The sequence below is a fragment of the Telmatherina bonti genome (assembly GCF_933228915.1).
Source record: "Telmatherina bonti genome assembly, chromosome: 7".
NCBI lineage: Eukaryota > Metazoa > Chordata > Actinopteri > Atheriniformes > Telmatherinidae > Telmatherina > Telmatherina bonti.
Window position 1 is genome coordinate 29,650,622 of NC_136625.1, and position 63,830 is coordinate 29,714,451.

Here is a 63,830-nt window from a genome sequence, read left to right on the forward strand (position 1 = left end):
TATACTTGTGATCCAGTGTCACATCTTTAAAATCCACACTTCTAACCTGAAAGAAAATTTGTATTGATACTTTAAAAGGGTTTTTATTGTCTTGTTTGAAAGACTGAAATGCAAAGTTATATGTCTGAAATGGTGGTCAAATGAACTTAGTACTTTTACTTATCTTGATTACTCATACTGCTTAACACTACACGCAACATGCACTCACACAGCACTTCTACGTTTGTATATACTACATGCTGTGTTTGAACATATCTATCACACACATCATACCCTGATAGACACATCGGGAGGCAATGTGGGGTTCAGTGTCCTGTTGTCAGGGGAAGCCTGGAATTGAACCACCAACTTTCAGGTTAGACTGCTGTTCCTCCTAGCAGCACGGAGTACCAAAAGGGACTGTTGGGGTTTCTTTGTTGAGACAGGTGTTGTAGGACGATGGATTGAGGGGACAAACAGACAAGTGAACAAACGTAAAAGAGGGGACTACAGACGACCAGCTCCATGAATTTGGGAAAAAAAGAAGGTTTCATTAGAAAAAGCCTGGAATCTTGCAACAGGTCTGTAGAATATGTATAGACTCTGAGGCCAGTCGTAGAAATTCTACAAATTCTCAGTCCTATCTTGATAGAAGAGAGGGGACAAAGACCTTTCTCAGTTCACATCTGGATCTAATTAGAAGACACACATAGGAAGACACAAGACACTGCCTACGTGCAGAATGTGCAGGGGTAACAGAATGCATATGACAGGACATACGTGCAGAATTAACAGGATGCATGTGAGCTGCATGGGATAAATGCAAAGTGCAGACCTGACAGACAACCGCACTTCACTGTATTCTCACTATTTCTCTTCACACTGTACACCTCAGACTTCCAATGCAAGCATGTCCTGCCATCTGCAGAAATACTTTGGACTATTCTGCAATTGTGGGGTGTATCAGTAATGGACAATATGCTGAGTGCAGAGAAGTGGTCAATAAGAAGAATGGTGCACTAACAAGCACCTCTGATCACCAGCTGATTGTAAATTTCAGAAGTAGAGGTAAAGCACTGGTGATGTCCTGGGAGAAGAGCTGGACATGGTGGAGGAAAACACACATCTGGGAGTTCAGCAGGAAACAGGAGTAGAATGAGCAGACTGCTTATTGATGAAGCTGAGATTATTCAATGTGTACATAATATGTTGCCTGATCTGTTATGAACAGCAGAATGTAAACTATTTGACTTGTTGTCAAAAGCTGACATTTTCATTTTATTCTTACATAATGGTCTAGTCCAGATATTTAGTTGCTGCACCCATAATACGCTTACTTAATTTGATTATTGTCTCGTCATATTTTGCAGAAAAGATGGCTTTGCTGTCTGCCTTTGACTTCAGAGGAATAACAGCTTTTAATGAGCTTGATTTGTGTCTTGATTATCAACCTGTCATTACAATCACCTGAACTCAGGCTTCAGTGTTCCCTTCCTGCTCTGACCAAACCAGGTTTTAATTACAAGCACTGTGACATTCAGATAATAGTCTGGTTCGTTCTTGCTCCCTTTTGCGTTTTGTTTATTATAGCTGTGTGCACGTGTAATTGTCGGTGCAGACTCATTAGACAAAGCAGGGGAACAATGACCTTTGGGCTACAAAGAGCTACAGTGCCACTAAAGCAAATCACAACAGTTCCCTCGAGATTCCCTTGGGTCCATCTCTGCTCCCTCCACATCCCAATTTACCAATATTACCCCAGTACTTACAGTCTACAGCCAAATATCAGGAAAACATGCATTGTCTTCGTTATGCACAGTGCTTGCTTACTGAAACAGTCTGAATTTACTGCAAAGTGTGAAGCAACTTCAACAAGCTTCCACTGGCGCACAGAGGGAGCTTTTTCATCTTCTAAGCTCTCTCTTTCTTCCGTGCTCTCGAGAAGTATTCTTTTGCTGCGAGAATCACAGAAAATGCCCACAGAATGAGTCAGCGACAGAAAAACACAGGGAGGGAGGATATCTGTCACAGTTTTGAGAGACTGATAAGAGTGTCACACAAACAAATTCCATCATATTGTCCCCGATTCCCTTCTCTTTTCCCCTGTGGGCGTCCGTGTCGCTGTCAGATGGTTGCTATTATCTTACAGTTTTCTGACCTGTTTAAGTGCGATAAAACCCTCTATGTGTCATTCTGCATTCTGCCAGACGCTTTGTATGAATTCCAATCTGAAGAGTCACCCTCTGTGTCAGCTGATTGCCATCAATCTCTAATGCACCAACAGGAAGGGAAAAGTATAGTAAAAAAAAAAAAAAAATTACAAAAACGCCTCCTCCTCCTGAAAATCAACATAAATATAGGACATTTGAGATGCCAAAGGACTCGCCGTCTCCCTGACAACGGTCTCCAAGCAACCATTACTCCTCAAAGCATTCCTCCAACCCCATCTCTCTGTCTGATTCTCTCCCTCTATTCAACTCCTCTGTGTCTTTGCCAGTTTGCCTTCCTCTCAAGAGTCCTTCACTGCATCCACTCCAGATAGTTACTGTACCAGCTCCACAGCCTGAAAACAGCAGCTATCTGATGTGCTCTCGTCTGACTAGTTGCAGTGCGCTTGCTTTTTTGGCCCGAGGCACTTTTCTCTACACCTGCCAGGTAGAAGCAGAAATAAGGGAAGCTGGCGGGGATATTGTCATAGTTATTAGTGCTGTTAAGAGATAAGGAATCAAACTGCAGTGACACGTAGAAACAGCAGAGACATATTACACTCTAAATATAACTGATAATTACACTACTGAGTAAAATCTCAGCCCACAATTTGTTTTCAGAAAAACAAGAAATAGATGCAAAAATTTTAAACACAAAATATTGTTATATAAGACAAACACAGCGTTTGTATCATACTAATCAGCTTCGAAGTCAATAATTGGGTTGACTTCATTTCTCTACAAAGCTTGAACCCTCTAAGAGAAGCTTTTTGTATAATTTTTAAACAGTGTTCAGATTTACTTTCCCCAGACTCTCTAAAGCTATTCGGATGTTGGCAGTCTTTTATACCTGTTAACATGGATTTTCAGCCCAGTTCTTATCTCATTTGTTTGATTTATATGACATATCTCAGCCTTTTCTCCTTGTTTCCTCTCCTAAAGAATGACGCGTGGACAGCCATCTCTTAATGATGAGGCTTCAGTGTTCGGTGGATGGATCAACTGAACATCCAGATGCATCTCGAAGGTTCTTTGTCAGGTCTTTATTGGCTTTCCCCCCAATTCCTAATGGTTACTTTCAGACATTGTTTGTCCATTGCCTTTTTTCCCCAGTCTACAATATCTTTCTTTGTTCTCCACTTGCCCTAATTTCTAAAGACCCACAGTAGACCATGCAGGGGTATGCCAAGTTTTTAGCTAATAGCTCTCTGGAGATGATCTTGTTGCAAAAATACTATTTCATGTCTGTCAAACCCTGTTATGTTTGGCATTTTTCTAAGAAAGTGGAAGAAATGATGTGTCTTTGTAACTGGCTGCTATAAGTGCCTGAAGAAAAAGAAATTAAAAAAAACAAAGACATCTCTTGAAAAATCATCAGGGACAAAAACTGGACAGAAAATGAATTTTCCTATTACTCAGGATAACTTTAAATACTACAAGACTAATTTGCAGCGTTTTGCATTGCATCCAAAAAAGTTTCACCAATTATTGCAATGAACAATTCTGACAGTTCTGGTGTGGACAAGTGGAACTTTGTCACACAGGATTTGAACGGTGAAATGTGGGTCAATGTTGGTCTGTAATGTCTGCAAATGCATTGGAGAGAATAATGACAACTTTACACGAGCAGAAAGAGAAGCTTCTGTGTTCGCTGAAGAAGAAAAAGTCATTTAAAAGGAGCAAATTACATCCCAATGTAAGTAAAGGTTGAGTGGACAACTTCAACAATCTATGCTTATTCTGCATACCGTGAGTGGGCAGAGTCCCTATAACACCGCCCGAAGCCTTCGGTTCAATATTGGGCCATTTATTTTTATCATTATTATTTTTTAGTGTTTTTTTTTTTGTTTTTTTTTAAAGGATCCCAATTGCTAATGGCAGGGCTGCTGGAAGCACATCACCAGGAAAAAGTAATTATGAGACTTCTATTTCCATGTCAGATATCTTAACTGCACCTTCTCCAACTTAGCTCTGAGTATGAAAACATCTGTCACTGTGAGTTAACAGGCACCCATCAGCTTGTACAAGCAGCTCTGTACTCCACATATATGAATAATTACCCACAGAATTCCATAATAAACTCAGTCACAGTCTTCTCCAAGTTCACAAAGCACATGTGGATGAGAAAACTCCCAGGCTTACTCGATAATCTGAGTAAAAATTTGGTCTGAGGCCCAGACAAGCTGCACGTTGTTCCTCCTGCATCCATGACTTGGCCGTCAGTCTTATCCTGCCTGCCAGTAGCGTGGCATAGCACTTACCAGGAAGGCGGGGGATTAAGAAATTCTGATAACTGAGGACAGCCTGGTCCCTTTGCTTAAAGTGAGTAGCATCAATCCAGTTTTCCAGCCCAAGGACACTTTTGGAGCTCTGTTAAGCAAGATGGTCCCACAACTTTAGGAAACATCAATATTTCTGGCCACACTTAGGCTGCTTTAAACTGATCTGACTCTGAATTGACAAGTTTTGTTTTTTGTGTTTTTTTTTTTTTTTTTTTTTTTTTTTACATAATTAATGTCTGCAGGTACTGTTCCCTATTTACTACCTAGACGTTTAAATCTTTTTCCACAGATTTTTCAAATTCAGCTGATATCAACTTTCCGTGGCCTCTTCCAGCATCTCCTGTGCCAGAAGATTTGGCTTGACTGAATACAGCCACAGCAGCAGTTCAGTTGTTTTTAATCAGGCACAAGGTGACTCCTTCAGTTAGACAGCCTTGCCAAGTTGAGGGACCTTAAGTTGCAGGCGTGTTCGGGCCTTGTACTAACAAGCTTTAGACTACAGCTACGTTACAGTAGCTTCCACAATGAAAGGGCCCATTTTTTCTAGCTCCTCCATGACACTAAAAGGTGGGAACTGATACAACGTGGAAAAGATTTCTAAACTTGACGTAAACTTAAATCCCCTGAAACAAACAAAATCAACAAAAACAGTAGAGAAAAAAAACTAAGATCACAAATGGAAAAAGTTAAAACAACTAAGTGAGTTGACAGTGAAATTAAAATGACACAGAGAAGATATATCATGTTACAATGGTAAAACTGATCAATTAAAAACATCATGGCTGGAGTCAAAAGCTTAATCATTTGCTGAACTAGCTGAAAGCAAATATACAGTTGTGCTCATATTTATTCATACCCTTTCATTAAAGAAGGAAAAAAACAGCTGCCTGTAAAATATGCTGAAATTGACTAAAGTAATAATAAATAAAGATTTTATGAAAATCATTACATTGTTTTCTACTTCTGGTTCAATATAAATTTTTTTTTTTTTTTTAAAAAGCAAACAAATAAGATCATTTATTACATATTACATCACTCATAAACTAATATTTTGTTGAACAATCCTCTAATGTTTCTGCTACAGTCAGGTGTTTTCTGTTCCTCTCAGTCAGACTTCTTCACCTGTTGACAGGTATTTTGTCCCACTGTTCAACAGAAAAGTGCTCTAATTTGTCCACGACCAATTTGTTTGTTTGTTTTTTTTCTTTCTTCAACTCAATTAAATGAATAAACAGTGTCTTATATCACTAAATTATAATTTTGCAAATTTTTAGTTATTGTTCCTTTTTTAAGTCTCCAGTTATTTGAATGACTGTTGTAAATTCAGCCTTTTCTTTAATTAAAGGGTATGAATACATATGAGCACAACTGTATATCTAATCATAATAATAGTAAATTTACTCAAATCTGTGGACAGTTGAAGTTTTGAAGTTGTAGATGGGTGATATTTTAGCTAAAAGTAGTGACTAAACTTAAAGACTTGAAGCAATGACTAAACAACAGCACTGTTCACTGAAAATAACAAATGGCTGAAATCAATAGCTGAAGGTAGAGACCTGTAATAATATTTGTCTGTGGAAACAACAAGAACAAAGTTTCTGCGAGGGCATTTCTGACTTCTTGAGAAAAATTGTAGGGTGTACTTTGCCAGGCATGGATTTCAATGTGTCTTTACATGCCTTCCATGATGTAGCCAATTAATCTAACATGCATATCTTTGGGCCATGCCTGGAAGCCGGGGTACCTGCAGGGAACCAATGTATACACGCGGAGAACATACAAACTTTACATAGGAAAGCTGTTGTTCAAACACGTCCTCAGCCAGGTTTCAACCAGTCACCTAATTGCTGTGAAGCCACACCACCACTGTCTACAGCAGCAGAGCCCAATTTTTGACCAATCACAGAAAAGTTCACAGACACAAAGAACAATGTTCTGCCCAGATGATGAGAGGAGAACTCCCTGTTTTTTCCTGTGGCGTATGTACAGGCTTTAAGGAGACATGTAGCTATAAATACCAATGACAGCTATGCAAAATATTCAGAAAGTCAATGTTTTAACAACTAACTAAATATTTTAGCCAAAAACTGAAAATTGTAAGTGAAAACGGATTAAAAACATTCAAAACAGCTACTTTTTTTTTTTAAAAAGGTTAATTGGTACACTCTGAAGTCACTGAAAACAACAAATAATAACTGAAACAATTAGCTAAGGGTAAATCAATAAACTAACTAGCTAAAGGTTAGGATACATGTTACCAGTCAAAAGTTTAAACACCAACTGCATTTAATGGGGTCTAAACTTTTGTTTGTTGATGTATAGCTGTAACCATGGTAACATTTTTCAAATAGTTGTAAAAAAATACATTTCTTTTTAGGTAATGGGGGTATTTTTATGTTGCGTTTTAAAGTTAAAAGTGTCATCTAAAGCTGTGCGATGAGAAACAACCTGTACTAAGCTAAAGAAAGGGAAATGTGGCTAAAAATAGCTTTTAAATGTTTGCACAGATGAAAGCATGACTCTATGAGCATCAGCCAGATTAAAATCAGTTGAAATGAAGTTTTTAGATTAAAAGAAAGTACACAGATGACAATATGATGTGTGTGGGCTTATGTCAGAACAGATAGAGGATGCTAGCAGGGCAGACAGAGAATCTGCTTCAAACACAAACAAGTTGCATTTCTGCAACTTAATGAGTAATTTATTGCATCTCTCAAAATATAAGTCTCTCTCATCATGAAGTCAGGAGCACATGGCTCACATTCTCCCCTGATAGAGTCTATTTTCAACCTAAGATTTAGATCCAGCCGCACAGTGTTGACACTGCATCTTTCTGCTGCTCAGGCCTAAATGGAACAAACGTCCTGAGAGGCCCTGGGAGTCATCTGGCAGTCTATCATACCATCCCGCAACCTGGTAAGGTGTAGTAATTATACTTTCATTTCATCCAAGGATGACAAAACACTCATAAAGATGTCAAACAAAAGAAGTATTTATTCTCAGTGGTACAGATGAGAGTGTTGGGTGGACAGTGACAAACCAGTGAGGACGTATCAGTGACGACAACCGGCTTGACGAGGCATCCGAACAGCTTTTCTCAAAGACTCTTGGTTGGGTCACCTGCGTGGCCAGCCCCCACAGATTTCATTCTGAACACAAATAATAACTCCAGTGGGTGACAAGAAAAAAAAAAAAAAAAAAGGAGAAAGAAAAGAAAAGAAAACATCAAACAGCCACAGGTAGATTAGGTTTTTTTTTTTTTCTTGTTTGTCCTCCTTCGCTTCGAGAGCATCCCTGCAGTCTGTGACTCAGCTCCGTTTGAAGAGGAGTTCAGTCTTCCCGTCTCTGTCATCGTCTTTTTTATCCTTTGCTTCGAATCCTGCAGTAAAGGGTTCACTGTGCTGATTGCTCGTGGCGCATTCAGCAGGAATATGGCTTGAGTGCTGATGTTTTAACCTTGTATAAAAGTCATAGATGAACATACTGTATGCCACTGGTGGTATTACCGAACAATCCTTAAAACCAGCATGGGACGTAAAAAGGAGGATGCAGCGCAAACACATTTTAGATAAATGAAAAGCTTTGTCTGTGAGATGATATTGCCTGAAACACAAGGGAGATTGTGCATTAGCTAATAGCCACCGAGGTACTATAAATCAAGGATCATGTACTGTAACTGTAAAACCTACAGGGTCAAGTCTTCTTTCGTCTACTCTGCATGCTATAAAACAGGGTCTATAACAGATATACATTAAATTGCTATCAGTCTCTACATTATTAGTGCGTGCTACTCGGTTATGTGTTTGTTTGTGACCCCATCCTCCCTCTCATCAAGCATGAAATCAGCACCTTGATGAGACTGCTGATTTTCTATCTCCTGATCTCTCCAGGTTACATTTGCTCGCTGATGCAGCCCACCTTAAAAAAAAAAAAACTGCCTCCATCAACAGGCTCAGTGCTATCCAGGCAGTCTGCTCTTTCTCTACATTTTTACTATATTTGACTATTTTTCTGCCACAGCAAAATTTCTGTCCCTCAAACCTCAAAAAACATCATCTGCTCACCATCTTCTTGCCTCTCCATCGTTTCATCTCTATCGTAATCCTTTATTCGTCCCGCGTCTATTACACCTCTCCCCTTCCTCACTTCAAATCAGAAACTAGAGTGTGTTTGTGTTAATGTGGCGTGTGTTTCTTTCCCTGTGTGAACACATTTCTGTGTGTGTCACAGTGCACTGAGGTCATGGCAGGAGCGGGACTTCTGCCGGAGAATCTTGCTGCCCCGGTGGCGGCTCATTTCCCTGTAGCGGCCCCGATCTCTGTCACGGTCGCGGCCGTACGAACGCGGTACCAAACCAGCCAAGAAGCGCTTGGCACGGCTTGTTAGGCTTTCCCTGCGTCCTGCCCCTGGGTCGCCGTCCATCCATCCCGGACCCACGCAATCCCCCCTCGCTGTTCGCACAGCCGCCTCCAGAAGCTCGTTTGTGCCGTGGTCCAAAGAGGCTGACAGCTCCAGGTAGAGGCAGTCGAACATCATGGCGCTGGATTGGGCTTCTATTGAGAGAAAGAGGAAGATAAATCTTTTTTTAGAAAGGCTTCTCATAGAAACAGCTGCAAACGGCAATTAGAGGCAGTGAGTTGAAATTTACGGACATTAGATCATGAAAGCAGCATATAAACGACCCAGCTGCTCCATATTGTTTTGTCGCCACTAGATAATATCTCTACACCAAGTGCTCACTCACTACCATTTGGAAGAGACTCTATTAGCCTCTAAAGTGTTTTTAACACCTGTCTGACCTGAATTGTGACAAATTGAGTCAGTTAATTTCATTTTATAGCAGATTTAGGACTTTTCTCTTTGTTTAATATGAAATATGAAATATTAACCCGTATTACAGTGTAGGATTTAACAGAATTACTAAAAATGAAATTATCTAAAAGTTTTAAAGACAAGCTACAGCTTGCTTGATTCAGGGGTCTTACCTGCCATCTATGAGACTGTTGCTGTCATTTATCCACAACAATCCTAAAATTGACCAAATACTAACCTCCTCTGTCTTCACCATTCTTATGGTTTTGTTTGCACCCCAATAAAAAATATATGAAATATTTCTCTTTTGTTTAATATGAAATATTTAATATAATCTGAGGAAGAGAAAGTCTCACAGGTCGAAACCGTTTTCTTTCTGGTATGATGTGCTACTTTATACTGAAAACAAATGAAAAGATTGTTTTAATTCATGATCTTGGATATGTTGGTTTCATCAACAAAGCTTTTTCATAAAAGGATGCACGATCTCAATTCCAAGAAAGCAATGTTAAAATTAACAAAACATAAAAAATTATTTTCTTAACTGTTAAAAACAAGTAAAAAGATGAGCTTATCTTAAATTTGATGGCATGTGAAGCACCTAGGGTGTGAATCCTGATTTAGGTCATTTGATGTGCTGCTTTTGGCCAAATGGGCCTTGATGAGTCCAGTTTAGAGACTGTTGCTTTTAAAAGGCAGGTAGACAACAGCTAGACATAGGTTTGCTAAATCATTAACCAATATACTTCCCAAAAACCTTTTGGTGAACCCAAATAATTAATCAAAACGTGACCTTTTTGTAAATAATTAAGTATGGTGGGGTCTTCATCCTGCCTTTTTGCGCTTCTGGTACTAGAGTCTTTGAACATATACAACAGGAATGATGAAATAAAGATGAACAAGTCACTGCAACCATAACAGCTGTCTCTAACTTGTTCAAGTTCATTTTATTTGTTGATAAGACTTTCTTTTGCAGTGGAGACGACTTAAAACAGCTTGTGGATACAGTGCAAAATGAGTTTAAGTTAGTTGGTGGTGACATTGGTTCATTGTGTGTATATATATATATGTGTGTGTGTGTGTATATATATATATATATATATATATATATATATATATATATATATATATATTTATATATATTACTAATAATAATTAATTATCTAACAAGATCCTAAAGATCTTGTTGTGAATGATAGTTTTATAAGTTGCTCTTCTTAATAATGCTGGTCGGTAATCTTTTCTTTATTTATTGTTATTTTATGATAAAGGGTGAGCATCTTACAAGCTGCTAGCTTCTGCTTACCGACACACTTTTGGTTTTCCATCTTCTTTTTTGAAAAAAACGTTTTATTTGGTTTTACTATACCAGTTAAATAAATAAAATAAACCACATATAACGAAAAAGTCTTGCATCAGCAAGTACAAACAAGAATCTAACTCATCAGCCAATATAGTTTGTAGATTCCTCAAGTTTCCCCAAATTTCAATGAATCGATGCTTCTTTTAGTTGTTTATATATTTTTCATGATTTTGCTAAAGAACTTTTCCAGCAAGGAACAAAAACATTTCCTCTTAAAAAATGATCTATTTGTTCAGAGGGTCAGTAGCTGGTAAACCTCACACATTAAAGCCAGTGGATGTATGATATCCCATCAAACAGCGCTCCTGGGAGACGTGGCGCTAGCACTGCCAGGACAAGTGACTGAAATGATTTGCTTCATTTTTCTCCCTGGCTTTCATTTATATCAGCCAAAATGAATTTTAACCCACATTTGGTGGGTCAGAGGCTGTCAGTTTAGAGCCCCAAGAAGCCAAGTACACGTACTTGAAACATGTAGCGCAGAAAGCGTGTGAATGATGCACTGAAGGAGCAGCAGAAACTACCAGCACACCGGGGAGGGAATCTTGTAGATGGCTACAGAAAACTGTAGCTATGGCTGCCAAAAGGGCTGATGGTGAAAATTAACTGTGTCCGGATTATTGCATTTATTTACAAATTACAGATATTTTATTGTGGGGTTAAAAAAAATAAGATCTACTTTTAATGCAGTTGCATCATAATGCAGCAGGTTTCAGGGCTCTGCTACTGCATGACAGTGATTTTCTGCTCCTTTTTGAGGTTTTTTTTTTTATCAGTTTCTTCTACATTTCCCAAACATGCCACACACAGACCCTTGCTTTTAAGCCAAACTAAGCAAAACTGGCACCCGAGGGCTCTGATTATTAATAATTGGTGCACCTGCCAAATACTGTACATATATCAACAGACATGAGTGAACTTAAAAGCGTGGAGAGAGAGGGAGAGAGAGACAGTCATGACCGCATGGGGTTAATGCTGCCTCCAGCTGCGTTGCATAAGCTCAAATCTCTTTGCTGCCACTCAAATGGGGAAAATGGTTTCCACCTTGTTGTGACTCTCATGCAGGTGACGGAGCTTGTTGTTGACGAGGCTCACGATTTCAGCTAAAAGCAACTGTTTATGCCTGGTCAAACAAACCGGCACGGTAAGGGAAGCTGACAGATACGGATCATTCTGTAACAAATGGTCGTCATTGTCATCTCAAATGGACTTTTTACCTTTAATGCACAAATCCAATAGAGAAAAATACAACAGGAAGGGAAAGCAAATTAAATCCGTACTTAAGAGCTTTACTAATGAACATGAGGGTGAATACATGGCTGTATTTTAACCTGAACATGCCACAACTGCTGAGCAGTTTTTAGCTTCCCATTAACTGCCTTTTACCCTTTTTACTATGTTAGCAATAAGCTGCTGACATATTAGGGGATTACAAATGCTCTCACATAAGTATGATTACATGTGCTGCATTTGCTATCAGATTTGCTTTGTTGTACCAACTGCGCCTAATGCACTTTGATTGCTTGGTGATATCATTAAATGCAATCACATAAAGTACCTTCTAGAGGTAGGAAGGAAACATGACATTATGTTTTATCATTTGGCAGTGTAGAAATGAATGGGACAGAACACTACCATCCACCATGGAGGAGCATGTAAACTGGAAGTGGTGGTGGGTGTGACTTCCCGTACTGTCCTCTACACTCATTGTGCCAACTTCAACATCCTGACAACACTGTGTAAAAGTGAACATAACAGGCAGTAAAGAACATAACTCAACTTGATAGGGTAACAATCACAAATGTTAAATTCTTGCTGAATACCGATGTCCCACAAGCCTTTGCGACGGTTACAGTTGGCACCATGGATCTGTGTTTGTTAATAGAAAACTAAAGCTATGTCAAATTTTATTGGGGAACTTTAAGAGAAGATAACTAATCTCAGATACTCCAGAAAAGAAAACTTGTTCCCAAGATGCACATATACATATAAATTACAACTAAAGTTACAAACCACAGTTCAAATGGAAAATTGCTTAAAATATTTACAATACATTTTGCTGTATTTTAGATTTTTTTTTTAGGGTGAACATTCACATAGGCAACTGGCCCAGTAATGAGCTTAATTTAGCACATACTGCATAGTATGCTGTTTACTGGAGGACTCGCAAGAGGAGCACATGAGAGACCTCAGGCTGGCTAGAGCTGCCCATTTATTGGGGTGCAAACAAAACCATAAGAATGGTGAAGACAGAGGAGGTTAGTATTTGGTCAATTTTAGGATTGTTGTGGATAAATGACAGCAACAGTCTCATAGATGGCAGGTAAGACCCCTGAATCAAGCAAGCTGTAGCTTGTCTTTAAAACTTTTAGATAATTTCATTTTTAGTAATTCTGTTAAATCCTACACTGTAATACGGGTTAATATTTCAGTCGGGGGAGTGGTGCTGTTCAGGGGGCCTGGGTCTGGGCTGGCCTGGCGGGGGTGGGACTGCTGCTGGCCCTGGGTGGTGCTGGATCGGCTGCATGTGTGGGCCCTCCGTCGGTGTGGGCCGGGCCCTCTGCCTGCGGGGGTGGGGGGGTTGCTTCTGGGCTCTTGGGGCCGTGGGGCCCGCGCTCTGTCTGCCCTGGGTGGCCGGTGCCCGGCCGGTCCTCGCTGGTCCGGGCCTGCTGGGGCCTGTTCCCCCTGACTGCGGGGGACTCTGGCTGGGACCCCCCTCTGCCTCCTCCTGGGTCGGTGCATGGCTGGCTCCGGGGTGGGGCGGTTGGTGTCTGCGCCTGGGGATGGCTGCCGATGGCCCTGGTCTCGGGGGTACTCCTGGCGTGCCTCTTGCCTTTGTGTGGGAAGGGTCACACTGGCATGATCACCTTTTCCAGAACACGTTCCACTCTGCATGTTCTGCATGTGACACAGTCACCGAGTCGTCACGCAGTTTTATTCACTAACAGCAGCTAGTTTTCTCATTTCTGTTTGTTTCTCATTTATATTTAACTTTTTAGATTCATAGTTTAGTTACTATGATCTAAAGTTGGCTTGTATGTGTATGTATATGTGTTAATACTGGCAAGTGCGTATATGTTTGTACGTATGTATGTGTGTGTATGTGTGTGCATAGAGGTGTGTGTGTATATGTATGTATGTATGTATATATGTGTATGTATATATATGTGTATATATATATATTATGTGTGTATACGTGTGTGTATATGTATGTGTATGTATGCGTGTGTATGTGTGTGTATATGTATGTGTGTGCCTGTATGTGTGTATGTATACATCTGTAGGTTGTTTTCTTTCTTTTTGTTTTTGGGTTATTTTTTAGTTGTTGTTTTTTTCTCTCCCTTTTCTCTCCCTTTATCTCTTTCCCTTTTCTTATGAGGTGTTTCTTCTCCTTTCTCTTTCTGTCTTTTGTCTGTCCTCTCTGGTCCAGCAGTACAAACTCTACAATTCAAACAACAATACAAAATAAACATAGAATAAAAATAAAAATAAAATAAAAATTCAGAAAGTCAAGGGGATCATTATATCTATAAAGCTTCCCTTGGCAGAGAAAATTTGCTCAGCAGAACACAGCATCCAGACCATCATTCTGCTTGCCTAAATGCTGGACAAGACAAAAAAAAAAAAAAAAAAAAATATATATATATATATATATATATATATATATATATATATATATATATATATATATATATATATATATATATATATATATATATATATATATATATTTCAGTCAGTGTGCAGCCATTTCTCAGAATGTACGCAAACAGCTTTAAACAAACAGAAAATACGTGAGGCAGCCATGATAATTTAACACACGATAACTAATAGCGCAATACCAGTCAAAAGTTAACAGGATTTAAAGGCACACTACAGAACTTTTCCCCATCACATACCCTGTAGTGACGTCTAATTCAGCATCCATCTTGCATCCGACCTGACCTGCTAGCTCTCTCCAGCCAGCAAAAGACGATCTTATGATGTCTTGTTTTTATCCCTTTCTCTCTTTTAATCTTCTTGCATTCTTTGCTGAATCAGCAACATTGCATGCTCCAAACAGCCAGTTCCTTATTATATCGTGAAGCAAAACTCTGCTGGAACGTCCCGTCGCGTCCCAGATGTAAAAGTCGTATAGTGATGTTTCTACGCTGCTGGGTAGCAGTACCTTTAGAAATGCACATGATAGATGTCACTGTGTCATTAAACAAGTCTGGGATGCAGAGTTTTAAGTTCAGAAAGTTACATAATGTGTCTTTAAATTGTTATAACCTTTAAATGCTTTTAAATGGTAATGTATATTCTCAGCCTTATACTTAACTGATGGCTAACTGACACTTTCCATTGTGGGCAAATAAAAGGTCGTATTTTCTACAAAATAAATTACAGTGATGCAAAGTTTATGAAAACATGATATAATTTTGATTCAGTAAATATAATTTGATGCTTGCTGATTTCATAAATTCTGCCACAATGTGATTTTGATTAGATTTGATTCAAGAGCTTTAAATTTATATGAAACTATATCAGGTGCTGATTTAATACAATCACCTCCATTTTTATCAAATAAAAAAGGAACTAAAATATTAAAAATAATTTTAATCCTGAGTTCAGAGTTAAAATGAAAAATCATGAACTGGGTCACATTCTGTATTTGAGCTTTCAGTGTATCTACATGGTGTTGACATAGACTGACGTAATATTACATCGCTTGTAAGTAATAGGGAATAATAAACAGGTTAAAATTTTTTACATAAGCTGACAGTCTTCACAGTATTTACAATGTGAATAAATAACTAAAACTGAATTTTCTTACCTGATTTGGTTTAAGTATCTAAACTCAATGTCCTCCTGATATTTTCTAATACTTTGAAATGAATGTTATATATCAGTGAGTAGAGTTTGGTTTATTGTCACAGATGGATCTTTTAGCAGGACTACAAGCAAAGTAACCACAGAGCTTCCATGTTAAAAGGCCACTGCCAAGACAACTGACCTAATAAAGACCATGTGAAATGGCTGAGACCGCTAGCAAAGGCTTGTAAGTGGACATCAATATCATAAGGAAAACCAAAGGCTACCATGACTGAAAATCCTCTTTTATATATTTTATTCCCAGTTACATATTTGATTTATTGGAAGCCTGTTGCCTGTTTTCTTTTTTGCCCTGTGGCTGTGTTTACACAGTGCAAGTGTACAATATACCCTGCAGAGAATAATAATAAAAAAAAAAAAAAGATTTGATCTGGGTATAATAATCTAACCACACAGGGGCTGATGGTGGGTGATGTAAGCGTGGGGGAAACAAAGCAAATCTCAAACCAGATCAACAATAGGAAAAACACAACAGCAGTGACAGCTGACTAAATGATCTTTACAAATGTTTGGAAAAATTGGAGAGAAAAGCACAAAGAAAAAGAAAGAAACAAAAGGAAAGAGGATCCAGAGACCCATTAGGAGGAAACCAGAAAAGCAAGGAAGACTACATGGAGGAGAAAAGACAAGGAAGAAAAAGTTTTGACAGGGTGAGAAGAGACAAAGGGGGATGAAGTATAAAGTACAATAAGGACATGTGAAGAAGAAGAAGATGTAAAGGGGAAGAAGAGATATTAGGAAGAAGGAGACGAGACAAGATGAAAGAAGAAGAAAAGGAGATGAGGTAAAAACAGAGGAGATGGGGGTGAGGAAAGGTGAGAACAAATGAGAAGAGAAGAGAAGAGAAGAGACAAGAGATGGAGACTTCCTTTCTGCTGACACGGGAAAACGAAGGGATGGAGAAGAAGACAGGCGATGAGAGAGGCGAGAGAGACAATGAGAGGAAGAGGAAGAAACGTGAGTCAAAAGGAGAAGAGAGGGGAGACACTTAAAGGACATGGCAGGCAAGGTGACAGATGAAATGAACATGCAGGAGGAAAGGAAAGGAGACAGAAAGAGAAAGACAGGCAGAAGGAAGAGACAGACAAAAATAATGTTGATTATGCAAACCAAGCCAAAGTGCATATTAATCAAAGTCTAGAGGATCTGGTCCATCCACAGCACGGTACCGAGCACCTGATAAATATGTTCCAGCATGACACTATGTGTCTGTGTGTGAGGTGTGGATGGGGAGAGACAGGATGAAGGTGAGAGATAGCAGAAATGAAGTGTCACTGTACATGCCATAAATAGACTTTATGACCTCAGCACTCTTCGCCAGGCCCTCGGTTCTTTATGGAGGATGTTAGCTAACGGGGCAGGCCAGTCAGCGTCCTCTGTCAGGCTCACATATCAGAAACTATATGTGTGGTCTGTCCAAAGAGAACATTAGAACATTCTTGTCAGGCGCCTCAGGAACAGGGATGGGGCATTTCCATATCGCTGACCACAATGATGCGCCTGAGTTGTTTTGCTTTTTTTCCTCTTTTTTTTTTTTTTACAGACAGATTATGCTGAGTAAAGGCATATCTCAGTAGTCAGTCTTTGTTTCCCTTTCTGATTAATTTTTTCATCACACAAATGCACATCACAGCTAAGAGAGTGGAAATAAAAGTCAAACTTGTTGGTCTCAAACTTTGCTGCCAGGAGTATGATCAGATCAGAGGAACAAGTCACAAGTTACATAATCTCAATACTATGACATATGCAACACCAATTCCAATGAAATTGGGATGTTGTGTAAAATATAAATAAAAAATAGAAAATGATTTATGAATCCTTTTTAACTATATCCAACTGAAAACACTAAAAGGCAAGAAATTTAATGTCAAATTAATCAACTTTATTCACCTATTTTAAACCTGATGTCTACAACAGATGCCAAAAAACCTCAAAAAACACCTGTTTGAAATAACAGTTGTTGAGTGTTGTTAAAAGGAAAGGTGATCTAAAACAGGTAAATAAACCTGTCTCAGCTTTCTTCTTCTTTTTTTTATTTTTTTTTAGCACATTGTAGGCAATAAATTCAAATTCAAAATGAGTAAAGTTTATCAGTTTGACCATTACATATCTTGTCATTGTAATATATTAATTTCAATAAAGGTTAAAAAGAAAATTATTGTAATATGTTTTATTGACGTTTTACACAATGTCCAAATTTAATTGGCACTAGAGTTGTAGTATATCAAATGCAGGGGTGGGTGTTGTTATCTTTTATGTTTTGCAGTGCGGATAGGGACCATTCTGAATCAATGTACAAATGTTAAAAAAAAAACAAAAAACTGTTACTTAACTACACATTATAGACGAGTGAGAGGATGGAAGTCAAAATTGTAGAAGTGCAAGGTCTGTCTGTCCAGTTTGTTTTGGGAGGTATGAATTCAAACTCTGGTCCACCTAAATATGTAAGTCTTGGTTTGCTTCAAGTGAAACAAATAAGAGCAAAAAAACAAAGAGTATTGGGAGTTAAATTTGTGGGCATTAAACATGACCAAAACACTCTACATTTTACTCTTTTGTGGTGGAAAATGATGTTGTCCTGTATTAACTAGTGGACTAAGTAGTTTTCTTTTGTTATTTGTCACGAGTATCTTTTAATCAATATTTTGTCACACCCCTCAATAATAACCACACATGGCTGAACTTGCCTTGAACGATTGACTCAGACTTTACACCAAGTAGTAAATGAAAACTTTAGTAGCATGGTTAAGATAGCATTGGCTAGGTGTCTGTGCCCCCTGTTATAATACTTTCTCCATTATATAGACAATGAAAAAGTGAATGGAAACATTAAAAAATAAAAAATAAATATATTCTTCCTTTGATATTCAGAACATTTATTGTCATATATGTTTTTTTGCCTTTAAAAAATACAGAAAATTGAAACAACTTTGTTATTGAAGTTTTTTACCTGGTAAGATTTAGGATTCTGTTCCAGATTAGCATCTTCTAAAATGCAAGATAATATCCCAAATAATCCCAAATATGAAGTAAATAAACCGAACAGCTCTCTCCATTTTCCTCTAGTAAATGTCCACCACAGTTATTCTTTTACCTCCTCAAGGCATTTCCAGTACGAAAAATACTTTTACTGAGTTACACTGGCATGTACTGTATATAATACACATTTCCTTTATGTAGTTTTGTAATAGACCGTCTCAGAGTTACCTTGCTACTGAATGGAAACTGTCTGACCTACACAAAGGATGAATTCGGAAAGCTAAATTCATCTTTGTTCACTTGTGTGATGGGTGCTTCTACAAGTTACAGGATCTACAAGATCTCCCACATGGCAGCAGTTTTTCACAACGTCAATTCAGCAATTTTTTAGCACAAACAAAAGGCGGCAGGGTGGGGTGAAGGGGGGTGGGGATAATTAACTTGGCAAGCTAGTAATATCTTTCACATCGGTGCAAATAAAGAAATAAAAGTGTGACAAAGATTTTAGAAAAAGTTCCAAATTGCATCAGCGATATTTGGCTTCCTCACAAGCTCCAGCCTCCCTGTCCTCCACTATGCCCAGTCTGAGGGTTTAAGAACTCAATTGTGGTTCTGTCAAGGACAGCAGAAAAAGCCTGGCTTTCCCATAACACACAATACATCACACACTCCTCCAAATGAGTTTCCCATTCATACACAGCATACTCATTCAACAGCCCTTCCCTCTTCTTCTCATCCCTTTTAAACAGCCTCGCTGACATCAAGCAGTGAGACGATGCTGAGAGATGAGTGCTGAGCTTGTTAGCACATCCGATGTGTTTATGTACGAGCAGCTAGCTGTGCTCATATGGGACGTGCAAACATACATAAAGATAGCAGCAGCAGTGCTGCTGGAGGGAGATAATGCAAACTGAGATGTGCCCTCTGGAAAGCAAAAGAAAACAACAACAACCCCCCTTAAAAGCCAGGGGACACAGTGACAGCGGATGCATCTGTATCCTCCTGTTGTAGTTTTTCCACCATGCCAACATACCTAAAGAAGTATGGTTAAACTGTGCTGTCAGACTCTCCTATTCCACTCCACTCTGCACCAGTTTGAAACATTAATGAAATGCAGAAAGTGGGTTGGCCTGGCAGTTCTGCATAAAAATTCACCCTCAACATGGTTCTACCTTACAGGCCTGTGGTTTGATATCTCTTTAGAGGATTCTATAGGATTTATTTGGATTGATTTGCATGGATCATAGCAAGACTTAATGCCTGTAGTTGGATGCAAAATGCTAATGCAAGCAAGCTCACACTCACAGCATCGTCATCTGTAGTGCAGAGTAAAGCTGAAACTGAGGGGAAGGTCCCAGAGACAACAACAGGCCCACTGCAGTTAGCAATCATCTTTGAAAATGCCAGAATCATGACAGCTATCGCCAGCAAGCAGTTAAAGAATCACCTGATTGTGAACACCAATAACAATTCCCCCAACAATCATTAAAACACAAAATACTCCAACATGCTAGTGCAGTTCTTTAAGTCAGAGATTGTCACAGTCATTGTGATATTTTATGTGTGTAACTGAATGGAGCATGCTCCTTTGTAAAGATGAAATTTTAATGTTGTGTGTTTAAGACGTGCAAGTCTACACATACAGCTGGGCTCAAGATGTAACTAATAAGGCCATTGCGCTTTAAATTTCCAACCTTACTGTTCATCATTAAAAGCCTAACAGCAAACACTGTCATTCAATCTTACACAATAGTGCATAAAAACTAAAACAGCAGATTTTACACACTATTTTTCACCCTTTGAATCAACAACAGATAATGGAAATATCTCCCCTTGAGAAGCTGAGAACAGAGCATTTATCCCAAGTTATTTTAAACAGTGAAGAAATTGATTTTGTTGATGAAAAAAAAGATAGATGTCCCTGGAGTCACAAACAAAGAAGGTAAAATAAGTAATTGTACAAAGCACACTCCAACCGTTGCATCTATCAACAACCTATTTCCATTTAGGGCTTTTAGGGACTCTTAATTCATTACAAACAGTAACACAAGCATCAGTATCTACCAGATAACTATAATTACAAGATATTTGTCCTTTAAAATATTCCATTTCGAAAGCTGCTTGAAAGCCAACACAGAGAAACAAAGAGTGCTTTTAAGTTTTGCTTGTGTGTTTCTCATATTGAGAAAACTGGGGTTTGTTATGTTCGTGCTCCAACAGACTGAGACTAACGGCTTGCTGTGTCCTGCACACAGTCACTGCTGCTAAACCAATCATGCTTTTTATGCTGTCTGTCACATTAATATTAGTCAACATATATAACAGCAGATTTTCATTTGGCTTTTTTCTGAAACAAGAAGTCACTGATTTCAGACCAAAACAGCAGCTGGTACTGATTGCTCACTTAGCTATGACAGGTTGTTATATTTTTAAACATTTGCTGAGGACAGTGGTTCCTCTCTGAGAAATGTTTCCCACACTGTTTCCAAAACCTTTAAGCTACTATTGGTTACTATTCTACTTACCAAATTATAACCATTAGCATAACCCACTGCTCTAAGTTAATTTGCTAGCTAACTCACCCACCCACTGCCCTAAGCTAATTAGCTGGCTAACTCACTTGCTAGCTTACCCTTTTTTCTGCAACTTCAGAGAAACAAGTTAAGTCTGGTTATTTTTGGTCATTTTCTGTTGTAAACTCCATTTTGCAAACTGCCCAAGAACAACCTCCCATTGATCCAATCTTTGTCCACTGACCTATGTCCCAGGAAAGTTTTCAAAGGAGCTGCTGTTTTCTGTTCTTGTGACAAAGCAACCCTTGTTGCACTTTTGTGTTGTACTTGATGAATGTGGACAATAAATTCTTTATAAAAGTGGCCATGGAATGAGCAAAAAAAACAAAAACAAAACTAATTCCCTTAAGATCATCCACATGGTCGAAAATGAATGCTGTAAAAAGTTTTTTTTTCCTTTACACAGTCCGACTTTGTAGTATAGCCACCCGTACCAGCAACTTTACTTTTTACATAATAATGACAATGATCTTGTCCTAACTTGAAAATAAGATAGTTCTTGAATGAACATGCATATTTGAAAAGCACTTAGCCAAAGTAGGCTACAAAACAAAGCCCAGTATTCTTAAATAATGTTTTTTGGACTCTATTGTGGTCCAAATGCAATCTTTCAATCAAGCTTTACCCAATCTTTCTTCACATATTTCATCCTTCTTTTTCAGCCACTGTGTTGTCGATTTGCTGCTGTGCTTGGGATTATTGTCCGGGTAAACAACCCAATATCTGCCAAGCTTTAGCTGTCTCACAGATGGTCTCATATTACCTCAAGAAAACTTTAGTATACAGAGTCAAGTTCATGGTCGATTCAATGACAGCAGGGTGTCTCGGTCATGTGGCTACAAATGATTAGCTCTGCACCACTATGCTTGACAACTGCTATGAGGCATTTGTTAAGATACTGTAAGTTCAACTCCTCAGCTGTTTTTTTCCAAATAAAATATTTTAACATTTTAGATTTTTGTAGAATTGCATTGAAATGATTATTTACATCTTGAAAAAGCCTGTATTGTAAGGTAAACAAGGGCCAGAATCCTTTAAAAAGTTCCTGAATCCAAACGGTGATCTGGATTACCACCAAAATTAAGTCACTTCTTCCTTTTCACATTTCCAACAACTCCTGAAAATTTCATAAGAATATATCAATAACTTTTTGAGTTAACTTGAAAACAATAAACAGATAAACGCCGGTAAAAACCTAACCTCTTTGGCGGTAACAACAGCACATCACTACTTGCTAATGCTAATTTTGCCATCCGGAGGGCTGGAAACCATGACTCCGAAGTGGTTTTGTTTCAGATGCTCATGCATGACTGTTGTGCTGCCTTGGTATGCCAACTCTGCGTGGCAGACGACACATTTCACCTGTTTGACACATTGTTTTGAGTGAAATATCCACAAACTTTGGAAATAGGTTGCGCAGCCGTCAGTTTGTTCTTCGTTTTTTAAACAAAGACGCTGCACAAGATGACAGTACTGCCCCCAACATTTCCTGTGGTGCTTTGCGTCAATTGCTTGGTGTTTAGAGTTCTTATACGGTCTGAAATGCCATGGTTGGTAAACGGTATTATGTTGCCTGGCGCAGCATTTTATTAGCAAAGCCGCTAGGAGCGTTTATAACACAACGCGTCGACAATGAAATTTTGGATCGATGAATTTTCCTTGTCGACATTGTCGACATATTGTTGCAGCCTTATTACACAGTCAAACCTGGTGATGAACTTACTGGGATTACCATCACTGAGTAGATTGGCTGCTTTGTGTTTTGCACTTCTTATTGTAGAATAATAAGTTTTAAATGTTTTGGAAATGGCATTATAACCCACATTTGGCAGCAACTGTTGCTTCATTAAGATCCTTGCTGACGTCTTTCCGCCTTGGCATTGTATTGACCACTCACCTAAATGCTAAGCCTGCAAACTGCAAAAACTGCTGCATTTATAGAGACTTTTACACTTACCGATGATTATTCAATTAATCAAGTAGATTTTATTAAGAGCACCTGGCAGACACTCTCTTAAAATAGTAACATCTGTGGTGATGATTTCACTTCAGATAAAATCCCACAAGTGTTAGCCTTAATTTGATACTAAGATAGTTAATGTAGAGTGTATAATCACAGAGAAAAATGCAATTGTATGTGCGTATGTCATTTTCAAGCCAAAACCTTCAAAAGTGGAAGAGGTTAACTCCTGTGGGAGCAGTTAGGATGGACTTTTGTATTATAGATCTTTTCTTTTTTAGATAATAATACAGTGTGTAATACGCCATGTGCTGTAGATCATTAGGTATTTCTATAATTATTAGAAGTGGTGAAGACCAAATGACTTCATGTCCAGATGTATAAAACTGTAAGAAGTGAAAGTATCACTTTTCTATACTGTTCTCCAGCTAGTTAGCTAGAGCAGGTTGTATCTGCTTCCACCATTACCCTGGCACTTAATTCCCTGCTTTTGTACTCAGGTTTTGGTTTAGAAAAAGCTAAGGCAATGATGATGTTTCTAATTTTCACACACTTCCATCATGAAGGAGGAGGGCTTCGGCAAACAGCTGTGAGTGTGTAGGTGCGACAAAGCAAGGTTCAACCTACCCTCTGAACTGATTTCACGGGAACGGACAAGGTCACTCTTGTTGCCCACTAGTATGATTGGTGTGTGTGGCTGGGACTCCCTGAGAAGGAGGCGGAGTTGGGCGGTGCGGTGGAAACTTCGCCTGTCGGTCACTGAGAAGACCAGGATACACACATCACACTGCAGAGTGGAAAAGTCCTACGGAGTGAAAAACACACACAGATAATAGAAACATCACTTCAGTGAAACAGATAAGGATGAACACATGGGTTGGGTGACAGGTGGGTATTATACATGACACAAGATCCTTTAAATGCTATCAACACATTTCACATTTCTGCTGTGCATTAGTGAATAGTCATTGAAAGGCCTTTACAGTTCATGCCAAGCAGGCGCCAGTCAACTTTTTACCACTGTCCCATGAGAGGACGCAGCGGAGGCTTTGCTCAACTTGACTGTGCACACGTCATGCTTCGCTTTGAATCTCCTGACCCTCTTAACAATGACCACTAACATCTCGTCGGGGCTTCCTGTCACAAAGGCCCAATTAGCCCGAGTGGCTCTGGCAGAAACAGCAGCTTGTAACCGCCTGGAAGCATCTCTGTCCTCTGCAGCTCTCCCTTCCTCGTTCAGTCAACCGCATCTGCATTGGGCTGAAGGTGGTTCACTGGTGCACATTGGGTCATGAAGAGATTTTTACTTCTGTACCACTGCGTTCGTGTGTCTAATTCGATTGTGCTTTTGTTCATTTTAATGAGAGGAAAATCTGGAAGCAAGCTGGAGAAACTATATCCTGAAATGATGCAGAGCTTATCTCTTGCTGACCCACTTGTTTATTGCGATCCCTGAATCATAATATCTTTTTAATCTTGTTAGATTAAAGGTTTAGTGACTTCAATTTCCCATACTTATGAGTAAAATGACATGCTATTATCTACTAACCTCATGCGGATTTGAAAGTCATTAAAGGTGCTATATAGAAAACCACTGGAGGTAGCAGCAGAGCAGCACAAACTTAAGTCTAAAGCAAATGGAAGGTAAGGCCCTTCAGGCAGCTCTGCATTTTACTCTGATATGTTTAGCCAAAGAATTTGGGAGAAGGTTGCTCAATCTGGACAAGAGTGGAGAGTGGGGCAGGTCTGGTTGGCACTGCATATGGTGGCTTACAATGAGATTACAACGCACAGAGGGAGGCTGGCTGTTCCCTTTGTAAAGCTGCTTCAAACCGCAGGGACCTTTTTCAGGAACCATGGATTATCACTAGTCCCTTTCGTCAGCCCTTTACGTTCCCGCCACCAGAACTGGGGCCAAGACAGAGTTCTTAGGAGGAAATTTCAGCCCTACAAGTGGTGAGTTGGTGAGTTTAACACCAATCATTTCTAATTGATAGATTAATCAGAGCATTTTATTCCCATTTTGCTGTTAGGGTTAACTTTGGTTTAATATCAACTATAAATCATAATATATTTCAACTTTAAGCTCTACTGCAGTAACACTCGATATGTGTTAGAAACACATTACAGAACTTTAGCAATTTTCTCAGTGATGCACCCTTACATTTAAGTTAGCGTCCATCTTGCTTTCAACCTGGACTGTGAGCTCTCTCCATTCAATAAAAGACTTACATTAGCTTTTCTCTTTCTCTCTTTCTTTTTCTAGTGTGCTTATATATGTTTGCTAGAATGAAATGTGGTGTGTCAAGTCAGTTGCAACGTCATGCGGCATGCTGGACCAAAAACTTGTATCGGTTTCTTAGCCTCAGGGTGCTGCTAGGCAGCAACAGCTTCAAAGATGTGCATAATAGTGCAAAATGCAAAGCTTTAAAGACTGGAATGTTGCATAATGTTACCTTAAGGCACAAATAAGAATACCCCAGCCCCAAATAAATATGTATCATTGACAGATTTTCAGAGTTATTTTTTCACTGCAGGCTCAGAATGGCGGTAGCGAGACATTCTTCAGTGGACTGAAATGACCTAATTAACCGTGAAACTCACACCTGAACGACAAAATAATCGTTTACCTTCTTCAAAGAACTTTCAGGGGTGATGTTGGTCAGAATGTAGCTATTTAAATGCATCACCAGACAAGCAGATAGTCATGCTGTGCAGTTAGCTCCAACAAAAAAATTTATTTAGGATGTTCATGCTTCACAGCAGCAAATAACTGGCAGTGAACATTTTCCAGACATACATATTCAACAAACCTACAAAAACCTCTGATGCAAATTAGTCCCGCTCAGTTCTGCAAAGTGAACTCTTTATGTTCACCATTAGCAACAGCTGTCAGATTAAACATAACTCTAAATGAATATGGAAGTTTGGCTGGAGAAAAATACGTCTGTGGAATCTGTAGCTTCACAAGAACAAAAATTGAAGAGCTGTAAACTCAATATGTTCACTCACTCGCTCACTCACTCACTCACTCACTCACATTTGTTTCAGTAAATATATCATAAAACATATTTACAAACCATATTAAATAAGTCACGGGCCAAATTTGCACATCTGCTAAGTGTCAGAGTAAGTGAATTTATGCAGTGTGAGGGATGCAGGGCATAAATAAAACTGACTGGAGTTTGTTAGGTGACTTTTTTTTTATGTTTCCATGAAAAAATGGTAAACTGCCTGGTTGGAATTTTCTTCAGTGCATGAATTTTCATCATGACTTGTGAATGGACTGTCAACCTGATCAGGATGTGCCATACTACTAAACTGGTAGCAGTTACCCCCCACCCCCCCAAGTGCACACATACACACACACACACAACCCTGCTTTAGAATAAACAAATGTAAACAGTGGATGGATGGATGAAGTTTGTGTTTTGCATCATATGCACTGAGCACAGGTGTCTCATCTGAGATGGTGTAGCCGTTGAGGTGTTTCCTCTCTGACTTAAAAATGCATGGGAGCTGACCTGGTGTCACGTTGTCCTGAAACAGAAACCCATCACCAGACACCACCATGTTCTTAAAACTGCATGACAAAGAAAAACCAAAGAAGCTACAGTCTAAAGGTCTAAGCGGCTGTTCTGCAGTGAAACAAATGCTTAACATAAAATCTCGTTAGTGCATTACCAGAAGACAACATTTGTGGAATATTCATAAGCTCAGGCATAAACTGAAAAAAAATTTCATGTCAGATTGAATCTAAAACTGTCTGTTGTATAATTTAGAAACAAGGCATAATCTTAAGCAGTAGAAGCCTCGGAGACATCCCAGTGGTGTTTCCACAGGAAATAAGAGTCTGAAGCCACAAACACTTGTAAAAGAATCAATATCGAAACATGTTATTTCCACCAGATAACCCAATCCACCCGCTTGCTGTGGACAGCATATTTTGTGTGTTTGTGTGTGCGTGACAGACTGTGTGTTTTTAAATATGTGAGGTCCAAACCAGAAGAGCCAACTATATTAGTGAGGTCTGATTTGTGAGGATAGAAATTCTGTCGGGGAAAGATTTATGATGACAGTAGGTCTCCATAAATTCAGAAAAATAATGCTTTATGTGTCTCTGTATGTGTGTGAGTGTATTTCCATGTGTGCGAATGCACAGATGCCCTTGTCCTACATCCACAGCCCTGGAGGTACTGTAAATTCCAGTCCTCCGGAGACTTTCAGACGCCTGAAAAATTCACAATGTCTCTCATGGCCAAGTACCATCAGATCAGACCCCGGAGCAGGAAATGCACGGAGAGAGCCTCAGCGCTTTTTCTGTTCGACGGAGCACAGGAAAAGCCACTGAGAGAAGAAGAGAAGAGGAGGGGAGGGGAAGGAGATGCTGGCCACCTGTCACTGTCTGACAGAGGAGGGGTAAGGATAAAGAATGGAAATAAGAAGACATCGAGAGAGGAAAAAAAGAGTGAAGAACACTAATCTTGGTAAGCAAACGAGCACCGACTTGGAGTAGACATCGATTTGGGGCGTGATGGAGAGCTTCAGGAGAAAAACTGTGACTGAGTAAATATACCTCTCTATCAAACGGAGGCAGCGAGACTCACAACAGTGCCAACTCTCTTCCTCTCTTTTTTTTTTTTCCCTTCTCGATTAAGCAGCTCCTCTCTTCTCACGGAGAGCAGGCCATCTGTCAATACTTACTCCTCCCATACTCACATGGGTTGACACACAAACACAAAGGCTGGGTCTGCGTACAATAATATTGAAATCATCTGCAAATACACAGAGTTCAATGAGCACATTACTGAAATAATCCAATAAAAAAAGACCCATTCAGGCCATTTATGTCAGATTACATTTGACTAACATCTCCACATGAGCTCCCTAATATGCTACATAAATTAGGCAAAAAGAATTGTGAAGATAACACATTTTATTTAGTGCTGTTATGGTTTCAGGTAGCTTTGCTTTGTTTGATTTTCTCGCATTAGTTCCAGTCAGGAGAAATATTAAGACTGAGTTCCTAAAGACTGGATGCATCAGGAGAAGCTTTGCTGTTTAAATGGCAGATTTATTCTGGTAGGTTTACACAATGTGCAGAGCTTAGAAAGGTTTTCTGCACGCAAAGCAGAGTTTTATAAATTAAGTTTTCCACCAACTGGAGCTGAGACTCTTCTCCCTCGTGGCTAAAGATTCATGAGTGCAATAACATAACCTGGTTGGCACGAAACATACAATTCTGGCTCTGAATTGAAATGAGTAATAAATACTGGCCCAAATTTTGGCAGCTGAAATAAATTCTCCATATGGTAAAATTTTCAATCACTAAGTGAAGACTTCAATAAAAATATATATTTATACATATATATATATATATATATATATATATATATATATATATATATATATATATATATATATATATATATATATATATATATATACATATATATATATATATACATATATATATATATATATATATATATATATACATATATATATATATACATATATATATATATATATACATATATATATATATATATACATATATATATATATATATATATATATATATATATACATATATATATATATATATATATATATATATATATATATATATATATATATATATATATATATATGTATGTATAGCATCCATTCTTCTTTTAACAGCTGTCTATAAACATCTGGAAAGACAGGAGACCAGTTACTGATGTTTTAGAAGAGGAATGTTGTGCCTACACCGTAGACATTAATGCAACTCCATACCATCAGAGATGCCGGCAACTGTTGATGACAAGCTGGATGGTCCTTCTCCTTTTCAGTCCACTGGGCATGGCGATGTTACTGACCTGTTGCCAATTAACTTAATTAGTTGTCAAACGCTCCTCCAGTTGTTGTTGTTTCAATTCCTTTGCAGCCTCTTGTTGTTGTAACTGTTTTTAGATATGTTCCTTACATTTAATTCAAAATGAGCTCATATTGTCAATGAAATGGGAAAATGTATGTTTCAACATCTGATATGCTGTTTATGCTCTACTGGGGATAAATATTGAAATTTTCCAATCATTGCATTTTATTTTCATCTACATTATACATGGCACTCCAATGTATTTTATAATTTGGGTTATAACATATACAAGCATTAGAAGGAAGTCTAGTTTCCACATGATGGAACAATGTGGTAAACATGTCTTTATTGCAGTGTTTTTAGTTGTATTGCTGTCATGATTCTTTTTTTTTTTTGTTTGTTTTTTTTTGTCATTTCTTAACACAATTAAGTTGGTCCATAATGACAGACATGACTACCTTTATGTTTTCTAGTATCTGTTGAGTTAAAGATAAAATGAACATAGTCTAGGATTTCATGGCATTTTCACATATATCTGAATGTTTGTTTCTTGTATTAGAGTATTCTACACACACAACGTTTTCTTTGTAAAAAATGTTCCATAGCCTGTATAATCATGTAGCACTTGTATTTATATCAAATGACTCGCCAACCCCAGCTAATTAAGCCCAATAGCACAGTGTCTGATTTTTAAAAAAAAACAAACCAAAAACCTCAGGGATCTCCTGGAGCAGTGGTCTTCGATATCGGAAAGAAATTACACAAATTTGACCTGCATGGGAGAGCTGGAAGGAAAAGCCTTTGAAGTCTACAAAGAACATTCAAGGGAAAAGTACATTTTGCTGATGAACACAGAGGCAAAGACCAGGAGCCAGACGCCTTAAATTCTGTCTTCTTCTGACAAAAAACTGAGCACACAGAAATGTGCACCAGGACTGTTGTTGCAAAGCAGCAGATGTACGATTCTGTTTCATGACTTGTATTCATGATGCAGTGTGCTGTGCATGATCAGGCACATTCTCAGCCACAAATGGATTCAGACACTTAAAAAAAAGAAAAATAATAGCATTTATACTACAGTTAAATAGATTTGACAGTCGAAGCGGGAACAAAGAAAAGTGTAACAATTCCTAATTAAATATATGTCGATATGTCGATGAAGATGAGAGAATTAAATCTGCTACTTTCACTAGTCTTTGCTCTTGAATTACAACCTGACTGGAAGTATGCAAGTTACATATTTACATACACCCCCCCCCTCCTCCCGAAAAAAAAAAGACTAAATAAAAAACAACAGGTATTTAAACAAGGAATTACAAACAAAATGACAAAAAGTGAAAGAAAACCTTGTACAATAACAGGATCATGTCTCATGCAGGTCTCCAAACCTGTGATTTGTCTGCAGTGGAAGAATTCTGTCTGCATATTGAGTGATACAGTTTTGCATATCAGTGACACAGATGTACACACGGAGCAAGTAGGCTGCTTTACTTCTTCTCTTGAAAGAGTTGCTGAAAATATTAGATGGGGTTTGAGCCGTTCATCACCCAGTACTAGAAAAGGAGAACAACTTCCAAGTATCTGCTCTCTTCTTAAAATGACATTAGCAAGGTGTTTTCCAGCACTGCTCAAGCTCAAACACTCCCATTATGCATGGCTGCAGTTATTCACAGCACCCACAACTGCATTAGAGTGTAAAAGGAAAAGTTGTGACGAGAAACAAAAGTAGAAGAAAAAAAAATACTGTTAAACTATTCTTCCAGGTCGGAATAAAAGGAATTTACATTTGATTTGTGCCTTGTATGAAAAATGTGTGCATCTTCTGACCAACTATTCTTCCTGTACAAGGGTTTTTTGATTACGAAATAAAAATAAAAGAGGAAGTTGTTTCTGCATCTTGTCTCTGTGCTGTGATGTATAACTTTAGCGTACACTCTGAATGTCAGCTCAGACAGAATGTTAGGATGTTTAAGTGCAAACTTAACAAAAAAAAATTACCCACTGTAGTGGAAATTAGACATTTATCATCATTTTTCTGTTTTAATGTTACTTATTTATTCTTTTATGTAGTAGCAATATATATTCTACATGGTTTACAGTAGTTTAGAAAGCTTGCTTTAGTAAATGTATGCAACAACAAGATGTTCTGTTCCAGGGCCTGATTTGGTTGTTTTTGTTTGCCTAAAGAACGCTGTAAGACCCTGAGCTGCAGACAGAGCTCTCGAGACCTCTCGCTTGCAACAACTGTTCATTGTCAATAAACTGGACAGAACACAGTTCTTGATTTATTTTTCATCAGATAAATTCCACGACACCCACTTTTCTAAAACTTCTTTTAGAGACTTGGAACCTTATGCAAATGAGCATTTTTACAGACAGATGGTGAGGTGGTGAACTAAGCCAGACTGAAGTCATTAAATTCAAGATCAGCCCATAACTTTCCAATATGTAGAATAAGAACTATTAAAAATGCAGGTGTTATTTGTGCTTTGGATAATGCGCCATAACTATCCGGGCACATTTCAGCTAAAGAAGACAAAACTCAAAAACATATCAAATTTCAGTCAGTATTTCATCTGCACCGTCTCATAATGACTTCAGACACCTGTGGTCACTTGTTGAATAGTTAGCATGAAACAAGAATGTTAAAGCAACACTTCAGAAGCTTCCAACCTTAAAACTTCTAACTCATTTTGAAGCCACACTGACATTCCTTGTGTACATTACTGGGGTTATGGGGGGGCCGTCCTGGAGTATTTCTCCTAAGGTAGGCAATTCTATCATCTTTGGCCACGTCACAATTTCTAGCACAGAAAATCTTTATAACTTAAATTTCTGTTGCATTAACTAGTGAAAAATTAGTCACCTTGTGGTTGGTTTGAGGTTTACCACCATTACCTATCAATACATCAAAAAGCATAAAATGTGTTGCTTTCCCAAAAATGTTAAACGCTTTTGTAAAAAGCCCATTATTTCCATGTTTCATTATGCTTCGGCATGACTTTAATGCTAACATACATAAGCATGCACTTACTGCCCCGCACAACATCAGCACCCATTAACAACGAGGACAATGAATCACTTATCAGACTTCATTTGCATAACACACTGTGGCTCCACCAGCACTCAAACTATTATTCTTTCCAGCTGTGCAAAAAAAAAAAAAGGCAGATAACACAGAACATCTTTGACCTTGTTTTGGAACTACTACGTCGTGTGTGTGCACATATTCGTCATTATACAACGTGCTCCTAACTGCCAGGAACAAAGACCCTGAACGATTACAATCTATTGGCTCCTAAGTTGTTTGCTTTGTAAAAGATATATGAGTAAAGCAGCTTAGGGCCTTTACACAGAAACAAAGGGTCAAATACATCCCCCACCTGCTTGCACAAGCGCACACTCGCGTGCACAGATAAATACATAAAGTCTCTCGCTACCATTTGGCTTTATCAAAAGCAAACATGTGCACTTTGCTCACATCTGCCTCCTTGGCTTGTGTTCTACCCGTCAGTCTGACTGGCTGTCAGAGCAGAATGAAAGAGCAGGCAGATCGATAAAGATGCTGGCGTGATGAATGGAGGGAACAAAAAAGGAAAGGAAAAGAAGCAAGGGGAGGGAGGAACAAACATAGAAAGGGTGGCTGAAAAACCTTGCTATGTGCCAAAGGAAAAAAAAATCTGATGATTGCATGACGAAGCTGTAAGAAAAGGACTGCTGAGCCAGTAGGTTGGAGCCAAGATCCAATACCTCCCTGCAGAAATATAAGGGGTCACCTAGCCCATACTGCATAGGCAAAATGCTCATATGCGCACGTCCACATATATTACAAAGAGTTGCGAGAGCGCAGAGACGAAAAGTGACCACATCACTGAATGCAGCTGACATCACAACACAGCATACCATACACACTGTTGCATGCCATCTACATCCACCTCACACACATGCACACGTACACAAAAGCATAGTGTAATAGTGAACATGTCTGCATGACCCAGATTCAAGATCAGCATGTTTAGCTTGAAGCCTGTCCACTACTAAGTCTCCAAATCCCTACCCTTTCCAGGGAGGCTGTTCTGGGGTTGATCTTTGACCTCCATGTAAAGAGGGGGATGGAGGGGGCAAAAGAGGATTTCATTCTTGGCGACAATAAAACATTATTATTATTGCATACTTTCTAATACTTTTGAATACAATATTTATTTATTTCCTAAATCTTAGTTGTACTGCAGTTGTTTTGAAATTATCACAACTGTAAGGAGGCTTTTGTTATTCTAGACACTGAATAAAATTTAACTTTTCTTTTAATCTTGTGAAGTCTTACAGGAGCTGTTCTGTATAAATATAACTTACAAACATCAGCTACATAGCAAGACATTAGAGCTTTAAATACTTAGCATTAGCTGCCATGCTACGTAGCTAACAGGCTAAAGGTTTCAACTAATTTGCTACTGTTTCTTACAACCAAACGGTGCTATTCTTTTGGCAAATTGTCATAATTACATTCTGTGGAGCTAATAAAGGAAGTAGGAGTACCGTATTTATGAATGCAGAATAGAACCAATTTGTGTCAAAGCACAAGGTGCTTTATAAAATAAAATTCACAAAAAACAACAATGTATAACAAAATTACATGTAATTTTGTTTGTAACAATTGCTGGTCATAATTATTGATGTTAAATACCATCCTTATAATTCAGTTTGTACTGGCTTATACTGGATATAGGTTGTAGTTCATGAACTATAGGCGAGAGTATATCCTCGACAGGTCGCCGTTCCATCACATTAATTTTTATTCAGATTGAATACAACGAACAAAATTATAAAAAAATTTATTTGAGAAGTTTTGGTGCTGGAATGAAATATACATGAAGATTAAAAAAAGACTACAGTCACATCAACTTTTCCATCCCTTCTAATTAAATGACTATTTAAAAAATGGAAAATAATTTTGAAACTTATCTAATGTGTCAGATGACTCAGAACAGCTAATAACCCATCTTAAAGTGTTAAAGTCTTTTAAAGTGCCTTAAAGCCATACCTGCCATCGTTTGCATCAATGACTGCTGCCATTAGGAATGATAACAATCCCGTCAGAAGCGCTGGCACCTCACGTTCCAACTGGTATCATGTTGTAGTTCTCACAGTTAATAACATTTATCCTTCTGAGTAACTGATATTTATATGAATAGTCAGCATTTCAGAAGATGAAGGATACAATAAAGAAGAAGAAGAAAGAACACAGTAACAACAATCTGTCTCATGACACTCGGGCAAGCAATGTAAGTAGTAGCCAGCCTAAGTTTGCAGCCAGGTTAAATTAGCAGTTGACAGTGAACTGGACTTTTTAATAGACACACTACACAAAAAAAGACGAGGCTGATATAATGTTATGACATTCTTCTTCACTGAAACTGACTCACACAGGGAAAGGAAAGTTAGCAGCAACAGTAAGTTTGCATTTTGCTTTGCGCTGGGGTTTAGTGAAACCAGCCACAAGGAGTTTTGGCCTCTGGGAAACACCCGGAGGCTTTCCAAATGATGCATAAGGTACTCAGCTGGATATCACTGGAACCAGTGTCATTACCTCCAAGTTATGAAAGGATTTTGATTAAAATTTTCAGGAAATCTCAGAAACAGGATAAGGAACAACTGACTGGATATTTAGGGGTGATCCGGATCATTGCCTGGATCTAGGAAATTTTTGAAGAACTCTTTTCTGTTGGGATACTTTTACCATCAGAGCTTCTAACTCAAAATTAATGCACACAATAACTGGCAAAAAAAAACAAAACGTAAAAACTAAAAATAAAATACAATTTGTGGTTGGTGGAGGTCTGTGCCTCTGAAGCTTCTGTTTTTCTGCCGTACAATATAAAACTAAACTCAACATTTTTTTTACTGTAGAATTCTGCATGTGAATATGTGTCACCATTTGAAACTGTAGAACAACTTAAGTTCATTCATCCATTCATTATCCTAACCACTTAAGCCAATCAACAGTTGCGGAGAAGCTGGAGCCTATCCCAGCAGTCTTTGGGTGAAAGGCAACAACTTAAGTAGTTTTGATTCAAAACCAATTATTCCAGTCATGAACTTCTGCTTTGTCTTTGGGTGAAAGGCAACAACTTAAGTAGTTTTGATTCAAAACCAATTATTCCAGTCATGAACTTCTGCTTTGTTTTTTTTTTCATTCACACTGAGTTCTCTGCATTAAATTGAGTGATTCCACTGCAGAAAATACAACAAACAAAACAGGGTAAAATAGTTTACTGTATATGGATAATGTATATGAATAAGGGCATGAAATGGCACAGAACTCATCACATCAGACCTCACAAAAGAAAAAGAAGTACGTGAAAAATGTTCTGGGATTTCCTTTCAATGGGCATGATTCCATACAGAAACCCAAATCAGTTCCAAGAATTATGTGAGTGACATTTCCCCCCCTCCTAATTCAGCAGCAAAATTGCAGTAGAGCAGCAATTATCTCCCCCCAAATTAGATCCTGGATTTTCTCCTGACTTGCTTTAATGCAATAAACCATGCATCCTGTTAAGGTCAGCTGGAAATTCTCCCAAATGCATGCAGATAAACACAGATACGTCACTGGATTAGATTCCCTGAGCCTGAGGCAGCACAGTTCTGTTGTCCATAATAAATATTTCAATTTAAATCTATCAAATAATCATGGAAAGTCTTAATGCCTGAGATAATTTAAGACATGAACAAACACTGAGACAAACACATTAGAGAGAAGGGTGATGAAGCCCATTTATCCCCCCTGCACACAGAAGCCAACTGGTTGTATTAAGGCATCCATGAAACATCCAACGTCTGTCTAAAGCAGAGGACAACATGGGCTGGTTAGGTCAAGGACAAGTATGTCAGTGTTTCTATTCTGGGCACATAGATGACTTATTTAAACCTTCCTTTGCCTCATGACACCCATAATGCTCACAAGGCCTGGGCGTCTGGCTGAGCACTCCTCCTTCTGTGCATGTCGGCTGTACACTGCCATGTTTACCTCGTTTTATCCATGCCAATGAACCACAAACAATACACCAAAATACAGTATTTACAAGAGCCTCCACTTGCAACTCGTCCCACCTGCGGTTTGTTATGCACGTTCCCTAAACTCCGATTGTTAAAATGATTGCTCCAGCTAGACCTTCTTGTGTCAGTCAGCAGCAGTTCATACCATGAAGCACTTGAAGGAACAATTCCAGAGTGTGAGTGGAACAGTTTTTTTTTTTTCTTGCAACGTTTTTCACAGTTTGTATTGCAGAGCGATGTGCTGATGGTGCTGGTCAGAGGCAGAAGCATGAAGCACAACAGTGTTGGATGCTGACTGTTCTAGCATGATTTTATGCGTGAATGAGTGATTAATTCAGCTTTCTATGTGCGGGTCTGTATGTGTGTGTGTGTCTGTGCATGTTGCTATGGTAACCTGGGTGTAGGTTAAGTTGCCCCATGGAGAATGCTCGCAGCTCTACAAGGCCAGATGCCCCGCCTCTTGGGACTGCAGGCAGTAAACGCTGTGCCAATTCAAGGCCGGGGCACATGCGATGCAGCTGGATGGCATCTGTCTCCATACCTGACTTTCTGTTTGGATTTTATGTGTACATCCTCAATCAAAAGGCATGACCCTTTTTTTTTTTTTTTAAAGAAAAGCACAAACACACGAGCACAAATTGCTGAGTGGGACGTTGTCCAGTCCTCTCTGCCCCCACCACAACTGCCGATGGCCTTGGAGGCGGTCCAGGCTTCCAACTGAACTACATCTGTTGCTTCAGCCTTAATGCCCTGCCTTGTATTGACATGCACAAATGTAATTAACTTTCAGAGAGATTTTACCAGAGGAAAGAGGCAAGCAAGCACAAAAATATGTCATGAACTGAATGGATTGGGAAGATTTGGATGTGATGACAGCTGTGGGAAGGAAGGGGAGCAAAATATCTGATGAAAAATGAGCAGATTTTCTACGGAGCTCTTCAGAAGTTAAATGTAGCTGCATCTGAATAATTTAACCTTAAGAAGAGGGCTCCTGCTGGGCCAGTGGACATCTGCCATAGGACAATCCACCCCACAGAGTAATTAGCGTGCTTACTGCTCCATCATATCATTAATATCCATAAATAACAGCAGGCTGTGTGATTCGGCATAATGTTCCGAGTGTCACAAGGTGCATTTCCACAAGCTTTTACTGCTCTACTCTGCCGCCTGCTGCGCCTCAAATTTCCTCCAATACAAGAATTGTTGCCTTAGGTTCACTTTAGCTCCTACTCAAAACCCAATGATGCATAGTGGCAGAACAAAGAAATGAGGGGAAAGTTTCTTCTTTGCCGTAGAATTAAATAGAAAAAAAAAAGAGTTAACAAAGAAGTGAGTTCCACCTTCTCAAATTAGGGAACTACAAAGAGTTTGAGTACAATGAGCACAGCTGATCCAGCAGGAGTCTCACTATACCGAAGGCCACACACACATGCATATATGCACATGAAAGCAGGAATATGAACACACTTTTTCTACTCGAATGCACACAAATAATTTGCCCATCAGAGAAATTGAACAAATGGCCGTTTTTTTCTATCATTTCAGAAGCACAGGCAAGGAATTTTGACATCAGAGGAACCCGAATACTACAACATGGAGCTTCACTTATCTGCGCTGCATCCAGTAGCAGGGTACATATCCAAGGTTATTGTGACCATCACCCCAGACAGGACTAGAAAATTAAGCACTTCTATATATTCAATTCAATTCAATTCAACTTTATTTATATAGCGTCAAATCACGGCAATGCCATCTCAAGACGCTTTACAGACAGAGGGGAAAACATAATGAAAGCCAATTCATAATAGCCTATATAAGGAAACCAACAGATTGAGTTGAGTCCAACTCAATCTCCCATCCTGAGCAAGCACACTGGCAACAGTGGGAAGGAAAAAACTCCCTTTTAACAGGAAGGAAACCTATTCATGAACAATTCACAGGACAGGCAAAGGGATGATACTAGTTTGTCTTCAAACCAGATTTAAACTTAAATTTGGCCTCACATATAAGGACAGAATCAATCAGACCGTTTTAATTCATGAACTCCAACACCAATAAGAAGCCTTTCTATGCAGCAGATAAAAATACTGAAACAGCATATTTTAAGAACATAATCTGAACAACAGAAATATTTTAGCCAAACTGTATTTATGTATTTTATATATATATATATATATATATATATATATATATATATATATATATATATATATATATATATATATATATATATATATATATATATAGCTGTTAGTTTAAGTATTTGAAATGACACTCCAACTTTGGGTCTGTTCAGTTTTGGCCAAGATGTTTTCAATTTACTTTTATTGTTTCAAAGTTAAATAAATTTTTCCAGACAATAATAGTGATTAAATTTATTATATTAATCTCTTTTACAAATATTCGATTTAATAAACACTCAAAATCCATTTAAATGAAAAGAAAAACTTTGCCTTTTGGGGCAAATTTTATTATGCAATTAAAATGCCATTAATCAAGAATTATTCATTAGACAGACTGTCAAGTCACACTCTTAATATAGATAGATAGATAGATAGATAGATAGATAGATAGATAGATAGATAGATAGATAGATAGATAGATAGATAGACAGACAGACAGGAGAGCACCTATGTATATATATATATATATATATATATATATATATGTAGGTGCTCTCCTGTCACCAGTCCATCATGGGGCCAACACAACAACACAAAGAGACAAACAACCACTCAGGCTCACTCCTCTGGAGAATTTGGACCCATTACTTAACCTGTCAATCATGTCTTTGGACGGTGGGAATAAGATGGAATACCTGGAGAGAACAACAACTCCACACACTCTACACTGAAAGGCCACCATTTGTAACCCCCTCCCCCAGCTGAGGTTTGAACCAGTGACCCTCTTGCTGTCAGTGTGCAGTGCTAACTACTCAACCTTATAGCTAACTCTCCTCATATTCCTCACTGTGCATCATTCGGTCTGAAACAGGGATCCTCAATCCTGGTCCTGCAGGGTTGGTGTCCTGCCCGCTTTCCAAGTGTCCTGCTGCAACACACCTGATTCAAAACAATGTGTATTAAGCAGACATGCAGAGCTTGTCTGAGTTAGAGTTAGGTGTATCCCACAAGGGACACTTGGAAAACCTGCAGGACACCAGCCCCCGAGGACCAGGATTGACCATCCCTGGTCTATAAGTTCATATCTACAGCCTCAGAACTAAAAAGTTCTCAGACAGTGAGTACTTTGAATGCTAAACACATTACATCTTCACGTACAGAAAACCAAAGTCATACCTGGTAAAATCATTTAGAATACAGAAATTTATTTTAATACTGAACTGAAATAGTAACTTAGGGTGCTTTCACATCAGGATAGTTCTCTAGAATCGGTCCAGTTGGGGACTCGGCTCAGTTGTAGGGGGTGTATTCATTCAGACCGAGATCACGTTCCCGCTGCACTTTGGTCAAACACGCCAAACCTTTCCTATAATATATCCCCATTCCCACCAAAGGTGTCGCTGCACGAGTATTTAGCAAAAGAGAGAACATGACCCGCATGAAGATGAAAACTCCAATGTGAATTAAGCATAGAGCACTAAACTATTGCTGTTTTGGGTTTTTTATTTTGTTTTAAGCAGACATGCTGCAGATTTACACTGCAACAATGACCGCAGTATGAACAACAGACAAGGCAGAGGACTCTTAACACGATTGTTATGTATTTACTCACAATGCAATGCTACGTCAAAGCAGGAAATGACTTTCTTTTGTAGTCCGCTTCCTGTATTTAGTCCACTTGAATCGGGCTGAGACCTGTATTTGTAGGTGGACCGGGTGGCTACAGAGCGTTTAGTAACTTTAAGTTTGCCTTTGCGATTAAAAGCGCCACAGAAAAAGAATATAAAAAGAGCATCAGAATATAGGAAATCAAGCCAAACAGTATGAAATAAAAAGAAGAAAAATAACTAATTGTAACTCACCTGTTTCCAGTTGTCGAAGATAATTACTTTGCTGTCCTCGTCGTCCACCGTCACTGTGCACTCATAGCCCTCACCTGCAACCAAATACCCATGTGACACACATCAGCAAACATCATTTACTTAATACAAGATCAATTGTTGTGCTTACAAACTAAGAGTGTGGTGTGCATTGGTAAAATATTTTACTTTACATAAATTTGACACTAGTAACACAAAATAAGATGCTTTGCTAAAGCCAAGTATCTGCAGTTTCAGGCACTACGTCAGTGTGTTAACTGCATGTCCTTGACCTACTCCTGATACTTAAACTCATTGTCAGGGTGGGTGTTTAAATAGTCAATGCTCAAGGGGGGAACTTTGGGAAAAATACTATGAGGAGGATAAGGTGGTATCTATTATGGCGCCATAATTACAAAGCAAGAGTAAGACTGTTGATCTGTTGTGCAAAACTGAATGTCACCCACTACATCTTCAATTTGGATTAAAATCAACAAAACCCTCGAACAATAGAAAGCATCTGATTCACTAAACGGCATGCTGTTTGTTTGGATAAATTACTTTAGCGCTTATCCTGCTCCATTTTTATATCTGAAATCAAAAGTGTATTTATGTAGTGATAAAGTGAAATAAACCAGCATGTTTCCATTCTAGATGTGTTTAAACATTGCAGGTGTGAAAAGAATAAACTCTGCATTATTAACTGTGCATGATCATTATGCCTCAGAAAATATTCTCGCTAGATTTGCTTTGACCCAAATTTCTTGAATGAATCTGCAAATCCTCAATCTTGACAGAAATGTGTTTTTCCAGGCACAAGCACATCAAACTTCTGGTGTAAATTAACGCTCCCTCATTAGTTATCACATAACGAAGCTAATGGGGGCAGGAAAAATGTTACTCCGCTTACAGCTAATACAATGTTTCAGCAAATGCTTTCTAATAGGTTGAGTTATGATACGTGAATCCAGTAGTACAACATGGGTTGTGATAAATGCTGTGTGTTGGGAGACAAGCACATCAGCTTCATGCATTAGACACTGCAGTCTGACACTGACAATGACTGATCGACTGGCTGGCTGAAGGGTTGATTATCCCTGGTGTTACACTGACCCAATGACTGACAGAGGCTACCGGGGACGGAAAGGGAAAAACACTGTAGCGACTTTCATCCTTGGAGGGGAAATAGAGGCCCTTTCCATATGAAGTTCACACTATATGACACTAAAAAGACCTCCTTGATATGGTGCCAATGCTTGCCTTTGCTCATTTATACTGACTAAGGCAGGGATCCGCAATCTTGGTCCTAGATGGCCACTGTCCTGCAGGTTTTAAAAGTTGTGTGGCTAAATCAATGGGTTGTGCTTGCTTAACATTAAGTGCCGCACAAGTCTGAGATTAAAGCAGGTGTATTGCAGCAGGGAAGCTTCTGCAGGACACCTGCCCTTAAGGATCAGGATTAAGGATCCCTGGACTTGGGGCTACTAATGCCAAAGTGTATTCCCTCCATGTGATGGTAGCCTTGGTTCCAATTGTTCTCCTTTACAAGCAAATATCTGGCTCTGTGACTGTCTGCCACATTTCCCCTTCACATTGCTTCCGTATTTTACATTAAAGTCTAAAAAGGGTGCAGCCTTATCAACCCATCATGACTTGGGTTGAATTCACACCAGGACAGTCAAGGGAGCTTGGTTTGATTGGGTAGAAATTCCGAAAAACTTTGCATCTTTTTTTATTTGATTTGCTTTCACATCACAATTTACTCAGGTGGATTAATCCTCCTAAACAAAGTCATGCAGTTACAACCTCTGCTCTCAAGTAGTGATATTCCCTGACCAAGAAGAAGAAAATAGAAAATCCTGCTCATTGATTGGCCAGGTCTAAAATTGGCTCATTCATCGCATGTAAACATTCATTCATTCATTCATTCATTTGTTTTCATAACCGCTTAATCCAATTCAGGGTCGTGGGGGAAGCTGGAGCCTATCCCAGCAGTCTCTGGGCGAAAGGCGGGATACACTCTGGACAGCTCGCCAGTCCATCGCAGGGCCACATGTAAACAATGGGGCAGAAATCATAGTTATGCAGTCTTTGGGTCTGTGTTTTTGATATTTAAACCCAATGCAGTTTTCACTAGAATCTGCCCATTATGAACCGCAAGGAGAAGAAGCAAGCTATCTGGCATGTTGTACCATGTCACTTCATCTCTTTGATTCACTGGATGGTTCATTATCTGCAAGCAAACCACACCAGGGTTCACCCGTTTTCAAGCAAACCAGAGTTTGCTTCTTTGGTTCGCACCAGTGTGAATGCATGTTCACACTTCTCTAAACAAACCACGGAAGTCGACCAGGTTTTGTTTGGAAGTGGACCATTCGGTGCCAGTGTGAATGCGACCTTACAATTCTTTCACTCTGGCCTCTCCACGGTGCTACATAGGAGTAAATAAGTACTGACAATGGATGGATTGTTTTACCTTCATAATGATTTTCTTCTTGTTGTTATTGGTTTTAGTTTTTAATATTTAAGAAAGATGTTACACTTGTGCAAAGGCCATATAAACTCCAGTTATCTCAGAGTACCTCCCAAGGTAGGTTTCCTAAATGTAAACCTTAAAGACGTTTTAAAAAGATCTCCCACTCCCTGTTCAGGTCATTACCACAAGCTTGTGTCTCAGAGTCTATAGAGAGGGATCTGTCCGACTGTCCAGCCAGGGATAAGGCAAGCGATGACTTGCCAACACCATTCTGTCCCAGCAGAACTATCCGCAATGCGCCGCCATGGCTTTGGTAAGCTGGCTGGGCTGCCGCCGACTGGCTGAAGGACTCATCTCTAGGCACGGCTGTGTCAATGATAGGCAACGTGGTAGGATCCTCCAAACCAGGGATCCAATCGCAGTCATCTGATACGGCCTCTTCCCTCCGCAACTGGTGTTTGACAGGCAGGGGTGTGCTCCCTCGCCGGAGAGGCGGTGCCGTAGTCAGAAACATACTGTACTAGAATTAATTGAGACAGAAAAAGAGAAAACTGTGAGCACAATAAAAGAGCCACTTGGTTTGAAAAGACATGGTAATGCACCAAGAAATAAGGTCTTGAAAAAAAATGTTCTAAAGTCCCAAACAAGCTGCAGATCTACCTGTTTGACACTGCCTGTTGTAGTAAATGTTAACACTATAAAACAGGGGGAAGGGTGTCTCCAGTGTGTAAGAAAAAGGGAGGTGATAACAGCAGCGGTGAGACAGATGAGGTGTTAGTGTGAGAGAGCGATGCTGATGAAGAAACTGTCAAAGGGAAGTAAGAGAGAAGAAGAAAGCTGGTAAGGTGGGGTTGAGGGGGGGGGTATGGAGTTCACAGAGATGCACAGGCAGGGGTAGCTGCTGAAAGATTGCAAGAGACAGTGGGCTGATAAGGACTCAGTCAACGGGGTGGAGACCTGAGACAAAGAAAAGAGGTGTGTATATCAGAGACACAAGGGGAGAAAAAAAAGACAGACTGCAGCTGTGTGTAACAGGGGAATAAGTGTGGTCAGGTGGCTCTTGTACACTGTACATAATGAGTGCAGGCTTAATTCATGTGAAAGGAGGACAAAACAATAAAATCATTATCTCTATCCCTCATTATTTCAGAAATGAAACCGGTATTGATTGCTGCTAGAAATCTTCCCCAGAATAATAGCTTGCCAGAGACACTGGAGAAGTGTGTAAGTTTGTGTGCGCATTTTGCAACAGGTCAACCATTGATGACCCTCATCAATATAAATACAGGAATTAATCTAGCATCAGCAGCTCCGCTGGGCATCTGTGGCTCAGAGTCCACCAGTGGCAAAGCAAAACTAAGTTACTGTCACTTAATTAAAGGAGACAGAAACACAAACAGGAGCACATTAGACCAAAAAATTGGGTTAAGTTACATAATTTACCTTAACCAATGAGAGGCCAGCCTGACACACATAATTTATATAGTTTGTGAGACACTTGGCATTTCAAAATCCTGTTGAATCTGATTCTAGTCTTCTGCCCCTTAATTGACACCAGAAATCATAAGATTATACTGTAAGAATTTTGACATATTACAGGGTAATAACATGTAAATATATATATTTAAACAGACAAATAAAGACTCATTTTTAAATTGACTTTCCCAACCACTTCTTAATGGGTTAGGTCTTTAAGGATTAAGCTTAACACACCTTCCTTTTGACAGAATCGACAAAGACCCAAAATGTCACACAGTAAGGATGTTTACGGTCACAGCGTAGTATGGTTTTACCTCTGGGATGTTTTGTTTGACTGAATTAAAACGATCGACTGCACAGGTGTAAATGAAGAAGGAACTTGTTACCGTTTTGCACAATTGGCTTAATTTATTTGCTTTCATGGCATCCTTTAACACTTTAACACCTGATACAACACAGTAGCGTAGCACGTTGGGATTACTTTGGGACTTCAATGTTCATAACAGCAGAATTCCCTTTTAAAATAGAACATAACTAAATTAAAAAAAAGGGAAAAGCGTACTTAAGAGATGTATGTAATTAGTTTAGCAATACAGCCTAGTATATGGTATAAATTGTAATATAGTGTGCAATGTCAGTATATTGTTCGACGTTAAATAGTAATATGATTAGTGTTATTATATAAGTTAAATATGCTAAATGTTTTATTGTGTAGTGTGGTCTTATCTGCACGACATTGTACTATAAGCTACTGTAATGAATCTGTGCATGATGTAATAAATGCAGTGGCCAGCAAAATAATTAAACCCCAAATGCATTTATTCACCATGCATAGGCATCTATTAATGGAGACTATGACAGTCAATTTTTCAATCCATCAATCAGATGTAGAAGTGCATTCCCTTTTGAGAGTAATGAAAGCCTCTTGAAACTGAGTGAAAGGCTGGGTACAACCTGGACAGGTCTCCTGTCCATCACAAGCCTAATCCAAAGAGACACACAGCCCTGAACCCCTTACACTTACGACCAAATTAGAACCACCTATCAACCCAACATGCATGTCTCTGGAGAATTTTAAGAGACAAACCAGGAGAACACTTCTACAGTGCTAACCACTGCACAACTGCACTACCACTTAAGCATAGTGCAATCCTGGACCATTGTATATAAAATGTGCTGTGCAGGATGGGGACTGCTGTGAAGCACAATAATAATGAGAATATAGTAATCTGCTTTAATAATTCTATTACAAGTTATTATTGTGTAGTACAGTGTTGTGAATTGGAGAATAAAAGAAAACTGTCATTTTAATAATGGCATATTATTAAAAGTATAGTTACCAGTATAGTTTTCTTACAACAGTACTATAAAGTATTACAACTTCATTATTTATTAGTGTTATGTAGCAGAGCAAACAGAGTACTGCTAAGTATATAAGATTATAGTAAGCTATATATTACCTATAAAGTATGGTGAACAGTGTGTTTAGGAGTGTAACGCTGTAAATACTGTTAGTACACTGCACTAAAAAGAACAGTCTTGTGTACTGGTGTAATAGACTAAAGTTTCATTTTTATAAACCTACATTTGTTTTACACTGACCTGAACAAAGTAGTTTTGTGAAATGTTCTGGTGTGCAAAAGGCTGTAAAAAAAAATGTAATTTTATAACACAATAGTGGTATGTTGTGCAAAATAGAAATAACAGTCATGTTATGACATGTAATGCTGTATACAACATTATTACATAGATGATCCTAGATGCTACAGACTTATAATAAAAAGTAAGCACATTTGTGTTTGTGCCAGTGATATCACCATTTTATTTATACCAACCAGTGTTGCATTCTACATTGCTGGAAACCTGATAAGTCACCTTCACTACAAGGTAAAACTTGTAAGGATTGTGCTTCTGTGGAACGAGCAACACAGCTAAACGTGTGGGTAATACACTCCCAAAGACATGAAATACTCCCCTGTTGGTGTGTTCTCAGTTGCTTGGCAGATTGGTTGATTATACTCCCTCATAGTAGTAATGAGAAAAAACACACATACTGGCCATTTTTACATTTGATCTATTATACACTGCCAGGGACACTTAGTAGCGTGTGGAAGATCCACAAAGCCCCAGCCTGGCCCCTCCTGCTCATGCTGGTCACCAGCCTGGTCACACTTTGCTGTGGGATGGCATCCTGCTCCTCAACCAGAAGTTGCTGAAGATCAGTCAGCACGGTTATGTCAGTCACTCTGGCACATGTTGCATGCCCAAGCTGATCCCACAAGTGTTTGGTTGAGGTCTGGACTCACAGCAGGTCAATCCACCACTGTGAATTCCCTGGGAATGGAGTTAGGTCCCAGGTTATGGAAATAAGGGATGGCTACTGGATATTTGGGTGCCAGCCATGCATTAGTGACTGACACACACTTAGCCTAGCAGGACTTGAAGAGTGAATACCCATAAGAGAACGGGAGAATCAGGCTTTCCAACATGTATAATACAACACCATGTGTTATCATTTTAAGACCAATTCCAGATAAAGTCATGTTTTTGTGTTGTTCACATGCCTATGTAGCATTTTTCTGACTCTAAAGGATATTTCCTGTGAAAAATTGGATTAAAACAGATTTTCCGAGTATTTCCGTATTTGAATAATTGTGAACCAATGGCAGGCCACAAAAGGCGAGCTCCAACAGAACTTCAGTCATACGTCACAAACACACAAGGCGGCGCCACAAGCTCCCGACCCGCCCCTCTGCTCGGTCACAGTCTGAGGATGAAAAGATGGCAAACCGGCATGTACGTGCAGTAGCGGGTTGCAATATTAAGAAAAAAGTCAGTCGTGTTAGCTTTCGTCAATTACCACAAAACTTTGCTGTGAGAGAGCAATGGATTAGGTTTAGGTTGGTGTTGGATCAGGTTTAGGTTTAGGTTTAGGTTGGCGCTGGATTAGGTTTAGGTTTAGGTTGGCGTTGGATCAGGTTTAGGTTTATGTTGGCGCTGGATTAGGTTCAGGTTTAGGTTTAGGTTGGCGTTACTCATGAACAGCACAGTGTTAGCAACACGTTACTGTCATACAGTAAAGTTTAGCATAGTTAGGACAACACTGCAGTGCTTTGTAGTATTTTATAGTTTAGAAGGTTACAACAGGACTATAGTTAATCTATGTAAGTGTAAAACACCATGTAGTCGAATGTTTTTCAACAGGCTAATAGTTAAACTCCTATTTGGAGGTGTGTATTCTATTGTAAAGCTAACTGTGTTGAGGTTTGTGAGGCATTGTTTAGTGTTATGGTATATCTTGAGGAAAAAAAAAACATTGAGGTGTGGCTGCCTGTGGCACTTTTAAGGGTTGTTATACACACTCCGTCACCCCCACGCGCACATCCCTCACACAGGATCAGAAAGCTAGCTCTATTAGTTTAATTGAACGTGCTAATCAATTAAGCATGTCTTCACTGTTTGTGATCTGCACAAGCAGAGAGGCTGGGGGGGGCTGAGCCAGTGTGTCAGGGGTTAATCTCCTTCTTGCCAAGCTGTCGAGAAAAACTGGGGCAAACAGCAGCACACAATACAAAATTAATTCTACAGGCAATGTTTTCATTCTTTCAGCCGTACTAACCAATTACACAGTGAAAGCGCGGCTTCTTGCTGACTCCACCCAGGCTCATGTCTGGAGAGTTCCTCCGACTCTTTTTGTAACCATTACATTACAACTAACTCGTCGTACAGGAACTATATTCAGGTCTATTGGAGAACTCATTTTGAATTCACCTGGGACCGATCAACCACCCCATAGCCGATCAATCAATCTGTATGAATCCATAAATATTACAACAAACCTTAAAATATGTTAGAAATGAAGGAATGAATAGGAACATTCAAAGTCGCCACGGAGTTGCTAAGACGGCTTCATTCAGCGAAGAAGGGGAAAACATTTCACACAACAGGCTTTAATTTGGGATAAAACCAAACTGTAGCGCAGGGGAGGGAAAAAGATGAGCACCCCTCTGTATGTGTGTGTGTGTGTGTGTGTGTGTGTATTCTTGGCTATTGTGCCGAGCGCACGAGGTGGGTTTGAGAGGTAGGTGGAAATATGTCTCCTTACCTGGTCAGCCATGGTTATCAATAAGTCTTCTCTTTATTGAACAAGCGCCGTGTGGTTTAAGTCATCTGTGCTGGCTGCAGACCCGGCATCGCATTTACAACGGCGTTGGCACGCAGCGCACAAAAGGGGCGCACCTCGATTCATTTAACGTGTTATTCTTCCCGCTCCGGCGCGTAAAAACACCCTCCCGCTGGCTTTAAAGGAGAGACAGCTGGGATGGGTAGTAGTAGGCTGGACGCTGCTGAAGGGGCTACACCTGCGTCTCAAATAAGAAGCGACTTCTCAAAGGTGGAGGAAGCGAAAAAGCCATTGGCACCGCTACACATCCCCCCTAGTCCTCTCGGTGTCCCAGCGGACAGCAGTTTCTGCGCTTCCCTCCCCACCTCCAGTTAATACCTGCATCTTTCTCTCTCCCCGTTTCTCTGGCTATCTCTCTCTTCCTCTCCCTCCTTTCTCTGCTCAGAGTGTGTGAGGAGGCGCGTCCTTGAGTGAGTGGAGTGATCTCCCTGCAGGTTGGGTTGTAAGAGGAGGGAGGGGGGGATGAAGGGTGAAAGAGAGTCCCTCTCTTTCGTCCTACAGAGCAAATATGTTTCAGCCCAGATGCACAGGTTTCTGTGTTACCTTTTGCCATATATCAGGTTTGGTTAATATATTTTGGACAAGAGGATAAAGTGACCACCAGAGGGAGGCAGAGACGACTGACGGGAAGCTGCTGTCACTTAGAGACACAATACCCCTTTCACAAGTTGTTGGTATTTGCTTGAATCTTTATGAAATACTGTTGCATGATTTGGTTTTTCTTTAAAAAGAAAAAGAAAAGAAAAAAAATCTCCAGTGCATATTTTAAAAACTGTCTTTTCTCAGGTCTAACTTAACTCCACATATCTTCTGTTTTTCGCGGAGTAGGTTTCAGTATGAAAACTGTCCCACAGCGTTGAGTTATCATGCTAATTTTGTAGCACATTAAACTCAATAACTCGAGAAGTACATCGTTACCATGGGAGAGAGACAGCATATCCCCATTTCCATCTTGAGTACTGCAGCTCAAGAACCCTTCAAGTCAGTTTTTGATGCACCAGATGCCTCATAAGTATATGTTGGGTTTCCAATACATGTTTCCTTTTGTCTTTTCTTTGCTTACATCGTCCATTATGGCCTTTTTGTAACTTATTCTTCTACTATGGCCAACTGATTTTTTAAGACATTACAACCAGGGCTCTAAATAACTTTATTGATCAGCAGCCAAAGTGGCTGGTTAATAGCTTGTTCAATAAAAAAAACAAAAAAAAAAAAAAAAAACCGATATTCTCTTCAAGATATCTTTTAGGGAACAAAGTAATGTTTACTTCCACATTTGAGATGATCTACTTTTTTTTTTTTTTTTTTTTCAGCTAAATAAATCTTTTACAAAATTATTTAAAGCCCCAACCGGACATGGCAGGTTTTCTCACCGAAGCACTCCCAACCTCTTACAAAGCCATTTGCAGTATATGTATAGATTTTTTTTTTTTAGCATGATGAGAAGCATGTCCAAATCCTCACCCCTCCGACACCATGCTCAATAGTGTTTGTGTTGATGGTAAATGGGCTTGTATTTATATAGCGCTTTTCTAGTCATGCAGACCTCTCAAAGCGCTTTACACTACTTGTCACATTCACCCATTCACACACACACTCATACAACACACTCATACCCCAATAGGCACATCAGAGGGCAGCTTGGGGTTCAGTGTCTTGCCCCAGGCATTTTAGTCAGGGGAAGCCTGGAATCGACCTCCCAACTTTCCAGTTGAAGAGCGACTGCTCCTCCTGAGCTGCAGCCGCCTCATGATATGAAATTTGTTTATTCACTAAACCTACTGCTGTGAAATAATGACTAAATATCTTCACTTCAGTCTCATTTACGACTAGGACATTGTTCTTGAGGTTTTAGGGATGTTTGGATGCAACTTTGCAAAGCTGCGCTTTCATGGTTTTTTTTAGTGAGGAAATGTTATCTTCTGACAACCCAAAGAAGCCATACTTGTTTTGTGATTTTTATCATTTTACTGTCATGAAGTTAAATACTAAAATACTAAGTGGGGCCTAGACAGTCTGACTTGTGGCTCTCAAAGGTATTTTTTTCAAAGGAATTTCCTTTTCCAATTGTTAGGAATGATCTCAAATGAATAATGTTTTCATAAACTAGACTAATGTGGATTGTATGACAAATTCAATTTATTTGGATTATAACCAAACTACTATGAACTTACCATCTATATTTCAGTAGAAGCATGTTTTTCACATGCTGCTTTTGCATTATGGTTTAGTTTCTGTTTACAAAATAACGGTATTGAGTAATATGTGACATGTTGATCAACTGAAGCTGCAGTAACTGGTTGATGAGGAGTAAATGACTCTCTGTAATTCCTGATTTGAATTGAAAAGGAGTGTTTTTTCGGTTATCATAGCTTCTAAAACTCATTGGAAAGCAGCTGCATCTGCAGTCGCATCCTCGCTGGAATATGTTGACATATTTATGTTTCTGTAGACTCATTCTGTTTTATCTCTCCTTTTCATCCGTCTGTAATTCTCCCAAACTTCTCATCGGCATCAGGCCTGCTTCAAACCCTGCTATTACACAGTGGCATGCTGTTTTAAAGAGACCAACATTTCAGCGCCATCTGGAAGCTGACCTGACTCATATCTACCATCTTTAATAGAAAATGAATCCGGCATGAATGACAGTGCTCTGCTTCTTGGTGCTGTCAAAGAGGCCTGGGGCCATTACGTCTTGGCAGTTATGTTGAGAAGTCCTTTTCTCCATATGTTGGAGATTGTTGTTGCTTTCAAAGAGTTGAAAATCATGTCTTAAACATGCTTGACAGCCAGTGGCCTGGATCATTAAATTAATCAATAGCTTAAGCCATTTAGAAATGCTTTTGTTTTTAATAGCCTTTAGCATAAATTAGTCAGCTAGCACGTTAAATGGTTCAGAAAGAGAGCTTTAAAGAAACGTGACTTAAATGGCCTTTGAACATCAGCAACTCTAGCATTAGACTTAATCAAAATAAGCTTTATTATACAGATTAGTTCCTAAACATACAAGTTTTAAAACTTTGACACTAAACGTTTAAATGATGAAAAGGCTTTGGATCTGCACTAAACTGGTGGCCTCACACTACATTGGCTAGCTAATGTATTTTCTGGAGCATTAATGATATGATAAATTAGTATTTCCCAGAGAGAAGACCAAAGCTGATTTAAAATACATTAATTTTGGACGTAAATCAGGCTGACAACACCAAGTGAATACTAATGTTGCCCCTTACTTCCTGGGAATGCACATTGACAACTCTTTGCTAACAGCTATATAGGCTAATAAAATTACTTGGCTATTGTACTATTGTGTGTATTGACTTCCTTTTTGAGGACTGGTGCCTTTGGGGAGACAGCAACTAAAACGAATTATTTCAAACAGAGAGAGTAGTCCAGGACAACATCCAGCAGATCAGAAAATCCTATGTATAGTATATTTGTGTTTGGTGGATTATTTTCTAATTTTTCTTGCCAATAAATCTATCAGAATCAGAAAGCCTGTTAATTTTCCTTGGAAATGATGGATATACTAGTAAGTAAAATGCATTTGTGGGATTTGCAGCAGATTATGTGTCGCTTGCTTTTATGAAAACATGGCATTTTCTTCCTATTAACTGTTTTCTGTAGTTTACTCAATTAAATAGGAGTGCAAAGGAACAGAACTAATATGAAATTTGCCAGTATATTAATTTAAATAGCAAAATATAGAATAGAATAGAATAGAATAGAATAGAATGTGGGAGAACCATAGACAACCACAACAGCAGCAAACAAATTCCAGTTGTTTCAGCAGGAAAAAAAATGAAAAGAATATAAATAAGATAATTAAAAGGAAAAAGGAGAATGAACAAATCATTGCTGTGTAAGCACTATAGTAAAAACTGTCATAGTGTTCATGAGTGTGAGTTAATATTAGGAAATATAATTTTCACCTAAATGTTTAACAATGGGGTCTCCATTGCAAGCAGTAATGTAACCAATGATAAAAAGGCGATAGAGGAACATTTCAAATGTGGCACCGTTTAAAGTAAAAAATAAAATTCTTTCATACAGTATAAGAATTATTCTCAAGAAGCATTGTTACAACAAAGAAATAATTAACCAAATATCAATTTCCTTACTTTTTATGGTAAGTCCTTAGATGAAAATATGCATGTAAATGCAAGGTTAAATATGATTATCTATTCATGCACATTGTTACAAGATTATATTTTCATATAATTATCAGTAATCCTATTGAAAGTGAATACATTATAGGTTGGTTTATTTATTTCAAGATTTAACAATAAAGTCCATTTCTAAATAAAACAAAACAAAAAAAAAAAAATGTTATTAAAAAACCAAACCAAAACAAATCTTTTCATTTCGTTCCATTTTTCTTTCATGTACAATGAAATGCCATCTAAATAAATCTGACCAGAAATTCATTACACATATGCTCTTGAGAACATGTATTTCCTGCCGGAGAAGCCCTTTGTGGGTTGTTGCTGAGCTTTAATCGTGCTGTTTAACTGTGGAGGCTGGGCTAAATGTGGTTTTGTGAATCACTAAAGATCTATGCCTTTTTGTATTAAACACATCTTTCCTGTGGGACTTAAATAGTACTCAATGACAATTAATGACCCAACATCCTTTTAAGGCTATTAAGTAGTAAGTGTGCTGTTATACAGAAAATCAATACGTCTCCTAAATGCACATCGAAAGGATGGAAACTCCATGCCTTTCTAATGACTATCTCTTGAACCATGTGGATATTAATCTTCTTTCTACTTAATTTCCAGCCCATTCTGCTATATATGTTCAGAATAGCGGGCTTGGAGATTCTTCAGGGCCTCAGTAAACACACTGAGTGGAAATGAGAAGGATCCTCTCAATGGACCTGCTGAGCATGACTTATATTTTATGCCTTCGCTAATCCACTGACTTAATTAAGTCTCATCATGACATCGGAGCTCACTGCCTTGTAGTTTGTAAGTGGATCGCAGTGCAGACAGATGACACAGATAAGTGCTCTCATTAGCCGCCAAGATGGTATGGATGAAAACCTGCCTGGACACATGCGTTAGAGACATTCTGGACCGCCATTTGAATTTGCAGCTGTGCAAACCAGATGTCAAAGGGTCAAGTAGTAACCAAAGAAAGATTTATCGCTGCCAATAAAATAACCACAAGGTCAGAGATCACTGTATGTATTGGTTCACCACATTTCTAATGGAACAGTTGGAATTGGTTTAATTTTGCTCATCCAATGCAATGATGGTACTTTAAAATAAGCACTCGGGCAATTTTGTATTTGTTTTAAAAAGCTTCTTTTTTTTTTTTTTTTTTTTTTTTTTTAACAATATCTAAAATACAAATGTGAAAGAAAAGGAAAACCAGACCTGCTTTTCTCCACAACATCCTTGTTCCACATTTCATCTCATAGCTTGGGATTTTAATCATTGTTTTATTTGAGTCACATATTATGTTAAAATCTGTTCCTGGCCAAGTTACCTTTGAAAATGAAGCTGGTAAAAAGTAAACAAAATGGATTTTTATAAAGAAGTCTGCCAAATCAGGCAGCTGTTTCTCATATTAAATCCCACCAGGCACTACCTACTAAGTACAGATGGTAAACAGATAAAATTAGCCACCAGCAGGTGGACATTTAGAGACTACTGAGCTGCATTTTTCCCTAGGAATTAGTGGAGGCTACATCTGATGGGGAGATGGGGAGAGAATATTGCACAATGTAGACACATCACTCGTAGAATAGGCATGTCAAAAAGGCCTCAGACAACACAGTAGTCCATGTTACCCACCACAAGGCTCACTTTGAATATGAAACTCACAGTCATTTAACAGGTTCAGTGGTTCATTTTACTCTTCTCATGTTATAACACCAAAGCTGTTATAAGGATCCTCAGAAATCACTGTTTACAAGAATGATTTCAGTGTCAGTACATTCTTTTTGAGAAAGAAAAAAACAGTGGGAGTTTTTCTCAGAAACATAAATGTCTACAATAGTTTCGAGAAAAGAAGAATGTACCCTCAGAGCAATTTCCAAAAAGCTCAAAATACCAGTAGGCACAGATCAGAGAAGCGGCTCAATTGGCATCAGTTCACGGGGTTATACTCAGACCTGACCTCCAGCTGCCGTGTTTATGGCTGTATGAAAGTGGATCAAGGCAGGCTTGCATGACAGTTTGAAGGGAGGAAAACGAACCAGACTTATACTCCCAAACACAACATGAAGAGAAAGAACAGAGTCGAACACATCTGCACTGCACTGATGAGGAGAGCAGACCTGACAGATAAGAATAAGTTTTACTTTACGTCTTTGCATCAGTGAAAACTTGCTTCTGTGTGTGTGTGTGTGTGTGTGTGTGTGTGTGTGTGTTCTAGGGTTAGCATTTGGTAGCATCAGTGAACCACCAATGATCTGGTTGGACATCCAAGCTGCCACCTCAGGTGATTGACAGGTCACTGCACCAATCATCTTTCAGAATGTTTATATTTGGCATTTTACATTTCGTCTCTGCACAAGTACAACTAGCGATGTTACGTAAACTAAGCCAGTGTCAGGAGCTAGACACAAGGATTTGGTTTTTCATTTTTTAGATTTAAATTAGTTTTTATTTATGCAATTTTATTGTTTCCTAATGCTTTGATTAATTTTATTTACTGTACATTTATTTATCTGTGCAGCTTTTTGGTCCACTGTGGTTGTTTTAAAGTGCTTTTTAAATAAAGGTTGAATTAGATCCAGTCTACCTGTCACCACCAGGAACTGCTAAGAGGAGAAGCCATTGACCATCTACAACCACATCAAACTCTACATGCTGCTTTCCAAAACAACCACCTTCTCTTTCTATACAACTTAATACACTGAACTTTCTGTATTGCTATGATTTCTTTGGGATATGTTTTTCTGTTATCTGACTGTAATTCTAAAAAAAAAAAAAAAAAAGACTGAAACAACAGATGATTGTTAGATCATATTTCTACTGTAAGAGCTCAGTTTGGAGGTTTAAAGAGCTGATGGAGAGGCGATTTGGTATAAATATATAATTATAATATATAAATATATAACATTTCATATGTTATAGATGAAGCTTTACATTTGCTGACAAATATGAGTTGATGATATTCTCTGCAGCAAAGCAAATAAGCAGAAGCATCGACTGCTGAACTGTTCGTTTTTCCACACGTTTTTGTTTTCTACATGGATAATTTAAGCTTTTTTAAACCTTAGCAGCAAAGCAAACCCATTATAGAGTATTTTATGCTGTTTCGAGTGCTACTAATGGCCTCATAAATTTTTACTATAGCTTTGCATATCTGAAAATAAAAAACAGGCCATAAAAAAAAAAAAAAAAAAAAAATCCAATTACTCTGTCATGGCCAATTCATCAAGCAAAGCCCCTGTCCACTGCAAATACATGACATGCCCTTTACTTTGGGATATTAAACCACTGCGGGTGCAGATGGGCTCCACTTGTTGAGAAGTCATTTTCGTACTGCTGGTGTGATCTTTGTGTCAAATCTCTATTTAATAGACACTTCTCTGCATTCAAGTTTGCAGCTAAGCAAATCAGCTTCTGTTAATGCACGTCTTAAGTTCAGAAGATCTTTTCATGGCAACCCTGAATTAACGGGCTATTGTTTCCAAGCTCTACAGGTAGATTTCCTGGAATGCAGGTTCCCCTTGCTATCTTTTTTGCTCAGCAATGGGCAACAAGGTTGCATTTTGTGTTGCGATGTACTAGATGCTTTATTTTGATGCCCTATAGAGGCGTCTGAAAACACATCCCATTTATCATACTTATCAGGGGCTTTTTATTTTATTGCAGTTAGGAGAGGTGTTTAAAAGCTCTACTGGGAGTTTGGTTTATGTTTGCTGGACCCAGCAGATGTCCTTCAGCTCATGAAAAAGGCTGTAAAGATTGTAGGTCCGGCTCCTGTGTGGCAGCTTAAAGATTTCTTTTAAGTTCTGTGACCTTTATTTATAAACCGTGAAATGAACTATGGTTTAAAGGGACATTGCATTGTTTGGCATTTTTGATTTTTTTTTTTTTTTTTTCTCCCTTCACATTTCCAACTCAAATTTACCAGCTGGCCATTGCTAGGAGGATAAGTTGCTAAGTGACACTGGCATTGTGATCCAGGATATAAACTTTGCCTGTTTATGACAGACAGTGTCATCCATCTGGGAGCTAAACACACTGTTGCCAAGAGCAACGACTGCATGAGTCAGTGTGTGTGTCAGGCTTTGGTGAGTGTGCGAGTGTGCAGGAGGATGAGACATTGACATGTGGGATCATGTAGGAGGAGCTGGAGCAACACGCAAGCGCTGGGCAGGTTTTTTCCCAAACTGCTCTAGAAGGGCATTAGGCAGAAGAGCTCTCAGCTGACGCACAGCCGGACGCGACAACAGGAAGTAGAGCGGAGGGTTCCAACATGGCGCCAGGCACACCAACAAAATGGCTACCAGGGAGGCTACTTCCCACAGCAGGGTTACCCTCGTCAATACTTGCTGATTCGGCAAAGACGAGGTGGCGGACAAATACGAAGGGGGCAAAGTGGAGGACGGTTTACGCCTAAATGTGCTTGTAGGAGAAGCTGCTGTGCTAACATAAGGGGACATGATGTTGACAAACTCAAGAGCGTAATACGGCAGCCAGCTAATGGCAAAAGCCAGCGTTGAGCCGAGGAGCAGGGCGGTGGCTTTCTTGTTGCGTCTGTCGGCAGCCAGTGTGCCCCTACAGCTGTGGAGGTGAGAGATGATGAGGCCACAGTTGATGGCGATGCACAGGAGAGGGGCAACGTAGTAAACCAGGAAGGCTGGAACCAGGAAGAAAAGCCACTCTTCAAGGCCAACTGACCACGTGCATCTGCCGTTGAAGGTGACATAGGTGACCTTTGGTAAAGCCATAGTTACTGAGACCAGCCAAATGCCAACTACAGTGCATAATCTGTGGGAAAAAAGAGATGAAGATAAGATGTGTAGGTCTAGAAACACCTGAAACACCAGAGATATTTAGCATCATTAACCAACATGACCGATACAGAAGGTGATTTCTTCTTTAAATCATGAAATAATATATTTTCACGTATATTGTTCTATAATCAGAATATTGAGACTTGGATTGGAGACTCCAAATGGCCACTTTGGGGAGTGTGTGAACATACCTACGGTAAAGCCCTCACAGAATAATAATTGTGGCAGCTATTGTCACCAAATTTTAACTGGTCATAGGAAAGGCTTCATGCTACAGCTACATCTGATTCACCAACATGTGTTTATTATTATTATTATTTAGGCCCGAGCACCTTGGCGGTGCGAAGGCCTATTGTAATTGCAGCGTTTATTAGGCCCGAGCACCTTGGCGGTGCGAAGGCCTATTGTAATTGCAGCGTTTATTAGGCCCGAGCACCTTGGCGGTGCGAAGGCCTATTGTAATTGCAGTGTTTATTATTATTTTTATTCGGACACTTCGCGTGCTTTTTTGGAGGCCTGAACGTGCTCGAAAACTCACCAAATTTTGCGTACCCCCCCAAGGGAATACGAAAAATTTGATATTTTGAGGTGCTCCAGAATGTTTGGGCGAAACTGAACGAGAGCGCCACCTATTTTAGGTGCCCCGCCACTGCATGTTGTTAATCTTTATGAAAATTCATACACATGATCTACATGACAGGACGAACAAAAAATCCTCTTAATGTCATGGTGAAATGTCGACAGGAAGGCGGCCATTTTAGGTCAAAGTCAATATTTTGGCGTTTTAGCACCTCGCATTTTAACGAACTCGTCCTAGAGCTTTTATCCCACTGAGCCACAAATTGCTCAGGATATTCAGGAGACATGTGTGATTAAATGTTGTGTTATTTCTTCTAATAGGAGACTTAGTTTACGAGGGGCGGGGCCTCAAAGTTTGATGTCTCGCCATGAAAAATTAAACGGCTATAACTCCCACATAAAGCAACATTTCTGCACCAAATTTGCTAGATATGATGGCAGTCCCCTCCTACAGAGTTCTATATGCCAATATTTTGATTATGAAATAGCCACGCCCCCTGGAGGTCAAAAGTGTTGTTTTTTGCTCACACACCCATAACTCTGGCTTGGTGGACACCACATGGCCCAAATTCACTCAGGCATCGCAAAACATGTTGGTGAAGAGATCTGGTAAAGGACGTTGCTCTACGCTGCACGGTGTGCCCGTGACGCCATGGGGAAGTTCCATGCGGCGGCGTGACATCATAAATCACTATAAAATTGTCTATTTTGATCTGATCACCCTAAAACTTATAGGGATTAATAAGGGATCAGTCCTGAACAGATTAATGTGACCATTGCTGGTCTAGACCTAAGCCCCGCCCACTTACAACAGGAAGTGGTTTTTTCCACATTTGAGGGTCATGCTTCTAAGCAAATGGTCCAAAACACTTGAGACTCCTCCAAAACATGTCAAACCCTTTCATGATGCCACAATAAAAACCTCAAGTCGCTACGCTAAACGGGACATGGCGAATGGCGGTCCAACGCCATGAAACAGGAAGTACCTGTGACCAAGCCATGAAACCTTGGACCGCCACCAAACTTGCCATGACTGATGACAGTAAGGCCCTGAACTAAGCCCCATTGAAACATTATGGAATAAATGGAGCATGTCTCCATAGCGCCCCCTACAAAATTTCAATCAATCAGCCCCGCCCACTACATTGACCAACATGGATAAAATTCATCACAGTTGGAGAACCTTCCAGTACCTTCAAAAAAGTCTCTTGGACATATGGGCTAAATTCAACAGGAAGTCGGCCATTTTGAAAAAGGTGCCATTTTTGGGGTAATTTCTTTGCCATGCATTTTAAACAACTCCTCCTAGGGATATTGTCCAACTGACACCCAACTTGCACAGGATGCTCAGGAGGCATGTGTGATTTAAAGTTGTGTTATTTCTTCTAATAGAAGATTTAGTTTAGGAGGGGCGGGCCTTCAAAGTTTTATGTCTCATTAACAAAGACTTATTGCTAAAACTCCCACATAAAACAACATATCAGCACAGGAATCGCCACATTTGATGCCAGTCCCATGATGAACAAAATATACAATGCAATAATATGACTATGAATTAGCCCCACCCCTTGGCAACAACAAGTGTCTGATATCGTGAACCAGGAAGTACCTGTAACAAAGCCATGAAACCTTTTATCTTCACCATACTTGCCATGACTCATGACAGTTATGTCCTTAATAGAGTAAAATTACAATATAGTGGAGAAGATAGTAAATTCAGCACACTTGTAGACCCTCCCAGTACCTTCAAAAAAGTCTCTTGGACATATGGGCTAAATCCAACAGGAAGTCGGCCATTTTGAAAAGGGTGCCATTTTTGGGGTCATTTCTGTCATTTTCTTTGCCATGCATTTTGAGGAACTTCTCGTAAGAATTTTGTCCAACTTTAACCCAAATGAGTCAGGATGCTCAAGAGACATGTGTGATTAAAAGTTGTGCTATTTCTTTTAATAGGGGATATCATTTAGGAGAGGCGGGGCAGCAAAGCAGATGTGATGCAATGAAAAGGAAAACTGACATAACTCCCACAAAAAACAACCAACCTGCACCAAATTTGCTACAGATGATGCCAGGCATATCCTTCACATTTGTGCATGTCAATAATTAGATTATTAGTTAGCCCCGCCCCTTGGTGACAGGAAGTGACCCTTCATAAGGCCTTAATGGCCTGAAGTGCAGTCTGGCTGTACTTTAGATTGAGAGAGGCATGGGAAGGATGTTGGCAGGGGAGGCGGTGGCATTATGCCGAGCGGCGCCATGGTGCGAGGGCCTATATCACCGCTTGCGGTTAATTATTATTATTATTATTATTATTATTATTATTATTATTATTATTATTATTATTATTATTTTACAGTAAAATCATTTAAAGAAACTTGTTAAATTCTGTAATATAGGAACTGGTATTTCAGTCCAAGCCAATAAGATTTAAATTGATTTCTTTTTCCAAGAAAACTCAAATGATTATTTGCATGGAAAACAATAAAATTTTTCTCATATCTCTCTCATTTGGAATAAAATATTCATGATTTCTCTGTTCCACTTTTCTTCCTTTAAATTTAACACTACTGATGTTTGTAGTTGTCGTTGTAGCGAGAAGTTGAGTGGTTTCAGATTACATATTACATCACTTTGTGATAAACTAATTTCTGTAATCATCTCGAGAAATCAACCTTTTAATCAACCTTTGATTTGATCAGGTTAACGTCTTACAATAACTTACTAAAATGGAATTAGATTTTCTCAATTACAAGACAATCAGTGTCAGCTGAGGACTAAATAGTTTGTGCGCTAACACTTGATTTAACATGTTAACAAACACATTCTCATGATCAAAAATAGGCCTCTAATCTGGAAAAAAACAATCCTTGTTATCTTGAATGAACAAGACTCTCAGCTTGTAAGTTTAAGGTAAATATGTTACACAGCTTTTTTATTCTAGCATGGCTGCTGTCAGCTTCTACATTTTGTCACTATGTGGGCAGAAAACAGCAGTAACACAAATCTGAAAGATACTGTTAATAAACCATAAAGGAGTTTCATGGAGATTAAGATCTAGTTTAAAGATGGGCATGGCTCAAAACACTTATGTAATAATTAAATGGTTTCAGCTACACCGTGACTGGCGTGATCCAAGCAGATGGTCTCCAGATGTATAATTCTTTATCAAATAATTTTTTTTCCCTACCTCCAGAATTACAGACTAAACTGGAGACCATTTTGTTCTTACACACCAACTGTGATGCCAGTTAAATCTCTGTACCATAATGGAAAATGTTTTATGTTTTTAGTTCTGTACAGATACATTACATGAGTACTTATAATTAAATTACAGATGAAATAAGAATGTGGGTTAGAAGCATAACAAGAAGGAAGAGGTAATCACATGTTACCTTTAAATTCCATTGACTGGAAACATATCAACTGCATCCCATTCAGTGATTATGAAATCACTGGATTTCTGTTCTATTTAGTTCTATTCTAGAGTCATTTAGCTTTTCTCCAAAGCAACCTACATCTGAGAGTTTCACAAATAATGAAAACAGTTTGGGGAAAAAAACGGCATCTGGCCAGGTGAAGGTTCAACACAGTGACCCTAATTTGACATAAAATACTCACACTTGTGTCAGACTGGCAGGTGGTCTCATCCGTGGTGCAACAATACGATACCTCAGCACTGACAACGCTGCCAAGCTGAAGATCTCCACCCCGACGGTCACTGAAGTCATGAATCCCAGGAGAACGCACGTCCCACCACCCAGCTGCCAGTTCTGGAAACTGGCACTCAGGAGCACGCAGGGCAGGGTGAGCAGGGCGCCTAGGTCTGCCAGGCTGAGATTGAGAAGCAGAATGGAGCTGGGCTTGGAGCGACTGTGAGGGTTCTTCACCAGCACCACCCACAGCAGCAGGTGACCTCCCACTCCAACCAGAAGGGAGATCACACTGACCATGGGCAGCGCCACGGTGAAGGAGATGGTGGTGTTGGTGGAGACCACGTTGAAGAAGAGGTTGACAATGGCAGGCATGACTCCAGGAGATCTGACAGGGCATAATGGAGCAGAAGAAAGAGAAGATGGGACCACATGGGTTCGTAAATTCAAGCTTTTCATAAATGTCTGTAACAGGATTTTCAATGAGGAGGCCAAAGCCGGGGGGACATATTCAACAAACATCCGGAGACAGTTTAACAAGTCAGCTGCATCACAACAACAACAACACAATTCATCTCGGTGGGCTGGCGCAGTCGTGTCAAACAGGCTGAGGAGGGAAGTTTGTTTGAGTCCAGTCGGGGCAAAAAAACCACATAAGTCAGGCATAAAAATGGCTAAAAAAAAGGACAATTTTTGATAAAATAGCAAGCAAGTAACCAAAGCACTTAGCTCCAGCAAAGAACTGGCTTTTAAGGAGACCTTTTCCAAGCTCTATTTCTGTGTTCGCTGTGTGCAGCTTTTCAGCACATCCAGCCTGATCAGCCGGTCATCCACTGGTCAAAGTGTTCCAGATTCCCAATGAAGGCCCAAAATAATACACAGCAAGCTGGTTTCCTTGAGTCATTTTTATTTCTAGATAAGGAGATACAAGTTTGTGTGATGATGTGGACATTCGACCACAGTGATGTTTGAGGATTCATGTATTTATTTGACATCTCACTTCATGTAGCTGTTGGTCACACTGCTGATTAGCCAGGAGCATGAGCCCACCAACTGTCATGATAGTTGAAGACACATTGTATCAAACATTTTCCCATAAGCTTGCTTTTCTACTTTCCTCCTCCCTGCAAAGTGGGGATTAGGTGATGATGATGGGAACTAAATGGGGACATTTGATCACAATGCACAGCACTATGTTTGATTAAACCCAAACAGCATCACCTTGCACTAAGCATCAAACCCAGTGGAGGGCTGATGATTTAGGCTTATGTTGTAGTCAAAGGACCTGGGTGTCTCCGAGATGACCATAAAATCCTCTATTTATCAAAGCCTTGGCTGAAATTGGATTGTACAACAGGATGATGACCAGAAGCACAGCAGGAAATCTACAACAGTGTTGTGACATTATTTCTTATGTTGTAAAAAAAAAAAAAAGTAGGTCTAAATTTTACTCAGAGATGTGAAATAACGTCACAACAAAAAGTGATTCCTTGTCCTCAAATGTAAAGCTTTCATAACTGTAAATGGTGAAGTTATGTTTTATTTTAATACATCCTGACAAGCAGATACTACTACATGCCAAACTTGCTCTATGCTAAACTTGTTTGCTGCTCCAATTTAATCACCATGCTGAAAAACAGATGCGTATTTCTTTAATGAATTACAATTTTTGGAAGTATTTAACATGTCCCCTTGTCACTGATTCCTGCTAACTCACCGCTTGACTTAAATGGTTTAAGCGAGTTGGATTGTTGATATTCACATTTAATAACATTAATTTACAATTCACATTGATTCACAGTCAATCATTAATTAGCAAACACTGATAGAAAAATATTTCTTTAGCAGTTTTATAATCAAATATTTGCATTTGGTCATCTGGGGTTCAGTCCGAACAGCTGGCACTGGATCCTCTTTATGGCATCATGAGTTATGCATTAAACTGGTCCAGGCTGGAAAAACACTATATCACAGATAGAAATGACAGGGCTGTGTTTTATCTGTCTTTATTGTCAGTCGGTTGTCAACTCAGAACAGAGCAGCTGTATTATTTACACTAAATAACACAATTTACCTGTAAATCTTACGTGCCTTGGCAGAAAGATCTAAAACTAATGCCAGTGCAGGTATGGATAGCAATAAAAACCAGTAAACTGACTGGCTAAATATTTGAATAACAGAGTATCCAAAAGATGTTTTGATGGTGTTTCAAATGTTTGTTTTATAATTCTGTCTGCATCTGGAAAATATATACAACAGTTATAACTCACAAGAGCACTTTTTAAAAAAAATTTTTTATCAAAAGGGCTTCTTATACAATAAATATGACATTATAACTATTAATTAATGTCAGCATGGTGGTGGGATGCATCATTACTCCCACCCTTGTCATAATAAGACCCACAGTGTTCATGATCGTGTGTTTGAGGAGCAGATGGACAAAGAAATGAACAAACGTTTGTTCATTCCTTTATCCATCTGTGCCTTCTGTGCAGCATCCCAGTCAAGCTTTTACATCTCCTGTCCAAAATTCAACTTTGGAGGTGGGTGAT

The 63,830-nt window shown here is 39.1% G+C and overlaps 2 protein-coding genes across 2 annotated transcripts; both read right to left on the reverse strand.

Annotated features, from left to right (window-relative positions):
- Window positions 1–8,692: 8,692 nt before the first annotated feature.
- rem2 (RAS (RAD and GEM)-like GTP binding 2) lies at window positions 8,693–42,921 on the reverse strand (the record flags this gene model as incomplete). The annotated part of the gene is made up of 4 exons (XM_079243152.1): window positions 8,693–9,021; window positions 23,658–23,835; window positions 39,935–40,008; window positions 42,591–42,921. The coding sequence occupies 4 exons, from the start codon at window positions 42,919–42,921 to the stop codon at window positions 8,693–8,695; spliced, it is 912 nt and encodes a 303-aa protein (XP_079099278.1).
- A 13,447-nt stretch (window positions 42,922–56,368) lies between these two features.
- LOC306758518 (somatostatin receptor type 4) lies at window positions 56,369–61,653 on the reverse strand (the record flags this gene model as incomplete). The annotated part of the gene is made up of 2 exons (XM_079243845.1): window positions 56,369–57,023; window positions 61,247–61,653. The coding sequence occupies 2 exons, from the start codon at window positions 61,651–61,653 to the stop codon at window positions 56,369–56,371; spliced, it is 1,062 nt and encodes a 353-aa protein (XP_079099971.1).
- Between the last annotated feature and the right edge of the window lie 2,177 nt (window positions 61,654–63,830).